This window comes from Trichogramma pretiosum, unplaced genomic scaffold (assembly GCF_000599845.2).
Source record: "Trichogramma pretiosum strain Unisexual culture from Peru unplaced genomic scaffold, Tpre_2.0 scaffold25, whole genome shotgun sequence".
Classification (NCBI taxonomy): domain Eukaryota; kingdom Metazoa; phylum Arthropoda; class Insecta; order Hymenoptera; family Trichogrammatidae; genus Trichogramma; species Trichogramma pretiosum.
The window spans coordinates 226,291-291,600 of NW_019641621.1; the positions used below are offsets into that span (position 1 = coordinate 226,291).

Here is a 65,310-nt window from a genome sequence, read left to right on the forward strand (position 1 = left end):
TCCGAAAAAAAGAGTCATCGAAGTCGCTGTGTATAATATAAACTCGTGTGCGCCTTTCTTTACCGGGCATTCGAGTCTCTCGATCTCCTCTCCGTATAGCCGCGTTGTGACTGCCGTTGTTGGGAGCGCCGAGCCAAGAGCCGAGCATCCCGCATACTATAACGCCGCGAATATACCAGAGAGATACTCTCCTCTCTCTCTCTTTCTTGCGTGATTCGATTCTCTCGTGCAGTCAGCAGCAGCAGCATATAGCAGCGTCGTTCCTCTCTTCTCTTTTATCGCCGGCTATACATACTATACACATTGTACTCTACAGTTTGCAGCAAGCACACGCACAATCTCTGCCGCTATATATACTTTGCTGCGCGACTCTTTTTACCATGCATTAACCTCGCGCGTCGTCGCCGTGCGAGCCGTTTATAAATATTTGATGAACCAAACCGATGCCGTGCGAGGTATAGAGTTCGGGCTTTTTCGCCTCGCGGCACTGCTCGCTGCTGCTGCTGCACGTCAATGCATATCTCTCACTCACTGACTCGTGCACGGTTTTTATGTATATGTAATGAACTTGCGTACAACAGCGTTTCATGGCTTCGTATTATATATACGTACACACATATGAAAGTGCACGCGAAAACGTCATTGAAAAGTTAGTTATGTACCTGCAGCGGCAGCAGCGACCTGACTCACCTTATCTATAAAGCGGCGCAGAGTACGGTCATCGCACAGCTGCCTTTGTATATAACGCGTGTATCGAGAGAGCCTTTGATGTGGATTTGTGTGTGTGCGTGTATCGACGTTGCTTCGCGTCCAAGATATTTGCTGCTGCTGCTAACGCACTCGCATACATACATTTAGCCGCATTTACATCGTCCTTCGATCGGTGTATATCTTTATTTTATTTTTTTTTTTTCAATGAAAAATAACGATAAAAAAATGCGCCTTACTGTTATTGGAAGAGAAGGAATAAGAGAGAGAGAGAGAGAAAAAGAACGACCAGGCAGGAAATGATTTTCCTCGCGCTTGCTCGCTTGCTCGCTTGCGTTCATTGAGTAGATCGTTTTGTGCGCTATTCTTGCCTTGCGTTGTTCTGTTTTTTTTTTTTTTTTTACTGTCATGCATATAGTAAGCTCGAGCGTATAATTTTTCAATTGTAAAACGTGCGCATTACGAATAAACCGTTACGATCGCGCGAGCTGCTTGAAATTTTTTAGATTAACAACAAAAAAAACGGCAAAAACTTTCTCGCCGTTTTAAGGGAACGAAAAATTATCTCCTCTCCGTATTACACGTGTATATTATACATGTGCATGCACACGCATATAGCGTGAATGCATGTGTGTGAGTGTTTGTGCTTATAGCGCCGAGAGGCGAGCGCGCGCGCGCGCAGACATTTGGACTTGAAAAATCGTTGGAGAAGTGAAACAGGTTTCGGATCGTTGAAGGTCGAAGCGTTCGGTTATAACAGTGTCCTCGTTATTTCGAGCGTGTGTGTGTGTGCCGCGTGAACTTATAGTAGTATACGTAGCGTGCGTTTAAATATGTGAGCGCGTGCGCCTCTTTTGGGATAGAGGGAACTGACGTAACTCCGAAGCTAACGCGCACGAATTTGAGGACTCCTCCGGGCGATCTCCTCTCTTGTATAAATAGTATTACGAATCTTTTGCGGAACCTATATTCGGAGCGGGTATCATCATCCCTTTTTTAACGAGCACGAAATTTCACCCAAAAAATAGATCTTTTCTGTTTGTTTGTTTTTTTTTGTTCGATGTAAAATTATTTTCGCTTCTTTTCATTATTATCCTTTCGGTCTTTCCATTCACGCTGATGAGTCAAACGTCACATTGGCGATACAGCACCTTGAAATCCTGTTTCTTTTTCAATCGAACTGCTGCTGCTGCTCATTTCTCGGCGGGCAGCTGCTGTCGTTTCTTAGCTAACACACTTATTCGTACACTGCAGCTGCTGCTCTTGCAAATCTAAGTTCTTTTTTAGTCTTATTCATTCAACGGAGTGAGCTGCAGGTTTAGATCTCTTGTGCAAATGCGCGTGCATTATAATTGATTTTTTTTTCAACCTGCGCTGCACATCCGAGCTGCGGTGCGGCTGCCGCTTTCTCCCCTAATTATAAAAATTAATATTCGCCAATCTTGATATTTCGTTCCCCTTTGTGTATGAATTATTATTTTTTGGAACCTAATGAATAACGTTGTGCTTTATTTTCATTTTTTCCAGACGATAAGAACGACGACGAAGACGACGACGATAATAATCGCGACGAAAAGAGCAGCAATGTTCACTCTACCGTCAAACAAGAGGAGTCCTGGAGTCGATCGGCGAGTCCAGCGCCCAAAAAGAGCAACGAAAATGTCAGCGACACAAAGCCAGCACCGGCGACGAGCTTGTTGTCGGCTCGTCAACCGGTAACGACGAAGGAGCAACGAGTGGAACTGCCCAAACCCATCAGTCCGCCCAGCGAGGTACCGCAGGCCAAGATCCACTCGAGGGTGTCGGTCATCCAGAGGGTCCCGGCGAAGAACGCGAAAAAGGACGACTCGTGCGTGGTGATACCGACGAGTCAGGAGCCCGAGCAGGAGCAGCCCATCAACTACGCCGTGGAGAAGAAGGACAAGAGCAATCACCAGACCGAATCTGAAGACATGGGCGCGCAACGCCGGCGGGCCGTGCGAGGCCACCACAAGGACCACAGCGGCGCCCCGAGCGGCCTCGAGTCCAAGTACGCCTGGACCCAGGCCCAACAGATACCCGGCATCATGTCGGCGGCGAGTGGCCACGGGCGCTCCAGCAACGCCAGCGGCGCCGGCGGCCAGAACGGCGGTTCCGCGGCGGGTGGCGGCTCCGCCGCGGGCGGTGCCCCGGCGGGCGGCAACGGCGGCGGCTTCATCTCGGGCGGCGGCGGAGGCGGACTCGGTGGCCTCGGCGGCACCGGCGGCGGTGGCATGAACCCCGGCGGCAACGGTCAGAGCAATTACGGGCCCAACTCGCCGCCGTCCTCGGCGCTGCCCCCGTTCTACGAGACGCTCAAAGCTCCCAACGGCCTGGGCTACGGCAACGGATTCATGAACAACGGCTACGTGCCCACGCCCATACTGCCGAGCGGCAAAGTCTTTCAGCATCAGTTCAACGTCGAGAACAAGAATTATCAGCTGCTGAACAACGTAGCTCCCCTGAAGGATGACGAGGCGTCCTACCGTGGCAGCATCATTCTCAAGGACGACAGCAACGAGATGGGCTCCTACAAGGTCAACAATCTGCCACTGAAGCAGGAGGAGCTGGACGTCTACAAATTGTCGCCCCATCAGGGCGACGGACTGTTCAATTCCAATCCCATGAGCTACGACGACAACATGATTCTCGAGGGTGGCCAGGAGTTCACCGGAACCTTCGCTCTGAGCGACTCCAACAACATGCTGGATTTCCAGGAACTGCTGCGCCAGAGCGTCGAGGACAATTCGATGCTGGACGAGACGCTGAACACGAGCATCAATGCGAACGTGACTTTGAGAGCCGACGGTACGATTAACACCGGAGATTCCAATGTCGATCAGTTCTTGGAGCATAACGTGCACATGAATGGACAAAATGACAATCGGTATGTGTAGGTTTTCTTTTTACTGTAACACACTGTTTAAATTTATTTTTAACTTATATTTTATTCATTGAATTCTATGTGTTTTCAGATTTTTCAACTCGCCGAGAAATTTCGTTCCCAAATTACAAAACTTCTACATGGAGGAAGAATCCACCTACCAACACTTGACTAAAGAGGTACAACTCAATGGAAATGGCGTACCCATCTCGCACGCCGTGAACATAGCTATTGGAAACAATCAAAATTTGATTTCACCAAATTTATCGCCAAATCATCAACACCTCAATCAAAATTTAGCTCATCTAGAAGTCAACTACGCGAATAATCGTAAGTTACATTTAATCTTTGCCTTCTGAATTAAAAATAAAATATCGATGTTAAAAAAATGGTAATGTAACAAAAATTTTTTCACTAATGAAGTGAAATCTTTTCCAGCAATGGACTTGGAATCAGGCAGCTGTGGAGGAAGTTTACCCAGCCCAAGCAGTTCGGTGGACGTTCCTTCGTCCGTGACCAGCAGCACGTCGCCACCCGCGCCGTTGGAGCTCGCTGTTGAAGTTCCTATTTCGCCGAGCCAGTCGGACTTTGTCGGACCGGATGCCGCGCTCGTCCAAAAAGTTCGTTCAAATTTCGAAGTGGTAAGCGACTCACCTTGATATCGGCAAAAGCATAGTTTTTTACTTTAAACGTTAAATGTCTCGTTATTTGTGCAATGCCAATCAATTTGAGTACTACATTCACGAGAACTAAAATTTAAATTGTCTAGACTATCATAACTAACCATATATTTTTTTCTCATGACATCTTCAGATGGGACTCGTGGATTACGATATAACCAGCGTCGAATACGTTAACGGCGGCCACGGCATCAAGAATCCCCTGGCCAACATCGAATCCCAACGACAAACATCCACCAGTGAAGACCGAGAACGCGAAAGATCGGTACGACAGTCGTCGACAACCAAAGACAGCTCAGAGTCAAAGAACTTTGCGTGCCGCACGTGCAACAAATCGTTCAACCTGCAGCGACTCCTCAACCGCCACATGAAGTGTCACAGCGACGTCAAGCGTTACCTGTGCACGTTCTGCGGCAAGGGCTTCAACGACACCTTCGATCTGAAGAGGCACACGCGCACGCACACCGGCGTCAGGCCCTACAAGTGCAATCTCTGCGAAAAGAGCTTCACTCAGCGATGCTCCCTCGAGTCGCACTGCCTCAAGGTCCACGGCGTCCAGCACAACTACGGCTACAAGGAGAGGCGCACAAAGGTCTATGTGTGCGAAGAATGCGGCCACACCACGCAAGAGCCCGAGGTTCACTATATTCATCTTAAGGAAAAGCACCCGTACAGTCCGGCTCTGCTCAAGTTCTACGACAAACGTCACTTCAAGTTTACGAATGCCAACTTTGCTAACATGCTGTTGCAGGTGCGCACGTAAATCAACAATTAAGCAATAAGTTTTCTTATATTTTATTCATAAGTTTATTATAGAGAAACTTCCGTGTACTCGTTTTGTGTGACTTTAATTTTATATTTCGTTTCTATAACGCTTCTAATCTTCAACCATGCTCATAGTTTTATCAGGATTCAGTGGTACTGTTAGAACCGATCAGAAATTGCACTACCCGCGTTCTTTATAAAATAAGCTATTAAAAATGTTTTCGACTGCATACGTGAGAAAAGTACATTCTTACAAAGATGTTCGTGAACGATTGCGCTATCCGTGATTCAATACAAAAATTACGATTCAGCTGAATAAGAATGAGAATTAAAAAAATTTTTAAATTCTTATAATTTATTTCGTTTTAAATAAATATTTATCTGGTTTGAAGAAAATTTTTGTATTGGACCAAAGTTCACACAATTCATTCGCAAAATGTATTATATTTTATGTTGATCTATTGTTTATTCGTTGTGTATGTTCAGTATTCTTTATCGACATTATTTATGAACGTTTCGATTTTTCATTTCTTTTTGTAGTTGCATGGACGATCAGAAAATCGATCGCAAAGAGAAAACCCCCCTATTAAAAAGATGAGCAAGGTTTAACGCAATGAAAGAAAGACTTTAAGCTTTGGATTTCGATAAATCTAAACTCGTAATTTAAGAAAAAGTGAACGATAAGTAAAAAAATCACAGATAAAGTGAACTAGTTGATGTGTGATACGCAGGGTGGACTGTTGCAGCGCGATGTTGATTCCTGTGTCAAATCAGTCTCGAAGGAAATGCAGCTAAGAGCCCCGACTAATTTGTTGCAAGTTGGAAACTCCAGTAAATCTGAAATGGTTTAAGAAGATGACAACGTTGGAACAAGCACTCGAGGACTACAGTACTTAATAAACAAGCGAGAATTTCATCACCGGAATAGTACCTTTGTACTCGAAGTTTCAGACAATTATCTGTTGCTACAACGTCTCCTGGACTGATTTACTCGGTCGTTCATTATATTTATTTAGTTTAAAAATTAATCTCTCCCTCGACTTGAATTGGACGTCTCAGGATTGTTATGAAGAATCTGCAGTTTTCGCAGTTCATTAGCTATTGGACTTTAGAATCGTTATTTATTCAAATGATGAACGGAGCGTTACGTCCACTTTCGACTCGCAGGGTTAAGTAAAAATATTTTTGATAGTTTTTAAGAGATCTTTCGCGTTTTTTATTTATTTATTTAAATAGGGGTATATTTTATAAGCTCACGCATATACACATACAAACACACAGTGGTTTTCTTGGGTATAACTATTTTTTTCAATGACAAGTATACTTGTTCTTCATTTTCATTTAATTAAATTTTAATTAAAATAAGACTTGCTGATTTACAATTAGACGAAAAAGACTGCTGGGCGTTAGAGATCTCTTAAAGGTACTTAAAAACATGTCGAATTTAAGTTATTTTATATCCGAGAAGAAACATATCATTAGATTTTTTGAAAAGTGGTTACACATGATGTACACTTATTCACAAATGATGTAGGTTTGTTAGTAGACTTGGGCGAGATGAAATAATTATTGCTTCAAAAGTTATATACTAATTTCAACTATACTCTCACCATCACAACTTACATCAGTATTAGAATTTGAAAATATCGATATAATCGAGGGTTTTCGAGAACTCTCACATGACTGACGACTGACTATTTATTATTATAATCTTACAATTTTTTCCCTCGTATTCGTAAATGATAAATTATAAAAGAAATGAGTTTTTCAACCAATTTTTACTTAAACGTTAAAATCAATAGCTTCTCAATATAGTTTGTCAGCGTGATTCGTTGATTATGTATGGTTATAATAGCCTGTGATATAGTCGGGTGGGGAAAAGAAAGAAATATTTATATATATCGTTGCGATTATTTCCACCTTATAAAAATATACATATGCGTGAACCTCATAATCGATCAGTAAATCTAATAGTCTGAATATCCTTTTGATACTAGCATAACGGAAAGGCTACGTCTCATAACTCCGGGGATTCGTGCAATTTTCTCGAAAGTTATAATAATTATGTTAATTTTAAGCTTGTATTGTAAACATTCAGAGTATTACGTTAGAAAAAACTCACTTAATGTTAGAATTAAAGAGAAAAAGATATGTTTCATTAGTAAGTAAGATTATTAACAATAGGGTGCTTTTTAATTATTTAGTTCAAATGAGAGATAAATGTTAAGTTAAAGTATCATTGAAATGCACATCGAACGAAGACATTCCATTGTTAATATAATATTTAAATTGTATATACTAATTTTTAGTTTGAATGTATATGGAAGTTTATTATATTTTGTATTCGTTTCGTTGGATGACATAGATGATTATTCGCCTGAACTTTTTCCTCCAATGAGAATTAACTTAATTCAATTATTCCAATGATCGCTTTTAAGTTACATTTACACGCCTATTTCTTCAATAACATAATAATCGCTCTTTATCACTGTAAATTTCATTGTATTAGCTGGAAAACGATACGATAATGAATGCGCTTTCTGTAAATATTATAAACATTCATTCGTTCGAATGTTGACTTGGTTAAGATTGTGTATACTTTATTCATTCATTACTGCTTCATTCTAATTCTAATTTGGTATGATGACTTATGAAAATTATGTTGAGACATGTACAAAATATATGTGAAGTTGGATTCTCAACGAAAACTTCAGTACTTAATCGATGCCTCAAATCGACTTGCAAGTTGTCATTCATTGTATAATTTGTAGATAAAAATTCGTTCGTTTGTAAAATGACAATCAACGTTGACGTTAACGTTTTCGGTTACTACATCTAAATTATAAAATAAATATAATAAATAAAATTTGTTTGTTATATATAATAACATAAATTAGCTCATGAAGTTAAGAATATTACTCGCATTTTAAATGTTTATGGAATGTTATGGAGGTGTGACGTACGATTAACAATAGGTAATAGATTTAAAATTGTTAAACTTTAAAAAAATACATTGAAAAACCACATCGAAAAAAAATTGAAAAAAAAATTGAAAAAAAAATTGAAAAAAAAATTGAAAAACACATTCAAAAGAAAACATTGAAAATGCTTAAAATATAACTCAAAGTTTTGACTTAATCAAGTCAGTTAAATGATAGATTTTACTATAAAAAGTAAGTTTTTTAAGATTGAATATGTAAATTTTGTGACTAGCATGATTTTTTCCGTTTGGCTGTATAAGAATTTATAAATAATGTTGTGATAAGATTTCGAAAATAAATCTTGCATGAGAATAGAGAATTATTGTATGCGAGTATTATTCTTAAAGTATTTTTATTATTAGTAAAGGAACAACAATAGTCACTTCCTAACTTAATGTTTAATTTAAGTTGAGCGTAAATTGAAAAAAACTGCCCCAGTAGAAAGCTTCTTTTTGGGCCCTATACCTTGATGGAATCAACATTTTCTGCGATGGAAATCACAATTTATTGTAAATGTACTTCAGAAAGTAAAGCATCACGTCCAACAATACATGCTTAACAGCTCAAAGTTGATAAGGTTGAAGCAGCCTTCTTCATTTACTTCTCTAATAAACTAATGTACTAATGTGAATAAACACACATGATACATTTTGTTAACTGTAAAAATGCTCAAATTATTTGATTTGCATTTGATACTTCATCATGTAGAAGTACGAGAATTGCACTGCTAAAAATATATAAAAATTAAAAACTGTAAAGATATTATTTCTTTATTATTTCAATACTCAAATCGAAATCCTCAATCATTCAAAGTATATTTGAGCTTTACTTACATCCAGTATTTTGATGAACCTCTTAACAGCACACTTTGGAAATTCAGGTTTTAAATAATTTTTATGATAATCGTATAATATAATCGTTAGTTATATGATAATGACTATTTTATTCATATCTATACGAATGAAAGATACTATTGACTTTAAAAAAATGTATATTTATATATGATAATATATATTTTAAAATATATATTTTTATATAAATATATAAAACAATATCAGATAATAAATGCTTGAATGTACATGATGATATTTATTTTAGAAGAATAACTTAGTTATGTAAACGAAATTATAAATCATGATCCATTACATGAATATGTTGTTACAAATATAAAAATGTCTATTTTAACTTATGACATTATTATAAAATGACTCGATGAGAGCAAAGTGACATTAATAATAAAGAAATTAGTGCACATATAAAACTAGTTTTATTACTTGAAAATTTTTTCAGTACTTTCGATCATGTTGTTTTGAATTTGGATATTCATAGCCCTTAATTACCTCTTTATCACCATTCGATAATACAATCCTTTTTTATATACCTTTTGCTTTTTGTTACTTTTGAGAACTATTTTTTCGAATATGTAGTTTTTAAGTTACAGCAACATTTACATTTCATTTACATACACTTATATTTACATTTGCATTTTCGTTTTGCATGAAATAAAAATAGTTTGAAAAAATAAAAATTTAATTTTTGTTCGAACTGAAACAAATTTATTTAATTAAAGAAAAGATTTACATTCTTTCTATTGTTCGTATAATAAATTGATAAAGAATCAATAACGACATAAAATTACAACTAAAAGTTGGAAGTATAAAATACATTTCATGAATCGTTGATCTAAAATGCTCGTTAAATTGGAAATTTTTTCTTAAAATATTAACAATGAACTACAAGTAAAAAATATTTAGGAGTCAAATTTTCAGGATAAATTTCAGGGTCAACATATATAGAAATTTATGTTAAGTAATACCGTAACATAGCGATATATTTTTAAAGCATTGATCAAAAATAAATCTCTTTGAACTTACAATTATTCTAAAATATTATCCGGTTTGTACACTATTGAATCAAAATATTGCTAATAATCATTTTGATAAACAAAAATATCCACAAACAGGTAAATCCTCTATTCAACAATTATTTCAACTAGACTGTTACTCCAGGATATGCTTTATCTAGAACAGAATTTAAAGAATGAATAAAATTTTCCTTTTAGTAATAAACGATATAAAAATAAACATCATGACGTCAACTTACTACCAACAACTCTTTCGATAGGCAGAATTCTGGGTTTAACAGGTACAATCGGCGCCTTTTTTCTGGGTCGCGATGACGAATCTTCGTTTAACATTTGAACCTAGATAATGAATGATTTTATTTATAATTGTCACGTATTAACTTGAAATTCAAAAAAAAAAAAAAATTGCATACTTTGTCATCGATGGCATTGAATTGCCACTTCCACATATGATTATAAAGGAATGGTCTGTGATCGAATCTGTTATCATCCGGACTGTAAGTTTCCATATGAACCGACGGAGTCAAAGTTGTCATTTTATGACGATTAATCGCGTAACAGCGATAAAAGTGTTTAACTTTGTCCGCGACCTGCAATAGAAAATTTTTTTTAATACAAGAATAAGAAGATTCGTAAAAATTAAAACAAAAGCGTTTACCTCTTTGGGAGTTATATTATCCCAAGTATTGACGAGATTGCAGAACATCGAAAAGGGTCCCGCCCGATTCTGCTTTCGGAGTCTACCGAAAATGCCCAACTCCACGTACGTCATTCCCATGTCGACTTCGTCCAGTTGCGCCAATTGGCCCTCTTTGAGGGGCTCCAACTCGGCGGTCGGAGGCGCCTCGAGAATCTGATCGATGGCCGGAATATTATATTTTCTCCTGAAACGATCGAGATCAATACGTAAATTCGATTCTCGTCTTCGAGCGAAAAATCCTTTTTTTTTATAATTCTAACCGGAAAAATTTGAGGAACTTCTTCAAATCGGTCTTGGCGATTCCACCGATCGGATTGATGTCGGCACTGCTGCAGTCGTACTTGGTGAAGTAGCCTCTCAGAGCCTCGTCGACGTTGCTGCTACCGAGCACCAGCAGACCGCCCGGCCTGTTTCTCACCCACAGCATCAATTGCGCGAACAAGTAGGCGATCACCATCCGTATTCTGGCCTGCGCAAAGGATCAAAAAAATATTATTCTCAATCGAGTCACGATAGAGAGAATGTGTCCTTAAACAGCGAGTCGTCTCTCGCTCGTACCTGAACGTTCTGCAGGGCTAAATTCTCGCGCGGCGAGCCGCCGTGAGCCTTGAACTTGGGCGTGAGCTTGGACACCTGCTGAAATATGGCCAGTATCGCGCTGACCGCCGCGTCGATGACGATGCTGTGATGATACGAGCCGAGCTGCGCCGCCAACTCGGCCGCGCGAGCTTTGGTCGCCGAGGACGAGTTCTCCGTGGCCATGTAGCAGGTGACGAGGAGCGTGTTGCAGAGCTGCTTCGCGTCCGTGGGCACGTAGTCGGGATCGCCAACGATCTTGCGTATGTCGCCGAGGGCCTTGCCGTCGCCCTGCTTCACGGCCTCGACGATCATGCAGCACATCGAGTAGACGATGCAGGCCGTCGAGGACGAGTCGACGCCGCCGCTGAGCGGCAGGAAGAAGCCACCCTGGCCCGAGCGCCTCAGATAGTCCCAGAGCCAGCAGGCCGGCGCCATCGAGATTTCCTCCTCGGGCGTGTGGCAGGCGATCTTGAATCGATTGTCCTCGTCGACACTGTCGTCGTTGATGAGCCTGTCGGGCACGCCCGAGAATGGATTGTCCGACGACAGCGCGAAGTCCACCCTGACCCGGGGATAGGGATGCGAGCGAGCGGCGAGATGCGAGCGCGACCTGATGCTGTTGCGATAGCTGCGTATGTCCTCGAGATCGACGGTGGCGACGCTGACCTCGACCTCGTTGAGGCTGAACTGACGCGCCTGATTGAGTATCTGGCCGTTGAGGGCGATCATCGAGCCGCCGTTGAAGTAGATGCGGGTGCCGTCGCAGCCCCGCGCGTTGCTGAACATGTAGCAGCCGCCCGACTTGAAGCTCGCCGATTTCACCAGGTCCACGGTGACGTAGGCCTTGCGCAGCTCGAACTGAGAGCCGCTGCCTGTGGAGTTTGGAGATTTCGGTTTAGAGATTGGATATTTTTAAAAAGGGTGGATTAAAAAATTGCTAAAAAGGAGTGCTAGATACGTAGTTTACTAGTAACAATCTAGACTAGCGTTAATGATCTAGACAAAAACTACTAAACCAAGCGTTATAAACTTTCCATTATATCCATGCGATGAACTTTTCTTCCTTTAGATCCATCCCCCTCATCGTGAAGAATAAATAACTTGGCAGTTATAAATCTGTTCGTGTGCATTATCGTCAAGAAATAACTTATTTTGGTTTCGTATATGTTTCTTTAATAATTATTTAATTTCAAAATAAATCACGTTCACGCGCGCGTTGATGCATGCGAGAGATGACTTATTTCCGCGACGATTTCACTCGACGCGATAATTAATTCTCAAATACACAAACACAGAGAGACTACTGCTTCGTACCGTTTGATATGATTTCGACGCCGTCCAGTGCCATCGGTATGTGAGTGCTGGCAGGATTCCACAGCTCTTCGCAGATCTCGAATCCGATGCAGGTGTCGCGGGTGGAGATGACGGCGTCGCCGAACGGCACCGTGCTCTGATTCGTTATCTGGACGATCGAGCGCGGCAGGAAGTAGTCCTCCACCGATCTTTCCTGGGAATTTAATTAACAAACATTCAGAAATCGAACTTAATGATTGGCGCGATGTTTTCGACGTTCGAAATTTTTTTTTTAATCGAGCATTTCGATATATAACCCCCACTTCAAAGCGCTGTATACAGCTCAGTTACCAAGATGGTTTTTGAGGGATAGTTATTGTTGATATCTGCGCGCTTCGTGCGACCTTAATACTCGATTCTTTGGTGTCAAAGTGTTGGTGGTTCGATATCGGTTGGAAGTGAGAACGAGTTAATCAGTCACCGTTGATCAAGTTAATGTTTTATATAATCGCGGTTTTTAATGTGAATTACAAGCAACGAAAAAAATTATACTTAACCTAAATCAAAGTTCCAAAAAAAATCCAAAAAAACTCAAGCAAAAGTAATTGGACAGTTCTGACAGAAAAAAAATAATCTTGGTAACTCAAACATCGACGCGCTCGAAGAGCTACGGTACAAAAAATAGTAAGCAACGACCAATGCCCGATATCCTTACTTTGGTCCAAGGCGAGAACCACCTGGACTCGCGATAATTGTTGTCCTCGGCCATGATCATTTTCGGCCTGATGAGGAGGATGCGTCGATTGAGGAAGGCCACCCGACAATTGTAGGTGACGTTCTTGTGCATGACCGGCATGCCGACGTCTATGAGCACGTCGTCGCACTCGGCCGAGCGCATGAGGCAGGCCAGCACCTCCCAGCAGTGCTGCAGCGTGTCGGCTTCGTAAAAGTGATCTTCGCAGCTGTAGCCGCTATATATATAATAGAGAGAGAAAGTTCGAAATTAGCCAACAGAGATGCGTCTATGAGAGCAGAGCGCGTACCTTATTTCAAGTTCAGGGCCGCTGCGAAACGTCGCGCCGGCCTCTTTGGCGATCTGTATGCTCTGCAGTATGCGCCTGTAGTTGCCCTCGAAGTCCATCGCCCATTGATTGAGCGTGCACACGGCTACGGTCACCAGGCGGCCCATTTTATGCTGCTCTTCTTCCTCGTCTGTCATCGTTGCGTTGCGTTGTATCGGTTGTTACAAATCGATGACGATCGGAAACGAGAACAGAGAGAGAGAGAAAACGAAAATTATTATAATTGTTCTCCCAGGACTCGACGAGCGTCGAGAGCAGTGTAGTCGCGTCGTTTTGTGTAATGCACGCGAAGGAACAGCGAATGTTTTATCGATATCGCGCGAGATTCTGCGCACGCGAGTTCGCTCAACTTGCAAGTTTCTCTCTGTGTACTGGTAAATATCACGCGTGTGCTGCGCGCGCGAGAGAGAGTTTTGGAATTCATATAACGATATAATTACTCGACTGTAACACGTTCGATCGATCGCGCGAAACACTCGCAAACGCGTAATAAGGATTATGTATATATGCGATGATAATTACGAGGAAGTACGTAATAGGTAATGAGCCCGTGTTTCGGAAGTAAAGGTGCACCTTGGAGGTTTTTCTGAACGAGGGAGAACTACGTCATACAGCGAGAGAAAATTTCGTATATATACCTACTCTCGAGGCGTCGGCGTCGCGGCGAGGGAAAGAGTTTTGGGATATATGTTGTAAAGAGAAAATTGAGGATAGTAAGTCGCGCGCGAGTTCGAAAATAGCGTTGCCGAGACCGTGCGAGTTGACTATAAATATGTAAAAGACGCGAAAGTATAAAACACAGAGAGAAAGAGAAAGAGAGGAAAAACAAGAGTAAGCGCGAAAATTTTCGCGCGCGTTCAAGAAATTTCGATAATACATTTTCTCAATTTTTTTTTTATCATCAAGGTTTCGAAGAGTAGTCACACTCGGCGTCGTCGCATTGATGCACGAGTATATATAAGCTAGAATACGGTCTCGAGCGTGGCGCACGTGCGGCGAGAAACGATCCGTGTATATATCGCCTCTAATTACCTCGATAGCGAAACGCGGGTTTATTTCTGTACTCACGCACGTAGTATACGGATCGTTATTTTTACGCGGGTCAAGCTGTACACACACAAAACCGATATATAGACTCGCGCTATCGATAGATTTATCGATATATTTATACGCGTCGAGCGCAGAGAGCCTATATTATTATCAATGTTGTGTGTGGGTACGCGATTCGATGAATCAATGCGAGGTATATATACCGGTCACGTGGACTGGAAGAAGAAACGCAGCTGCACAATAGAGACGATTGTTTTCTTTGTGCGCTCGTGCACACAAGCGCGCGTGTGTGTATGCAAAAATTGGCCATTAAGAAATTCGAGTCTCTCTCGATCGGTTTCCGACAAGCTGCAAATAGCTGTCGTCGTCGTCGAGATGATATCGCTATGTGTCTATTAACGCTCTACGTCCGTGCATAAACTTGAAACGGTCGATTCGTTCGGGACGCCGACGACGAGCTTTTTGCTCCGCTTTCTGGTCGCAAGCTCGCAAGCTCGCGCGGGAAACGCAGCAGCTGTGCGTTTCGTATCGTTTCGTTCACGCGCGCGCGAGAATGTCGAAAGCACGACGACGAGCAGCTGCAAGTTGCATGTGTGCGCAAATCATCGTCAAAAATAAAACGTCAACGGAGCAGCAGCTCGTGCGCGCACATTCGAAACACGACGGTACGTACGAGTTTGCGATACTTCATCTATCACTTCGTTTTCTCGTATCAGTAGTGACTACTGGGAATAAGAAGCAGAGAGAGAGAGAGAAAAAAAAAAGATATTCGATACGTTTTTCTGCAGACACTAATCGCGTTGGCCGCGGGCCAAGAGCAAACTCGGGCGCGCGCGGGCATATCTGCTGCCACCAACGCGCACAGAGCAGAGAGAGGCCCGCAAGCTCGATCGCCGCCGCGATGTATATCATCGCGTTGCAATTTAGAGGGCGATCACACGCGACTTTTGCGCGAACGACGGGGGGGTAGGAGTGGAGATAGATAGTCAGTCGGTGTGCCCGAAGAGTCTCTCGACTCTCTTATACGTATCTCTATATATACGATGCGGCGGCGGCGGCGGCGGTGGCAGTGGCTGCTTGTGTGTACACCTGCACACAAGAGAGAGAGAGAGAGAGTACACAGTATGTGCGAAAGCTCGTCGATATACGGCCGCCGTTGCCGCCGCTGCTGCGCTTCTCTCTCTCGCTGCTCGTGGCTCGTGTGGAGCAGCGGCAGCAGCAAAACTCCGCGCGTTAGTGTAGTACAAGCTCGCTCGCTCGTCGTCAAGGAGAGAGAGAGGCTCTATAGAGGCTCTTTTCTGGCTTGGGTCGTGTGTGTGCGTGCGTGTGTGTGCAGTGCCGCCTTCCGCGATCGACACACTGTGCGCTCTGTGTGCTCTGCAGCCGATCCCACACACAGACACACACAGACACAACCGTAGTACATAATAGTTATCAGTTTCGAACAGTAGCAGTTCTTTCTTTTTCTTTCTCTTACTTTCTTTCTTTCTTTTTTTTTCGTTCAACTTCGATCAGATCGTCATTACCGATAGGTATATAAAATTGAAAAGTTTTGGTGCATAGCAGGCTAGCTCTCTGCGGCAGTGGCAGCGGCGGCGAGGTCGTCGTTCGCTCGCAACTACTACTACTACTACTACTACCACCAGCTACTACTACATTTTTTCCGAGACTGCAGCAGATTTTCGCATTAGGTATATACCACGAGAGAGCCACTCGACACGATTTTTTACATTATTATTCGGTCGCGAGAGACGTCGAGACTCGCGACCGACCAACTGAAAATTCGTGTATACTTTTGCCAACCTTTGCCACGGTTTACATACGAGAGAGAGAGAGAAGAAAATTAGTGCGCGGGAAAGTAGCGCAGTGATGGTGCAATTTTTCGCGCTTTCATCGTGAATCACTCGTCGGAGGCTCGTAAATCATTTCTTTGCGCGAGCGGTGTTTTTTTTTTGTGTACGCTACGAGCCTCGAATCGATTAAAATGTTTATTTATATTTTTTTTTCTTCTATTCGCGATAAAAAAATCTAAAATTAAGCGATCGTAAAGCTGAATTTGTTTTTCTCGTGTGCAGATATCGCGATGGTTTCATTGTGCGAGTATGATCTTCGCGTCGAGCAGCTATCATCATCATTATCATTGGTGCATCAGTGAATGACGACGAGCGGCCGATAGAAAAAAAACCATGAGGAAAGAGGATGCCACAAACGAGCTTGAATCCACAGTCCGGGGTGTTCGGCGGTCAGAGAATCAACAACAACAACAACAGTCACAGCGACAACAACACAGGCAGCGGCAGCAGCTGCGACTCGAACGATCTCAGCAGCAGTCCGCAAGATCGGGAGGAAAATGGAATCGTCGTCGACGTCAAACAACGTCGAGAAGAGCAGCAGCAGCAGCAGAGTGAAAGACCTGCAAGCTGCATTATTTCCGGTACAGCCGATTCCTGGTAAACTAAGTTTTTTTTTTTTTTTTAATACTATCCACTGCAGAGTGAAGAGTGATGCACAGTGATGACATGCACGTCGTGTCGTACGCGCACGTTCACCTCGCACACGACTGCTTTATTATTATGATCGTGAGTGTGTAAGCTTGCAGCGCATTTTTGTCCGAAGTCAAAAATTTCGAGCCATTGTGTCGAGCGCGAAAAAGCCGCTAAAAATAATAAATACGCGCGCGCGACATTATAAAGCTCGTGTTAAAAATCTATATTTGAAACGCTTTGATGCACGCGTGTGTGTGTGTGTTCGAGGAGGCGAGAAGAGAAGAGCAGCGGCACATCGCAAAAACCCGAGATTTTCATTTCCGCGAGTGAATTAATTATTTCGTCGATTGCGCACAAAGATTTATTTGATATAAAATTTGGAATTCTCAGAAGATAGAGCGAGAGAAGACGAAGAAGAAGTCAGTAGTAGTGGCCACCGAGAGCGTCTTTTTGGCAAAATACACATTTTGGCGAGCGAGATTATAACCTTGATGCAAAATCTTTCTCACACATCTCGATATTTACGCGTACACGCGCGCTCGAGTGCTTTGTATAACTGCTTTTATATTATCGTTGTTATTATTATTATTTGTCATTATTTATTACTATCGCTCTATCGAATTAAATTAACCGCTGCTGCGAACACGAGAGACGAAAATAATGTATACATATTTTCGCGCGCAGGAAACAATCTGGTGAACCAGCAATGCCTGCCGACCAAGTTCACCGGTGGGGCTTTCGATCATCATCAGCATCGCAAGGATCTGGACTCGGTGCTGTCGCTCACCGGCGGCTTTCACAGCAGGTCGTTTCGCGAGCACAGAGACCACCTGCACGTACAGCACCACCACCAACAGCTGCAGTCGCTGCTGCAAGCTGACCCCTACAACAACTTGTTGGTCAACGGCTTGGACGCGCTGAGGCAGGAGGCGCGATGGCCAATAGAATGTCAAGTACGTGTGAGAATTTGGCAATGCCGCGCATTACGTTTGCGAATAGTGACCTTTTTCATAAATTCGGGTAATTTATTATTTTCGCTCTCTCGCACAGGTGCTTCCCGATCGAGTGCGCCACATAGATTACAGCCCCGCGGAGCCGGAGCCCTTCAACGTGCCCACCGGCAGGGAGCCCAGACCCAAGCCCGTGGGCGAGGACATGGGCACCGTCATCTTCCGCTACTGTCCAGCCACCTCGACGAATTACGTAAATATGAATATATTATTTTTTTTTAGAGCACATTTTCGAAGAAATAATAATTATATGTATAAAGCGCGGAGACGATTAGGCGCGCAGCGCGAGCGCGAAAAAAATAAATCGCCCGCCTGAAAAATGCGGCTGGATGAAAATAATTCCCAAGCCCCACGGAGAATCCGCGAGATGTAAGATTTAAAAATACACTCGCGCTGTTTCAGTGATGAAATCACTGTAGGTGCAGTAAAAAAAAAAACAGAGGAAAAAATAGATGAATTAGCACACGGGGAATTTGTTTATTATTTTTAGTAATTCAAACTATCTCTAAACTAAATTTTTAATGCAGTTCAGCAGATCGTGCATCGGCGGCAGTGCGGCACTGGAACGAACCGTGGCCGATCCGTCGTCCACCACGACGACGACCAACGTCAACAATCAGACGGCCACCGACGAGACGATATTATCGCCGCCGCCGCAGCCGCAGCAGTCCAACGACCTGTGCTTCGAGTCGAGATTCGAGTCGGGCAATCTGGGCAAAGTCATCAAGATCACCGACACGTACTACCAGCTGCATCTGCGCAAGGACCTCTACACGCAGCGACACATGCAGTGGTACTACTTCCGGATAACGAACACGAGGAGCGGCGTCTTGTACAGGTATACGGATGACAAAAAATTATCATCGAATATCATTCAAACGATCCATTAACTTTCGATCTTTTTAGATTGTCGATCGTGAATCTCTGCAAGGAGGACAGCCTGTACAACGAGGGCCTGCGCCCGCTCTGCTACTCCGTCAAGTCGGCCAAGCTCAACTCGGTGGGCTGGCGTCGCTGCGGCGAGAACATCTGCTACTACAAGAACGACGGCTGCTGCGGCACGGACTCGGGCGAGCAGCAGGACCAGAAGGAGCGCCACACGCTCACCTTCAACATACGCTTCGAGCACGACCAGGACACGGTCTACATCGCCCACTCCTACCCCTACACCTACTCGGATCTGCAGGACTATTTGGCGGGGATCGCCGGCGATCCCCTCAAGACTCGCTTCACCAAGCTGCGCCTGCTGTGTCGCACCCTCGCGGGCAACGGCGTCTACTACCTGACCATCACGGCGCCGCCGGTCAACGACAACGGCAACTGCGAGGCCGGCAGCGGCACCACCGCGTTCAGACGCAAGAAGGGCATCGTGATCACGGCCAGGGTGCACCCCGGCGAGACGCCCTCGAGCTGGATCATGAAGGGCATCTGCGACTTTCTCACGGGCGAGTCGAATCAGGCGCGCGAGCTCAGGGAGCGCTTCATCTTCAAGCTCGTGCCGATGCTGAATCCGGACGGCGTGATAGTGGGCAACAATCGCTGCTCGCTGTCGGGCAAGGATCTCAATCGGCAGTATCGCACTGTGCTGAGGGAGAGCTACCCGTCGGTCTGGCACACCAAGCTGATGATCAGGAGGCTGATGGAGGACTGCGGCATCGCCATGTACTGCGATCTGCACGCGCACTCGCGCAAGCACAACGTCTTCATCTACGGCTGCGAGAGCAAGAGGCCGGGCTGCGGTCCGCGCGAGGGTCGACTGGCCGAGCAGGTCTTCCCGCTGATGCTGCACAAGAACGCCGCGGACAAGTTCAGCTTCGAGAACTGCAAGTTTCACATCGAGAAGGGCAAGGAGGGCACGGGTAGGGTCGTGGTCTGGCTCATGGGCATACAGAACAGCTACACGATGGAGGCGTCGCTGGGCGGCTCGGTGCTGGGCTCGCGCACGGGCACCCACTTCAGCTGCCAGGACTACGAGCAAATCGGCAAGGCCTTCTGCGAGACTCTGCTGGACTTCTCGGACTCGGATCCGCTCAAGGAGCGACTGAGGAGCAAGATCATCGCGAGGCTGATCAAGGAGGGCTCGAGCGCCGACGAGCCGACCAACATCGAGCTGACGGATTACTCCAGCGACGAGGGCGACACCTCGGACAGCTCGTCCGAGGAGGACAGGTACACCGCGAGCGAGATGCTGAGGCGCAGGCTGAACTCGTGCGAGGAGTATCTGGCGGCGCCGCCCCCGTCGCCGCTGCTGCTCAAACCAGCTACGGCCGAGTCCTACGGCAGCAACAAGAAGCAGTCCAAGTCGAAGAACAAACTGCCCAAGATCGTGCTGATGCGCAGAAAGGCGATGAGAAGTAGAAAGACGCTGGATCTGCCGACCACCGATCCGGGCAGCGACCTGTACGAGCTGTCCGATTCCGCGGACGAGACGACGACGAGGCTCAAGGTCAAGAGCTCCGACGAGGAGGAGAGACTGATCGAGCTGATCGAGAAGGAGAATCGGCGCAGAAAGCAGGCGGAGGAGCTCGAGCTGCCGCAGATACCCAGGCCTCGTAGCGTCTCCCTCGGCGAGGACATCATTGGCGCGGATTTGGACAAGAAGACCAGAAGATTGAGGCACAGACGCATTCCTATGTGAGTATCATTTGATTAAGTAATTAATTAATCGAGTGACGCGCGTGAAACAAGCTCTCTTTCATGCGAAATTCGTCGATCTCATCTACGTGCGTGATCTTGGCAGGCCGCTGAGGAATCTGTCTCCCACTACCCAAGATAATGGTCAAGCGATGAAGGTCAAGCTGATGCCGCTGAGGCAGAACTATTGGACCGGTGTGACTAATTGCGACTGGGAGAACGAGGAAAATCTCAATTATCTACAAAGAAACGACTGTCCACTGAGCTGGGGTGTTTCCAAGATGGCTTTCGAGTATCAATCCGATAGCGAAGCTCTGTTACTGTATGCCATTTATTATTTTTGTTATTAAAATCTAGTAATTATGGTGCAAACTTGACAGGACATTTATGTTGTGTTTGCAGGTCGTGTTCAAGAAAGTTGGAGGAGCTGAGCTACATGCAGAGTGATTATAAAAAGACCAAAAAGAAAACTCGTAGAAAACCATCCAAGATAATAGATGCTTCGACTGTGATCAATCCTTTGGATGAAAAGAACCAATCGAATAACAAGAAGAAAAAGCCCAAAGTGAAAAAACCAAAAAATGTCAAGTCTGGAGTGGAATCCTTGGACAATGACATTGTGCTGGTAACCAATGAGTTGGACACGTTGAAGTTATTTGGAACAGCAAAATTACCAAAAGTTAATTCTAAACAAAAGTCAGAGTCCAAAAAAAAATTGAACAAGAACATAACGGCTACAATTGCCACTTCCAAGCTGCTATCCAATAAAGTTTCAAAAGATTCTATAGGCGACAGTTCAACTTCAGATAACATAATGGTTGCTCTGAAACAAAAGAGCAATGGAACTCAGAAGAAGAGCAACAACACTACAGGAAAGAAGCGAGCTCAAAGTGCAGTTGTATTTAAAAAAGAAGCAAAGTAATCTTTAAAAAAAAAAAGTAATTGTAACCAAGTGACTGCCCATTTATATACGTATAACTGCACTGCCAGTTGTTGTATTCTGTGTATCGCGTATAAGCTTTGTATGCTGCGCTACACACAACGTAATATATGAACATTTTTTCATATGTAATAACAACTAAGCTTGTTTTGTTATTTGACTAATGATCATTTTACATTATATACTTATAGGATTTAGATATACCAAATCATTGGAGCCAAGTGTTTGTGAGAGATCATAAATACTAGCTTTTATCTCAGTTGAAATGTTGTACACAGCGTGTGACACAAGCGTACAGTGTCATGCAAGAAAAGATTTTAATTGAAAAAAAAAAAAAAAACTGTTTTTTATTCTGTACAAACACAGAGAAAGAAAGGGAGAGTAAGATAACGTTTAAAAGAGTTGAATGTTGACGTCGTTGATTTTTTAATAAAAAAAAAAAGTAAAAAAATGTTATTATCGTTTTTTCTGCAATTCGACTGCAGAAGAGAGTCTCTGTTACATTACGCTGTTTTCACACACACAGTCTCTTGTATGGTGAAATTTAATAAAAAACTGAAAAGAAAGGTTATGATTGTACCGGTTTTGTTTTGACTTTATTCGAATTGCCCTGCACTGCACACTGCACATACACACACAAGCACACCCACTGCACCGCAGCTGTACTGCTGCTACTACTACTACTGTCGTCGTCGACGAAGAAAAATAAAAAGCAAAACACAAGAGGTACCGAGTATAATATAATGAGCCGCAGCAGCTGTGCAAATCTTCTCTCGCCTGAAATGGGAGTACTTGACACTTTGCGTAATCACACTGTACTACTTTACTCTACTACGGAATTTATTACCGAATCACTCACGGAGGCGAAACTTGTGAATGAAATCTGCGCTACCGGTACCGCGGCAGCGAACATCGACTACGTTTATTGAGATAGCACCTGCATTGATATACATGTATACACAACGAGGTGGTGCTGCTCCGATTCGCCGCTAGCCCACCAGATGTCGCGCCACTGCAGTCGTCGGCACCGATTATCGTTTAATTGCATAGCAAACAATTAAATTAATTTATTTCCTGAACGTAACATTTATGTTTGCTTTTTACATTTTTTATTAATTATTGATTTATTAATGTTCATTTATAGCGAGCCTGACAAGTTAACAATAAAAGCGTCACATTGCTAAAACACAATCACCTCTCATTCGGTAAGTCTGATTCCGAGCGATCGTTCGAAACACCATCGGGTTTAAAGGCCTGATTATTATTTCGTCGGAAGTCATTCACTTCGGTCGAATAAAGAGTTTGTTTCAAGAGTTTATTTAATTCTCCGCTTTTTGCCATTAAGATCGAAACGAGATCGAAATCGTACACGACTCGACGAATGAATTTGCAATTATTAGTAACGATCGATTCTTTTGTTAAATCGATGACAAAAATAATGCCATTTCTTTTCAACGAAAGCATCGTTACGAGTCTACAAGCCAACATTATTTCCGTCAATTTAATCAATCAAATTTCATTATTCAAAGAGAGTATAAATATTTCGTTAAAAATAATGCGATTTGTCGAGTTTAGGTAAAGCACGCGCGAAATCGATTGTTAATGCGCTATTGGTGAAATTTACATCGGTGAATATTAAGAAAAAAGTATGAACATTTTTTACCTGACTCTAAATCCTCTTTGTCCTTAACAATAGATATCAAAGAGAAATCTGCAGAACCTGCTGATACATCCACATTCACTGTAAAATCATTTTAAATTTTTAAAAATGGTATAAGATAAACGTTTAGACATATCCAATGAAAAATAATTGTGTTATATGAATGAGATAATTTTTTGCTAACATAAATACACTGTGCTGCTGCACAGAGTATAACTACTGATGCATTGTGTTGGAAACAGCAGTCACGTTGATCTTACAGTCCATCAAGTTGAACAGACAACTGTTCAAAAAACTTCACAATAATTTGTTGCCTTACCTGTACTAGGAGAGAGAAAATCGTATTGCCCAATTAAACGATAATAATCAATATAATCACTCAATTCTTCTACCCTATTCCTGAAAATTCTCAATTTTTCATCTCCAACATTTTTTAGGGCTGCCTGCAGTGACTGTGGTATTGGCACATTTTGCCTGAAAAATAAATTTAAATTAATTCAAAGTAATTGCGAAGTTACTTGTGTCACTGATTCATACTTACTTTCTCAATAAGCTAACTTTGAATACCGTATACGTTGTTTCTGTGGCCCAAATTTTAGATACGTAGGGTGGCTGTGTGGGCGAGTCACAAGCACACAAAATAAGTTCTCGCACCCACCATTCCTTCACCCACTGCACGTATTTACAAACATATCTTTTGGTTGCCTGAGTTTTCGCTTTTTCCGAAAAAAATTTACGCCAGCTTTCGTTCACGATATTTCCAGTTTCTATCTCTTGTCTTCTGGAGCGACACAATTCAAGAAACGATTGGAAGTGTTCTTCCAGGATTTTATTTGGAGCACCCCATTCTCTCCCCATGGTGATTCGATGGTGTTTTGAAGTGTACGAGACTCCTGAATGAACTAAGCTGATTATTTACTAGTTGCACTTGGAATGAAAATCTGAAGTTGAAAGTATTTAAATTTACACTTGTAAGTAACTGAATCTAGTCATACAATGAGCAGAGGATAGTATCGCTGGCTGAAAGCATGCCAGTGCCTAGCTTCGCTATTCGTCAACATAAAATGTCAACACAGCTTCACGAGAGACGCTTGTTTGTATAACATACGCGTCAATAATAACAATAGAATACGGTAGACCGGACCGCGTTTACATCGATGTTTAAATATCCTTTCGGTAACGGCAGATTCTGAAAATATATGTCTTTACATGAAAAAAGCCCTACCTACGATGTCCGAAAAGTAACGGGAACAGGTCCTCGTTTGAGGTTTAAAAACGTGGTTCTAAAATTTAGCAAAATCGCTCTCGAAACTTTGCTCTTAGGGTAAAATCTATGTTAACAAGACGTTTTCTTACGTAATTTTGTGTGAAATCGAATTCCGTAGTCAGTTTTGACTCAGGAATACGATTTCATTTAAAAAAATGCACTTTTTCGACTTCGTCAGTTTTTATAAAAAATCGCATTAAAATATTGCATTAAAATTGCATTAAAATATCTGAATTGCTATTATTACACCACTGATTGATATCTTTGCGTTATAAAAGCACAAGACTTCCGTAGCGACAAATTTCTCAAATATCTTTTGAAAATGCAGCACCGCTACCTATTTTGTCTTATATTAACACCTACATTTTTGAGTCACGTGTTGCAGATGAGGAAAAAACAAAAGATCATCTCGCGCAGTTTGCATCGCATTATATATGAGTAAAATCACGTACAAGTACTGGCTGGTATACGGCTCGTTGTACGAACGGTGCGTTGAAATGTCGCAAGCATTTTCTCAAGGGGTCGACAATCGGCGACCTCGCGCATCCGGTCATTGTGCTCGAGCAACATCAGCGGCAGATATCGCGTTGTCTTCGTTGTGTCGCGTTCTTTCAAGTTCACGTTAAAAAAAAAAAAAAAGAAATGATCGCAAAAATTTCGATTCAACTTGTGTCGTAGTTCTAAGCAGCTGCCGCCGGGGTTCGGACTTTACCGACGATCAAAATTGATTTTCGAGAAAGCTGAAATGTATATAACGATTCGAATCTGCGGCTCAAAAATCTTAGCTTTTTTTCATAACGTAAAGAGTCGAGGTACATTGAATCTTGGAGCCACGATTTTTATTAAATACTCATTGACAAAAAAAATGTATATGAGTATTATATACCCAAGTTTCAACGGAATGCTTTTTAAAAAGGCGTTTTGATATTTCATTTTTTTTTTTTTTAGTCAAGTTCATTACTACCTAAAAAGTAATATTGTACTTGCAATTCAAAGCCTCGCGATCGCCCTACATCCAGCGCAAAATATGACATTTTCCATATAGAATAAGCAATTATAGATAGTAGATAGCAGCACGAGGTAATCGATTCGTTCGATAAAGAGGCATCGAATAATTTTGCAAAATTTTGGGAAAATGTTTCGACTCTGTGAAATTCCATCTATTCTCCGTAGGCGGCTTCTGTGGCGCGGACTAGCGAGCAGTACAGCAGCGCACAGTATACAACAGGTATATAATCACGAGGCGGTGGCGGCGGCGGCGGCGCGTGCGTGTCGCGCTGCTGCAGTCACCAGCACAGCCGAGGGAGCCGTACCTATACATATATACAACGGAGTCGAGCTCGAGCACGAGAGAGCCGAGCGAAAGGGAGAGTGGGAAATTATTGAAAACGTTGCTGGAAGCTCTGCTCGCCTGGTATCCGCAGAAGCTAGTGTGCAGAGGGAGCCGTGTCGACGAGAGATTAGGATTAGATGTCGCTCGGTCGAGAGAGAGAGAGAGAGAGAGAGAGACCCTCTCACTGCGCAGTCTGCCTGTATATGCAACAACTATATAGTTATAGATACTGTGTACATACGTGCAAGGCTTTCACTTGTTGTACTAGCTCCCGCGCGATGTATATATGTACTACACGCGCTTTCGCTTTTCCGTCGACGTCGCGTCGCGATAAATTCTGTTACAGTACGATGATGCAGTTCGCACCTTTCGTTCGGACACTTTTTTAAGATACGATATCTCCGAAATTATATCTAATAAAAAAAAGAGGACACATTTCCCACGTACTTGATCATTTTTGCATGCATTCGAGGAAAAATTTTAGAAATGGAAGCTAGCTTGTATCAACTCTGGCATTCTTATGAATCCATTTTTTCTCACGTCAATTATAAAAAAAAATTGATACAAGACAACGGACTGGATCAAGCGTTAAACGAAGCATATAGATAGAGTCAGCGTTTAATCAACTATAATCGACTGCGAGGGTAGTTTATACAGCAGCGATTTCGCCGAAGGGCTGAAAGGCTGGGCTCGGCTGCCATCGGTGGGTGGGTGGTTGGCTGGTGTTTGAGGGTGGCAATCCACCTTCCAGCACACACACACACACATAGTTGGGCTGGTCTATCGAGCCTCGCAGCTCGCATACTGCCCTAATAGACTAAGTTGCCCAAACGACGAGCTTCGTGTATAATGCGGCAGTCAGGCGCGCTTCAATATAGAGCTTGCGACCAGCTGTATACCACCTTGTATACGTATTACATCCATCGACTGCGAGCTTTTTTCACCTCTCTATATACTTATATCTTTTTTCTCGTTCGATTTTTTTTTTCTCTGTTAAATTTATCAAACTGAGCTTTGGAGCAGTCGAGCTTGCGGACGACTGCGCTTTTCTCATATGGAAATCGTAAAATACACCAACGTCAACGAATAATTGACATTTTTCTTTTGCGTTCATCGATACATTGGAAACTCGCGAGAGAATTATTGATCGATAGCAGTGACGCAGACCCAGACTGACGTGTCGACGAAATAATATTCACCACGGCGCGCGTAAATATTAAAATGCAAAATAGAGCAAACGCTTTGAATTACATACGATGAAATCATTGCCCAGTAAAAAAAAATGATGAATCGGTCTCGAAAATTTTCATCGGAAAATTTCTGCTATACAGTCCCCTATAATATTAAGCGCGCGGGGTATACGTGCGCGCACGAGCTTTTTCGTCGATCGCGGAAGCCGGAAAATGACGGGCCGATATAATGACAAGCTTGAATATTTTACATAGCTGCCGCTGAGCCGCTGGCCGCGTCACGCGTCTATACGCGACAGGTAGTAGTACACGAGTTTGAGAGGTCACTTTTTTCGAGATGTAGATGCTTTCGCGTATGTTGGCGAGCTGCATGCCGATGAACGCGCGGCCAAGTGAATTGTGTGATAATGAGCTTGGGATTCTCTTTCTTTGACACGATGGGTATTATATATGACTTACGCACACGAATAGGCTCGAGCCAAATGTTGAGAATGTAAATCTAGCGTACTCGGGGCTTATCTCGCTGTGTTCGATCGATCGGCAATAACAATGGCGTAAGTGCGAAGAAGACCCTACTTCGATGGACTTGTACATTTTTCGGCGATGCAATTAAATTAAGCGAGACTATACGTGGGCCGACCGTACGAAAAACACGTGTCAATGACTCGAGTACTCCCAAGAGCAATACGATTCATGGAGCTTCTTTACCATAATTGCTCAAAGTTTAATAGGATAATATCCTGATTGAAATTGTTGAGTTCAATTTTTCCAATGCAATGAATAATCTTAATAAGCTGTTGCTACCCGATAGTCAACGAGTGACTGTCTCCACTCAATACTCTTTAACCGGTAGAAAAAACCGTCTTAAAACCATTCTATACTAGTGACTATATAAAATCAAAATTAAATTAAAAACAATACTGGATTTTATTTAAGGAACATTTTACATGAAATCTCCCTTCAACATTAGTTTATAATAAATAATATATGAAAATGCAGTAATTAAGTTCAGCCTCATCCGCTAGATGGCGAATACCTTTACTGGTACATCTGCAAGTGGCAAAGTAAAATTAACTGTATAAGTATTCCAATTTTTGTCGGTAATTTTAGCATTTTTTTTTCCGAACGATCGACGATAACCGATTCGAGCACGTGAAAAAATGCTGGAAAAGAAAAAATATCCGGCGAAATCGAGCACGATAGCCAACGCTGGGCTAGGCCTCTTTGACTTACACTCGTTCTTTCTATTTTATGTAAAAATTTTTTTCACGAACGAGTCAAAGTTCGCCCAAAGTTCGCTCGCGGTCCCGTCCGCTATTATCCGCGATTATTGTTGCGCGGCGTCGAGGGGGAAAAAAATCGTAGTCAAGTTTTCGCGGGTGGAGGGGGGGGAGACCCGCATCAGGACATATAAAACGATCGCGCGGTCGCGGCGGCCTCAAGTAGTTCGGTGGTGGTTCATCGGTGCTGACGATTGAAAAAAAAAAAAAAAAGAAAATACCAAAAAAAGTTCAGTTCGATTTTTCCGTTTTTTTTTTCGTGCAATAGAGTAAGTGCGAGAGTAAGTGCGTTTCTGTGTGCTGCTCTCTCGACGTCCAAGTGGATAGGAATTTTAAAGTTCGATGCCGAGTGCGCTCGTTTTTTGATTTTGTGTGTGCTACTGCTGCAGTTGCTGCGAAGCTATCTCGACATAATTTTAATTCTAATCGATAAAGGATACCGAAAACCTCAGTGAAACATTAAATCTGAAAACGCGTAGTTGATAAAAATTTTGCAACATTTTTTAATAGTTTTTAATTGCAATAAATTATTAATTAGTACAAAGAATTTTTAATTGAAAATTAATTCGAGTAGTTTTGTTGCAATAATAGTCTAATGAAACTGAACAATTGACTTTTTTTCCTGTTTCACACTTGCGCGCGTACACGAGCATACAGACGCGCTCACTTTTTTTCAATACCTCGGGTCAATAATCCAAAAAAAAAAAAAATTACTTGGATTCGATCCGCACCGCGACAAAACACGAAATTAACCTCGGATTCGACGTTGTTTTTTTTTGCAGTAATAATCGGTGAGCAAGGATGTCGGCAGCCGGACCGGAAATGGTGACTGGCACCCTGGCCACGGCCTCGGCCACTGGCGCCTTCTCGGCGACCAGCGTCTTCTTCACGCTCCTCGTGCCAGCCCTGGTACTCTACTACATCTACTTCAGGGTGACCAGACGCCACATGATCGAGCTCGCGGACAAGATCCCCGGACCCACTGGATTCCCCCTGATCGGCAACGCCCTGGAACTTCTCGGCAGCTCCGACAGTGAGTAGAAAAAAAATTATATAATTGTATTTTTTTTCACGCCTTTTCGTTGCTTAACTTGACTTTACTTTTTCAACAGCCATCTTCAAGAACGTCTACAAGAGATCGTTCGAGTTCGACCAAGTCATCAAGCTGTGGATCGGACCGAAACTCGTCGTCTTCCTGATCGACCCGCGCGACGTCGAGGTCATCCTCTCCAGTCACGTGTACATCGACAAATCGCCCGAGTACAGATTCTTCCAGCCGTGGCTCGGAAACGGTCTTCTCATCTCGACCGGTACGTATTTTATTTTAATTTGATATAACAAATTTACTCGATCGCGTGATCGCGTAGCCGCTTAATCGTTCGCAATCGAGCGAACGGATTTTTCTAGAATTATTTTTAAATCGCTCGATGGAATTAATAAAAGATCGACCGCGATGAATAATTAATTTTTTTTTTTTTGTTAGACTTTTTTCCGTCTATCGGAAATGTGAAAAAGAATTCACACGAATTAAGAAATCGCGACGACGCGCAAATCGTAGCATGAATAAAACTCATTGTCTTTTTTTTTCTTCGTCTTCATGCATAATTAATGGACGATCGGTGTATTGTTTTCGGGATCGTGACACTTCCACTTTTTACATCGAGCATCGATAAGACGGTTGCGAATGTACTCCACTAAAAAAAAACAATCGATCAACAGGCCAGAAATGGCGCGCCCATCGCAAACTGATCGCCCCGACCTTCCACTTGAACGTGCTGAAGAGCTTCATCGACCTGTTCAACGCCAACTCGAACGCCGTCGTCGAGAAGCTGAGGAAGGAGGGCAATCGCGAGTTCGACATCCACGACTACATGTCCGAGACCACCGTGGAGATCCTCCTTGAGACCGCCATGGGCGTGTCCAAGACCACCCAGGACAAGAGCGGCTTCGAGTACGCCATGGCCGTCATGAAGTGAGTGATCGATACGCATCGATTAAACGAAAAGAAAAAAAGAAATGGATCATGAAAATTTTCATTTTTCCTTCCGCTCAGGATGTGCGACATCCTCCACTTGCGTCACACTCGCGTCTGGCTGAGACCCGACTGGCTGTTCAACCTGACCAAGCACGGCAAGGAGCAGGTGAAACTGCTCGACATCATTCACGGCCTCACCAAGAAGGTCGTCGCCCGCAAGAAGGAGGACTACAAGAGCGGCAAGCGCAACTTCGTCGAGGTCTCGAAGGAGCAGGCCAAATCCACCACGGTGGTCGAGGGCCTGAGCTTCGGCCAGTCGTCCGGCCTCAAGGACGATCTCGACGTCGACGACAACGACGTCGGCGAGAAGAAGAGGCAGGCGTTCCTGGACCTGCTGGTCGAGGCCAGCCAGAACGGCGTGGTGCTGACCGACGAGGAGATGAAGGAGCAGGTGGACACCATCATGTTCGAGGGCCACGACACCACGGCCGCCGGCTCGAGCTTCTTCCTGTCGATGATGGGCTGCCACCCCGACATCCAGGAGAAGGTCATCCAGGAGATCGACGAGATCTTCGGCGACAGCGACAGACCGGCCACGTTCCAGGACACCCTGGAGATGAAGTACCTCGAGCGTTGCCTCATGGAGACGCTGCGCATGTACCCACCGGTACCGATCATCGCTCGCGAGGTCAAGACCGACCTCAAACTCGGTTAGTATCGATCGATTCCTTTATTTTTTCTACCATTATTCAGTATGGCTCATCGTAATTCCGTTTTGCGCAGCGTCGGGAGACTACACGATCCCCGCGGGCTGCACCGTGGTCGTCGCCACCTTCAAGCTGCATCGCCAGCCACACATCTACCCCAACCCGGACGTCTTCAATCCGGACAACTTCCTGCCCGAGAAGACGGCGAATCGCCACTACTACGCCTTCGTGCCGTTCTCCGCGGGTCCGCGCTCCTGCGTCGGCCGGAAGTACGCCATGCTCAAGCTCAAGATCCTCCTGTCCACCATACTGAGGAACTACCGCGTCAAGTCCACCGTCAAGGAGGAGGACTTTAGGCTCCAGGCCGACATCATCCTCAAGCGCGCCGAGGGCTTCAAGGTCAAGCTCGAGCCGAGGAAGCGCGCCGGCGGCGTCAAGGCTTAAATTAAATTTCTAATTGTTAATAATAATAAAAAAAAAATTACTGTTACTTTTATCAATTTACTTTTTTTTTTTGCAACCTAGAAGATTAATCGATTGATTGTTTTTCGAATGTACTTGTATTTTTTTTGTTCGTTGTCCCGAATTCGATGAAAAGACAGAGAGAAAGAAGATTTGTAACGACGTGCCTTTGAAAAATCATTGTACACGCTCAATATACGCAACGACAGTTACCCATTGCTCGGGAGTCGCAGGCGCAATCGACATCGCGCTTGTTAATTAACTTTAACATCGTGTGGTTGTATAGAAAAAAATCCTCTTATTATGTTTTCGTCGTTATGAAGGGGTGTTGTTAGATAAATTTGATCGATGAAATAAAAAAAAAAACTTTATACGGCCGAATACGATGTGCAAGCATGTTGTCTTTTTTCTTTTGATTCCATACTTTCTTTTCCACGAAACATTTGAGTAACTTTAGGTCTCGTCCCTCTTTATCCCTCTCCTTTGATTAAGCCCGAATAAATAGCAAAAATGCGATTTGTAGCTATTTTTGTTTTTGTATATTCTCTTCGAGCTATTAGAAAAAAACTTGCCGAATGGAATGCAGATTTTTATGTAAAATCAGATATAAAAATTAGAGTCACTGGTTTTATTTACATAAACTTACAAAAAATGTATGAAAATGCAATCATTTACATTAATTTTAAAAGAAAAATGAACGAAAAAAAACCGAAATTATACATTCAAATTCAAACGCCTTTTAATCGATCATTTAAAGCAGCCTCCGCCGCTAGATGGCGAGTATCTTTACCTGTAAATCTGCAAGTGGCAGAGTACAAATAATTATTTAAGTAGCAGTTAATAAAAATTTTAAATCCATCTACCTAATTTACATCATGAGGTTATAAGAAATAACGACAAATATAACAATGATTTTTCGAACGTTGTAAAAATTCGTTTTACTATCCATTTTGAGGGTAATTTTTACAGAAAGTATGTACAATAGCGACGAGCCAACTCTCGAGCAAAATTTTACACAGAAAACGCCGAGAGAACGAAGAAAACATTCAAGTCTTGACGAACATGGCCTCGATCTCTTTGAGCGACTTGTTCCTCGTGTCGGGCAGCACGAAGCAGAGCAGCGCGAAACCCGCCAGCGTGGCGCAGCCGTACAGCAGAAACGTGCCCCAGGGCAGTATGGCGCCGAACAGATAGGGATTCACCTTGATCACCGCGAAGAACAGGAAGAAGTTGTAGGTCGAGGCCAATCCCACGCCCACCTCCTTGTGGGCCGAGGAGAAGAGCTCGCCGCAGTAGGTCCAGGGCAGTGGCCCCAGACCGGCTATGCAGGCCACCTCGTAGCACAGGAGCAGCGCGAGGGGCGTCCAGGTGGGTATCCAGCGGGACTGCTTCAGTACGATCGAGGCCGAGAGCAGACAGAGAAAGACGGAGCAGGCCAGGGCCGAGGCCAGATAGAGGCGTCGAGTGCTGTAGCGCCTGGTGAGGGCCGTCAACGAGAGCGAGGCCACGAGGCGCGAGGCGTCCAGGCCCAGTGTGCCCAGGTAGGCGTTCTCGGGCCCCGCGAGCTCGGAGATCATCTGGACGCAGTAGTAGGCGATGGCGCCCATGCCGCTGAACTGCGCGCAGCCGAACATGGCCAGGACGATGCCGAGCGGTTTCCAGAACGCCGCCGTGTCGTACTCGACCTCGCTTCTTTCAACGCCACTTTTATCGTGAGCGAGCAGGAGCGACTCGAGCTCGGCGATGTCCCACCCGTTGCCGCGCTGGGCCTGCCAGGCCAGCACAGCCTCGGCCGGCCTGCCCCTCCTCGACAGCCAGATCGGGCTCTCCGTGAGCAGTCCGGCCGCGAGGCCGAGGCTCGCCAAACTCAGCAGGCCACCCACGCCCGCGGTGCTGCGCCACGAAAACCAAGTGCCCAGTGCGTGACAGAGCAGCAGTCCTAAGCTGAACGAGACGGCGCAGGCCGCGTTGAGGGTCGGCCTGAGCCAGGCCACGCTGCACTCGGCCTGATAGACCGGGACAAGAGCCCCTAGGAGACCGAGGCCGAGGCCGCTGAGACTGCGCGCGATGAGCACGCAAGCGACATTGGGCGCCCAGGCGAGTAGCAGCCAGCCGGCAGAGAGCAGAGCCACGGCGGAGCAGAGGAGAGGTTTGCGACCGAGGCGACGCGAGCTCGCCGCCAGGAGCCAACTGCCCGGACACATGAACAGGGCCATGCTCGAGGCGACCCACGATTGAAGCTCCACCGAATCGAGGTGGATGAGGGGTTGGCCGAACAGCTCGCCCTGCTCCAAGAGGAGACTGTAACGATCGTCGTCGGTGGAATTGGTCGTCGTCGTCGTCGTCATCTGCTGGAGCAGTATGGCGCTGTGGCCGTTGGCCATGCCGCACAGCATGATCGTCAGCAGGAAGTTGGCGTTGAGGCTCCACTGGCGCCGGAGCAGCGCCGATCGGCTGTCCCGTTGCTGCTCGTGATCGGCATGAACTTTGGCCGTGGCGAGCAGCTTCTGCACAACATCCAGCTCCTCTTCATCACTCCGGCTCTTTTCATCTGCACCGACGAGTCAATGAATTTTTTTTTAATCTATTTTTTTGACATTTCACGTACCTGTCATTGGGCACACCTGCCTGGAGCCCTGCTGCCTACGACTACCGACCAGCAACTAATTTGTGGGTAGAGGAACTTTGAACGCGGAAGCGACGCGGAAAAACTTATCATCGCGTCGTCGTATTGCGTCGTGCGTACCGCGCGAGATCAAAGCAATAAATCATAGGCAGCTTGATTGAAATTTATTGCCTATTACCGAATAAGTTGCCTCTCTATTTGTGTAATAATAACGTTTGAATAAAATATTTCCTCGTAATTGTCTATCACAAAGTTTTAATTACAATACATTGACTAAAAAAATAATTAAGATTAAAGCTATAAACTAAAAATTAAGAATTAAGACAATTTAAAAATCACGTCCGTTTGGTAAACATCGTCTCGATCTCTATCAGCGATTTGTTACTCGTGTTGGGTAAAATGCAGTAGAGACTGCAGGCTCCGACGAGGGTCGTCAGGCCGTAGAACAAAAATGTGCCGGCGGGCCCGAGCCAGGCGAAGAAGTACGGCGAGGTCTTGACGACGATCGACAGCACGAGATAATTGTAGCTGGTCACAATGCCGATGCCCAGCTCCTTCGTCGCGGGTGAAAACAGCTCGCTGCAGTAGGTCCAGGCCAGGGGCAGCAGGCCGATACTGATGGCCACCTCGTAGCAGAACAGCAGCACCAGAGGCAGCCACGGGCCCGAGAGTCCGCTCAGGATCGCCCCGGCGAGCAGACAGAGAAAAGTCGCGGAGGCGAAGGACGAGGCCAGCGTGAGTCGACGGGTGCTGTGACGACCGCTCAGGTAGGTGAGCGCCAGCGAGGAGAAGAGCCGCAAAGCGTCGAGGGCCAGGGTGCCCACGTAGGCCTTGTCCTCGCCCGCGATCTCGCTCACCATCTGCATGCAGTAGAACGTGACGGAGCCCACGCCGCTGGTCTGCGCCACGGTGAACAGCAGCAGGATTATGCTGAGCGGCTTCCAGAAGTTGCGCGACGCCACGAGCTCGCGATATCTTCGGCACTTGGACTCCGCGGCGCTTCCGGATCTGGAGCTGGACTTGGCGAGTCGTCGGGCGTCGAGCATCGACTGGAACTCGGCGAAGCGCAGCTCGCCCCGCAGAAACATCCAGGACTGCTCGGCGTCCAGCGGGCGATCGCGCTGCACCAGCCAGACCGGACTCTCGGGCAGATAGCAGTTGGCCGCCAGCGAGAACAGGGCGAAGAATGTGGCGAGGGCCGAATTGGTGCGCCAGTGTATCCAGAGATCGAGCGTGTGACAGATGGCCATGCCGATGCTGAAGAAGACCGACTGTACGACGTTGTGCATGGCGCGCAGCTCGGGCGCGCTGATCTCGCCCTGATAGACGGTGCAGAGCCCGAGGAGGACGCCCATGCAGAGGCCGAGGGCGCAGCGACCGACGAGCAGCTGGTAGGGCGTCTCGGCGAAGGTGACGCAGAGCCAGGCCGCGACGAAGACGCAGTCGCTGATTAAAAGCAGAGGGCGACGACCGAGGCAGCGCGTGCACGCGACCATGATCCAGCCGCCCGGACACATGAAGAACACGAGGGATGAGATGATCCAGGAGCGCAGCTCGAGCGACTCGACGACGATCTCCGGCTGGTCGAACAGCTCGCCACGATCGATCTTCCAGCTGTTCGTGAGATTCGAGCTTTTGGTGAGGGATAGAGGCGTCATCTGCTTGTCCATGATGGTGCTGAGGCCGAAGCAGAGGGCGCAGGCCAGGATGTTGGAGCAGAGCGACAGGCAGGTGAGGCTCTGGCGCAGGAAGACCTTTTTGCCGTCCTTGATGGCGGTGGCATTCTCGTCGATGTCGTCCGTGGCGTTCTCGAGACAGGCTACCGACACCTCTCGATTCGATTTGGCTGCAATTTCGTTGGGACGTGATTATTATTGTTATTTTTTTGTTGACATAATTTGAGGCGCGCACGTGCGTTGTGTGTGTGAGATATCGAGGCGCCACAGAACCGGATTCAACAATCTTAACTTCTGTATTAAACTAGTAAATTATGAGATTTATAGATAAAAATTACGAAGTGCAAAAATAGTTATTACGTCGAATCGCTGATTAAATTTCATCGTATCGCGAATGATAAAAACGGAAATTCGATGCTTTTGAGCCCGTAAACTTTTACCTTTATTAATTAACCATGGATCTTTCGCTGCACTTACCTGCGGTCGTCGACATGCTCGTCTCGATCAGATTTTCGTCGGTTTTCCGCGTCATCCGTCGTATGCGTTAACAATCGATGTAAGACGCGGCTGGGTGTAGCCGGATGTTCGATAGAACGACACACGCGCGGCTAGACTGCAAAAGGAAATCAACACATACTGAAATTATTATCTGGTGGCGGCGGCGGCGGCTCGTGTCTCCGCGAACGCCTATATAGCTCGAGCGAGCGTCTCGATAAAAGATTACCTTGCGCGGGCAGAGATAGAGATTAATATCGCTCTCGGGGATCGATTGACAATGAAATTGGAGCGCGCGAAAGGCGATCGGTGTAACTACCGACGATTGATTTTCACATTTTTTCACGCATTTCGTCCAACTCCGTAATAATGCGCAACGGGTTTTAAGTACATTAGACGAATTGGTGCACGATGCGCGCGTTCGACGAATCGATCGCCGATACAAGCATTTGTATCATTGCGAAATGTCAACAGATCGTGGAAAAAAAGTGCAGAGAGTGACGCGCTCAATCCCGACGATACGCATTGTCGAACTTATTTTATACCTGTATCATTGTATAAACAAAACCGCGAGTGATAATGCAAATAAAGACACTGGAAGATAACGAATTATCGCGTCTAACGAAAGTGCATAATATAATAAGTGTACTGTTTGTCCCGAGTCCAAGGTTTTCTCTCGAATATCGGTATGTGTGCCTATATATCAATGGTCATGGAATGTTTATCATTGCAATGAAACGAAATGTGAAAAACAGTCGACTGTTGCAAGTGCGCACGTGGTATTTTCGTGTACCGTAATAAGGAAGAAAAATTCGTGGATCGAGCGGAGGATCGAGAGAAGATGAGAGGAGACAAGGAGGCCCCGACCTTGACCACATGCACCGGTCGCCAGCTGCCGCGCGTCAAGAGGGAGCTGCTCGACTCGCTTCCGGTCCTCGATGCCGTTCAAGTTAGAAGGTTATAACGATAACAACAACAACGATGCCGAACGTTTTCCCATCTTACGAATGTGTAAAAACTTTGCGATATAATTATAGGCAGCAGATGCCCTACGGCCAGGCGATCGTGCTCGAGCTGCTGGAGCAGAGGGCCTACGACGTCGCCGAGTTCCTGACGCTGATGCTGAATCACGACATCGAGCTGCGCAACGCCGAGCCGCAGCTGCGCGAATGGACCGAGCCCTGCCTGATCGTCAACAAGGAGCTGATCGATCGGCTGCGTCAGGCCGTGCTCGCCTTCTTTTCCGACTTTGGTTGGTTGGTTGCTTTGTCTCTGTAAATTTGATGTAATGTCTCAAGAAAAAAATAATAAATATAATAATGCAGATTCGGTGAAGACGACGACGACGCCGCTCATCTCACTGGCCCGCGCGATCGAGGAGGACATGAGCGACCAGTACTGGTGGATCGCCGACGTGCTCTATCAGTGCGCCCTGTCGGCGGCCCTGGGCCAGCACGACCTCGAGCCCGACGACGAGTTCGTCGCGCGGCTGCGCTACACCTACGCCCGATTTCTCCACTACAAGCGTGAGTCAACAAAAAAAGAAAAACTATCGCATTATAATTTTTCTGCTTATTGACGCATCGATATACACACAGTGAAGAATCCACGAGCCGCCCTGGAGCACGCGAGGATCGCCAAGATGGACTCGTGCAACAAGTCCTGGACCCTCTACGGGGCGGATTCGGGCTACGAGCGCGACTGCCTGTTCAAGGAGTCGGTGCTGCTGCTGCACCACGTGCTGCTCGAGGTCGCCGATCGGGAGTGCGACCAGGCCTACGCCGTGAAATCCTGCGAGGCCGCCATCAAGAACGCTCACGATGGTGCGTTGTCCTTACACATTAAAGCAAGCAACGATTTGTTATACTATCGAGTATACGCACGCAGTGTGCAACGAGTTTCTCGAGTCCGAAGCGCACTATCATCTGGCGAGGAAGCAGCTGGCAGCGGGTCGCCTCGACGACGCCGTCAAAAACTTCAACGTCACCCTCGACATACTCGGCCAGGCCAAGAGCTCCCTGAACATCTGCAAGTTCCTCTGCAACGTGCACGAGAATCTCGCGCACATCTACAAGGTTCGCTTCCGTCTCGCTATGATAACAATGATATTTAAAAAAAGAAAGTGACCGACGATTTGGACAGATGAAAAAGGATACGAAGAGCTTCTGGAGGCACTTGCAAGAGCTGAAGAATTACGCCACCGTGTTTCAACTGCAACACCATCTCGCGCGAGCTCATCTGCTGGCCGGCGAGTACTACTTGACACAGGTGACGCGCGAGCGCGACGAGTAATTTTTTTTTTTTTTTTTTTATTACAAACATTTGATAAGGAATGAAGTGCTACGTTGCGCAGGATAACGCCAAGGAGGCGATCGTTTATTTGGAGTACGCCGTTGGCCTGTTCAAACGATTGAACGACAAGAGCGAGACGAGCCGAGCCGAATACTTCGTGAGCATCGCAAAAAGTACTCGAGTATATCGTTATATTTTGAAGATTCGGTTAAAATATGACATTTCACTCACACTCGTTGTTTGTTTTTTAATGTAGAAAATACTCTTTTTATTTTCGACTGTTTCTTTTTTTTTTTTTGTTCATCAATTACATTTCCTTCAAACCGCAACTTAAATTAAAGCTTGTCTTTGTAATGATTTATTACACAATTTTTCAAAATGAAGTTTTTTTCGCAAAACACGCTTGGACGCGAGCTCAACCCTGCGGCTTTTTGCGCGTAACTAAAGTAATTGAGAGAGACTACACTAATTTTCTGATAAACGTAGACTGTGTGACTTAATTCGAACTAAGTTTAAGCGTCGTGCTCATTTAAATTGCGGAAACAAATTGTTCGAATCATTAATAATTATATAATTCATCATACTTTGTACGAAATTGACTGTAAAATTTAGGACTTGATGTAATTGATTTTTATGTTCCGACTTATTAATGTAGATCTTTAAACGATAAAATTATAAAGTACTAAAAAATATTAACACTGGTCAAAATTTTACTATTAATTCGTACTCCGCTTACACTCTCACAAAAATTCACATCCTTTTTGTTCATTTTATTCTTTTTGTTCTATCATACTTGCAACTGTACTCAATCTTCATATTTACATTTATTGGCATAAAGTTAGATTCAAAGTCTCTAATGAATATATAGGTCGTATGATGCTTCAAGCTTATTTGGCTCTAATAGCAAGTAGTGGTGAAGGTAACAGTGATGCAATGTTGAAACTAAGTCACTGGAGAGATCGCGGCGAGCCATTCGACAGTGACATAACAAGTAAATAGATTTTTAATAATTTATATTTTTTTCAAATATATTTATATACACATTCACCGGACACACACACACACTGACTTATAATCTAAAAATCTACCAGTGAGTTGCGTTCGTTACATATTTTCATTAAATCCTAATGATTTACTTAGCTTAATATACAATTGAATCGATGATGTGATGTTAATTTATTTATTCATATCTTATTTAAAAAAACTATTTAACGTTAACTTAACGTAAGTATATAGAACTAATAATATAAGACCAGTTAAGAATTTCAATCCTCCAAACGAAAATGGAAAATACTTTAACCAAACAATATTTGACAAAGGCGCGTAGACTTATACTCGCATTCGATTAAAACATCAAATATTTTATCATTATTTTGGTCCATGTAATATCAATACTTTCGTAACCAGTTCGGTTCGGTATTTTATAAACACAAGTATTACAATAAATAAAAATACATCCTTTTTTATTCAGTCGATCAAGAATTTGACCACTTGCAAACTGGTGAAGAAGAGACATGGGAGGATGAAAGGGTAGCGTCAACGCCGTCAGGATTGGATAAAGCTGATTTGGGTGCCAACTGATACTAACAAAAAAGTTTGCTCTCTGCTTACTGATCTGCACTCCTTTTATCTCTATGCTCTATTACAGCGTTGGAATATCGCAATTTTGAACTGCAAAATAAAGTGTAGTCGTTATGAGTATACATTTTGATTACAAATTAACTTCTTTCAAAAAGCACAAAGACAATGAATAAAGTAAGCTTCACGTATATTTTTCAATCGTCAACTGAAATTTCTATTGATGAATGAATAGTATGAAAGAAATAGTGAATAGAACGAGACGTATTAGTTTTTACCAAACGATTTATTTCATTAGAAAAATATTAAATGACCAAGATTGAGATTCTACATCATGATCATACAGTTTGACACATACTATCACTGTGCACTCTAAATTAAACATATTTGATGAATATGATATTTACGAAGTATACATCAAGTTTTTTTTACCATTGAATAAAAATGTTGGTATGTGTAGCTTTTCTCGTGATTTTCATAGAATTGAATGAATGATTTATCATTACGTCAGAAGTCAAGAATAAAAAATGAAGTTGAAAATTGCATCTCTAATATTATATAAAAATTACTTTTGTTCATTTTCAGGAAATTAAATTCATTACGATGATCATTGAAAATGATTAATATTTTAATTTGTAACTTATTAAAATAGTGCTAAATTTATTCATGATTTCATAAAATGGACATAACTGCAACTTGTCACATAATTGTTAAGTAAAATAAAGAAATAAATAAAATAAAGATTTAAATCTGATATAGATTGATACCAGTACTTCTTACTATGCAAATTATTTGATAAGGTATGTATAGTAGCTAAGTGTATGTACAATTTACTAAAATACAATGAAAGTTCATTTCATAGAATTTACATAACAAAATGTTAACATTTTTTCCATTTTAAAACATTTGTGTGACATTGTCAATCATATTAATTCAGCCATTGTCACCATTGAATAATAACCACAGGATTGTTCATAAACATTAATATTAGAATAACTACATGAGTAGAGTATGTATATGAAAGTTTTTAAAGCATACCAAAACCAATAAAGTGGAATGTGAATAAGAAGAGTTAGATGTGATTATATGTGCATAGGAAAAATGTTTTGTTAAAAAATGAAATAAAGACGTTGGATTTACAAAATAATTAAAAAGAAATAAACAATTGATCAAAAAAAACAAAAATCAAAAAATAAAAAATTTTTGACTAGCTTTAAATTATAGATAATTCAATCAAAAGATATCTTCATCATCACTAATTGGATCTAAAGAAGGCATGTCTTTACTCATACAATTATTTTGAAAATTAACTATTACAGGTTTACCGGACTCAAGGATTGTTTTATCAACAGTTATGGCAGGAATTGATTTAGTTTGTAAATCCAAAAACCTTTGTGTTTCAATATTAATATTTGGCCTCAAATGTGACACATCAATAATGCAGTTACCGTTATTTTCAAGTTCTTGAACTTCGTCTTTCTTCAAACCATCATGGACTGACTCCTCTTCCATAACATCAACATTTTGTTGAATAACTTTTGTGTCAACTTCAATGTCTATCTGTTTTTTGGGTGATTGACTATCTTCTTCAACTTCATCTACTACCTGAAGTCCTTTGCGTCTCATTAATTCCTCTAAACTTTCTTGATTTAAAGCCTCATCTTCTGTATTATTATCATTATTTTCGTCACCTTGACGTGATTCATTTCCATTTTCGTGGACTTCTTTACAACTTCTATCGTTTTTTGTAACGCTTGATTCTACCAAAGTGTTTGAGGTATTTTCCACTTCATTTTCATTACTGGTCATTTCAATGTCTGTATTATTTGAACTTCTCACTACTAATTCGTCACTTTCTGTAAGAGCTTGTTGAACTTCGTCATGAGCTGTAGTGTCTGTAACATGAGATTCATCTTTTTCTACTACAGTAGCGTTTTCATTTTCTGTGGGCTGAGGTGAATCATCAAAGTTAACGATTACTCTTCCTCCTGAATCCTCATCATTATCCACTACTGGAGAAACTGAATTAACTTCACACAGAGGGCTACCTTCATCATCACCTGAATCGCTACCATGAGTTTCTGCTACAGACTTATTTTTAGATAATTCAACAACTTCCTTAGCTTCATTTAAATTACTGTTGTCCTTTTTGTCTTCAGCTACATCATTTTCTTTGCTTAATGCATTTGAATCAGTAACTTTAGGATCAACAGAATTAGACTCATCTTCAGATTCAACTTTTTCCTTTTTTTCAGATTCATCTTTTGATTTTGAATCATCAATATTTTCTATTTCAACTGTTGATTTTTTGTCTATATTGTTCGCATTATTAAATTTACTTTTGTCTTGTTCTTTCTCCTCTGTTCTGTCATTTGATTCATTGGTCATATTTACATCTTGTACACATTCATCATTTTCATTTTCAGAATTGATGTTATTCTCTTCTTGTTCACTCTGTTCAAGATTTTTAGTCTGCACATTTTCAATGATTTCAGTAGTTTCCTTTTTTGATTTATTTTTATTATGATGTTCATCTGCATCAGAATCACTCCTTAGTTTAATTTCGGAAATTTTAACTTGTCGCAATTTAATTTCCATATGGGTAAGTTCATGTTGAAGTCCAAATATTTTATTTTCATAGACTTTATCACAAATTTTACAAGTGTAGCTCTGTTCAGTTTCTTCTTTAACTGAATTTGCCTCATCTGTGTCTGAAATTTCAATACTTTCTACAACTTTGATTGATGCAGATTTCAATTTCCTACTTGATCTTCTTGAAGATTGTGTCGAAGATGCAATTGAAGATTGTCTGCTACTGCGTCTGGAAGTTTTTCCTCGTTTCGAATTTTCTTTATCTTTTACATTAGAATTTTCAAAGACATCACTTTCATCATTTGTATTTGTAACATTATTATCATCATCATCATCATCTGTTTTGGTGGTATCCATTTCTATAGTAGTATCAAATTTATTTGTTTCATTTACAACATCTCTTGTTTCATCATCAGTAGCCTTTAAAATATCTATTTCTTCAGATTCTGATGTTACCATTTTTTTACGTTTAGAAACTTTTGCAGATGATTTACAAGAAGTTTTACCTGAATCAGAAACTTTACTACTATCACTATCACTCGATGCAATTCTATTATACCTTGGTCTTTTAAAATTTTCTTTATCTTGATTAGGTGAGTCATTGCTGTTCAAATCCTCTTGTTTTTCATCATTAGAATCATCTTCAATGTCTATAACCTCTTCTATTTCTCGATAATTTTGTTTCCTTTGAGTACGTGAAGATTTTCTTGAACTGGAAGATGAATCTAATGAGTCATTATGTTCTCTTTTTCTTACAGACCTTCGAGATGAACGTGGTGAAGTTGTAGAAGATTTTTGAGTCTGAAGTAGCGATAAATTTGTAGATTTTCTAAGTCTTTTTGATGGTAAAACATCACTATGTACGTCACTATCGACTTCAATACTACCATAATTTCTTTTATTTTGTGACTTTTTATTTTCAGCAGGTGAATCTGGTTTTTTTTGTTTAGCTGTTTCAGTTTTTCCTTTTCTCTGTGAGCTTGATTCAATTTCTTTTAGTTCTAAGCTATGAGGACGTCTTTTCGCCCTGGTACTTCTTAATGGCGTATCTAACTCATCACTTAATTCTGGAGTCCTAGATTTATTTCTGCTTGATTTTGACAAGCGCTTATAACCACTGGTTTCACTTTCAGGGCTCTGAGCTTTCATATTATTTGAATTCATAACCTTATAACAAACTGCACCCTTTTTATTTATAACTTTATTGTATCCTTTTTCTTCAAGTCTCTTTAAAACATCATCAACCAAAATAGAACACCATTTAGTTAGTGGGTATTCAATCATCTTTCGTTTTGATTTGGATTTCATGTTGGTTTTGATTGGACTATATTTATGCCAACATTGCTTGCAAACTCTAACACCAGTTTTGTGAATTTTATAAGTATCATCACTGGTAATTGCAGTTTTGCATTGTTCACATTTTATGTTTGAATCTACTGCAACAGTTTTACGCAATTTTTTCGGTCTCTTAGAGCTACCCATGCTGCTGAATGAGTCACTATCACTTGAAGATGGTGTAGTTAAATGTAATACAGCTGATTTTATAGAAGTGGTCTTGCGATTGATAATTAACGTTTTAGTCTGAAAAATAAATTAATAAAAATGTGAATGATCCCAACAAATCAATTCAGATACAATCAAAACATCAGAGATTTGGTATAATACCTTGGGGACATTGGAAACATCTATGCCATTTTTAATATTAGCAAATTTACTATCAGCTTCGTTAGCTAAATTTTTCAAATCATACAGTAAATCTACAGAGTATCGGCAATTCAGGCAAACACATGGACTTTTTGAGTGCGTATTAGCATACTGTAAATAAAACAAGAAACAGTTAAATAAATTAAAATAATTAAAATTATAACAAATTTCTTACAATCATAAATACTTACAACATTTTTGTTAAATAGATTATGAGCTCTATCTAAGAAAGCTCTGTCCTTGGTATTGAGTCTGGATAATTTAAACAAAGTTTGGTTGTTCTTTGTGCATGGCTCAAAGCACAAATTGCAAGTGTTTGCAGCAAACTTTTTGTTGTGTAATTTACTGATTTTGTCAATAAAGACACTACATTGTTTAATTTCGAAGGCACATTTGTGACAAATTTTATTTGACAAGCTATTATCATGAATCTGAAAAAGATTGATTAAATTAATACCTCATAGGATCAACATAAAAATTAATGATCTATCAATCAGTAAAGTTAGTTTTCATAAATAAACGCCAGAAAAAGTTAATCACGAATCACGAAAGAACGAAGTAAAGTCACCGTTCGCGACACAATAGAGAGCATTACCCAGAGGCTGTTGGACGATATACCTCGAGTCACAACAAAGCTTCGCAATCACCGCCGACACGCACAAGCATTCCCCAATTATCCCGTTACATCAACTACAGTTTTTTTTTTTTATAAATCCTCGCTGAAACGCATCCGATGCACAGACGAGTTTGTCGGCGCGTACAGGCGTCAGATTCGCGAATAATATGCTTCACTGTCGACGATAATAATGTGCATATAATGTGTAGCAGCAGCAGCAGCAGCCTCACATAAACGTAACCGGGCACTGTGCAGGGGGTAAGTGTAGTCGTGCAAAATGCAATACGATGCTGCTAATGCAGTTGGTGTTTGGCGCGTGCGCGGCTGCTGCTCCGTGTTTTAATATTTGTTGTGCCTTTCGGAAGACTCGATCATTGGCGTAACGAAATTTGCAGCAAAATAACGCGATTTACGAGGCCAGCGATGCTGAATGATGTATAATTTACCGATGCTGATACAGCGAAAAGATGCACTAATTTATGTAAAGCGGAGCTGAGAATTGGCGAGGATGGCTGACCCCGCGCACTACATACATAATAATAATAATCGTCGATCGTCGAATTACCGGGTGGTCTCACATCACACACACACACACACAGCTCGATAAGCGAGAGCTACTACTACCTCGCGTTATTCAGAAAACGAAAACTATGCAGTTGCACAGGAATGTTTCGTGCGAGTGAATATTTAGATTAATTGCAGGCTGCGTACGTACATAACGAGCTCTTGGATTTGACACAATCACAATTCGACGGTATAGAAGTGCCAATCGATGTCGAGTACAATGCACTAGTTACGCGACTGACTTTAATTATAATTCCGTACAGCCAGCAACTTTGCTGCTGCTCCAAGCTGCCCAAGAACGAGAGAGATAGATGCACTCCGGCTGCAACGAGCTACGTGCTGCACTTTCTCGCGAGTAAAAAAAACGCAGCGAATGCAGGCAAAAAAAACCCTTCTATACAGAGGCTCTCTGTTTTATTGGAGACGCAGACGCTCTGCGCGTAAGACTCCGCGCCGCGCCGCATGCATGCCGCCAGCAGCAGCAAGCAGCAGAGAGCAAAATCGAGCGCGTATCGATGACAGTCAACCGCGGTGATGCCGGTCAATAACAACCAAGAGAATTACGAGAAGCGTAGTAGTACTATAATAATGGCGCACCTGACTGCAGAAAATACACACACTCGCACACACGCACAAACAGCGGAGCGCGCGCGAGACTCCGAAAAATAAATGAAGAACAATCGAGCCCGAATTGCGAGCTATAACGTAACGCCCGGCTTGATAGTTGAAAATGAAAAGAGAAACGAGTGATAGACAATTAACGTCCTATCTGAGATAAGGAACCGTGGGAAATTTTTTACTTTCTCCTATTGATTCGTTATCACCGACTGTAGACTACGCCGAACGCACGCACGCACACAGACTCGCGATAACGCGCATGCCCTCGTCCTAACCTCAAATAATTTCAAAACCTGTTACGCTGGAAGCGGTTTGCCCGCCGCCGCCTCTGCCGCGCCGGAGATATAGCCCTTCGGAGTCTTCTTCGCCCACGATTCAAAATTGCGCGATTTCGTTCGTGCGTACGCGAAACGTCGCGTCCGAAGTACGACGATAACGGAGAGAGAGAGTATCGTAGTAAACTCACCTCGCTCAGAGCCTCGTTCTTGAACATTGGCAAGAAGCCACCCTCGTCGCTGACGCAAATGCGACACAGGTCCTGCTGCTGCTCCGACATTGTGTTGGTACGTAGGCGAGTTCAACGAGAACAACGAGAGAAAATGCCCCACGAAAACGATAACGAAAAAAAAAAAAAATAATAATAATAAATGAGAGAGAAAAGAAAAACTACGGAGAGAGCCGATTACGCGATTGTTATTCGCGACGAAGACACACGTGCATCGGTAGGCCCCGTGCAAGAAATACTGAGAAAAACGATGCGTCGTCGCGAACCCCCTGAAGGTCAGAGACACGGAGAGAGAGAAAGAATACACACAAACACACGTTCGCGGCACACCGAGAACGCATAAACAACGTAAATTCACATGTAACACACAGATACTATACACACAGATACTACGCACGGACGATCCGCTGTGAGCGCGAGACCGAGAGCGACTGAACTATCTAGGTGTGTGTTCGCTCCGCGATGTCTTATAAGATTTCGCACACACGCAAAAACACAACGCGCGCTTCGGAGCAACAGAGCGGTATACGATACACGCATACACACACACACGGGGGGGCACACGAGGAAGGGAGCAGTGAACCGATGGCGGGAAATCTCTCGATACCGTTCCGTTCGTTTATAAGCTGCGGGTTGGTAAAGGTATTTTGTAGTTTGTACATCGGAGTCGGGATGCGGCGCTGATGCAGCAGTACCAGACACTACTGCTCGTATCTAATTCGAAAAATTTGCTTACTTTTATCGTTCCTTATGTATCTTTTCTTTATTTCTTTATGAAGTTTATAAACGTATAATGTGTCTCGCAAGGAAGCAGGATTAGCTTTCGTCGATGACGCAATCGCTAAAATTAAACAGCGACGACTCGCGTTGAAATGGTAATAACGATCGAGTTTATTATTGACATTTTTTGTGCTCGATTTTTTTGAATCTGTCTTGTTCGATCCTGTCGGAAGAAGTTCGATGTATAACGGATGACTCTGCCCAATCGACGAAAAATTCATAAGTGTCGTTTGACAGTATATGCGTGTTGGGCGACTCGAGAGAATAATTCTTTTTACGGCGAGAAGTGGATGATCGCAAATTGTACAAGACAAAACAAGGTATTTATGTTTAGTTTTGTACGTTACGAGATATCCAACTCTCTCTTACTTATGCATATACGATAATACATAGAATACGTATGCGCTGTATATGCCTATACATTGCGAGACTCTACGCACTATCATGCATGTTTTAAAATCTGATATTTTTACATTTTTAACTAATTCTCTCAGAACCTTCATTTCGAATTTATTTTCGCATAAAAGTCTAAAAAGTTCTGATTATTTGCATAAATATTAACACGATTTCTAGACTTTACGAGCATCTAGATAATGTAGGGAGACCTATTTTCTTTTTAGTAATTAAGAGCATTACATTCCATCTCGTTTGTAGTGGTACTGGGGTAAATATTCGTTGATAAAAATCACAGGTCTAGTAGATATTTCATTGATTTCTTTTTAATTTACTTGTAGATGATAATTTTATTGGACTCAGATTTTTCAGGGGCAGCAAAAATGTATATCTTTTATTCGACTTCAATCATATCATTTATGTTAATCTGTATTCCTAGTCAATTGTTGAGCAATGCGCTAGTTATGAATTTCATACAGAAAGGTAAAATTAGCCAAAACATCTTTGAGCAAAGATAAGGTGTTAAAAGTACAAAATAATTTTTTAATGTTATCCCAGTAGCTGCATCGATTTACACAAGTACCCACCAAAAACCCGGGTTATCTTAATGATGATGAGGATGAAAACAACGAGTACCTAAGTACTACGAGCTGGACCAATATATGAATTAAATTTTAAAACGTTCAGTGTAGTAACTATATCGTTTCAATTATAACTAGAAAGTCAAAATTAATGGTAACAATCGTATTTAATTTTATAGGTGTTGAAAAGTTCATTTTCATTTGTCGCAACTTTTCGATCATTGTATGACTGACTTTAAGAGCTTTGAATAATAAGTAAATAAATATTTAGCTACTTTATCCAACTTGAAAAAAAATTGAATAATACAAACAATGTACGTCGTGAAACTGTAGTCATGCGCTGTTGTTTATAAACAATGAAAGAAGCGACTATACATTCAAATTAAATATATATCAAATGTGAAATTTTTGCAGCATATACACCTGCCTAGTTAGATACGCGGACCTCGAAAATTTGCGATCGATTAGTCGCTTCTTTCACTACCATACCAAAATATTAACATACCAAAAGCGCGTCAAGATCGAAGACATACGTGCGGACGAAAATTTAAAAAAGTATTATTTTGACCCACATTTATTTTGTATAAATTCATTTGTATGACTATATACTTTTCGTTTTTTATCATCGCATTTCAATTATTGACTTTGAAGCCGAATAATAAAACGGTCCTATAATATCTCAAGATTAACAGAAGAAAAATTTATTGTCAAGGAAGTCGCACGGGCACTAAGGGTAAAATATTTACTAAGGATATATGTCAGGCATATCTTCGTTTAATTTTTCATAAAACTATCGACCAACTGTTTTATTTGTTTAATTGATACTGTGCCATTTTTATAGGCGTTAACATGTCTGATCAAATTGTCATGGATGAACATCAACTGACAACACGAATGTTAAATTTAATGCAAATGTCTCGACTCTCTTTAACCACAAAGACACTGCAGATTTTTTTCCTTTTACCGTATCAAAATAAATTTATTCATTATATTGGAAGATTATTAATTGTTCTTTTTCTATTAGTCTCTTTTGCTTTCACGGTAAGTACTTTTCATAAAGTATAACAATTATTTCAATTTCAGGTAACGTATTTATAGGGCGTAAAGGTACTTGAAGCTTTTAAAGAGACCAACACCAGCTTAAACACTTTAGCCGAATGCATAATTCAATTGTCGCTTAATTTAAATTACATAGTTGTTTACGTGATTATAAGTTTTAAAATCAAAAGGGTATAATCATATGAGTCTTATTATCATTATTTTATAAAATAGCTACCTAACTGATTTTCTAATAATGATGCACGTTTTAGGTAGCCACAGTAATGAAAATAATATTAGATTTATACGAGAGCTACGATGAAGTAGGCAAAGATATAATAAGAAACGTTCTTAAAGTAGCTATAAAACTCATTCGTTATGGCGCTGGTATTTATTTCATTTCCCCAAAGACAAGTTTTTAAATTTATTTTGATATATTTTTACAGTGTCATTGTTCATGTTATGCACTAATTACGCTGTAACTCCAGTAATTGTTCCTATTTTTTTATCATGGATATTGCCCGAAAATCAAACCATTGGCAAAGCTCTACCGCTCAAAATGGAATGTTTCGTTGATGAAACCAAATATTTTTATTACATTTTCGCATATCATTTTTTAGTTATAATGGTCTTTTGTTGGTTTGCCATATCATTCAATAATCTTCAATGCATCACGATAGGATTCATCATTGCACACATTCATTGTTTACGGTATGTCAATCCGTTAAGTATCCTTTATAATTAACTCTATCTGCTGCTCTGGAAAATAATTTAACGAATTAAGCCAATATTAACTTCAGATACTACTTGAATGAAATAGATATTGAGTTTGAACAGAACGAAAAACGAAGAAACATTTCAGAACAGAAAGAAGTGGACAGAAAACTTATACAACTGATTCACCAACATCAAAGCTGCATCAAGTGAGTTATTTTTTATTGATTGATAGAGTAAGTTAAAATTACTTATCAACGTTCTGAATGCCAAATGAATTTCTAGACTTTATGAGAATTTGGATATTATGGGAAAACCTTTGTTTTTTTGTTCAATTACAACCATCACATTCAATCTCGTGTGTTGTGGCACTGCGGTAAATATTCCGCGATAAAAGTCACGGGTCCAAAAAATTATATAATTTTTTTTAATTTACTTGCAGATGGTAATTTTATTAGATTCAGATTTTTCAGGAGCAGCAAAAATGTTTATCATTTATTCGTGTTCAATCATATCATTTATGTTACTCTGTGTTCCTAGTCAATTGTTGAGCAATGCTAGTTATGAATTTTATAAAGAAAGGTAAAATTAGCCAAAACATCTTTGGAACAAAGATAATGTGTTAAAAGTACAAAATAATGTCTGAATATTATTCCAGTAATTGCATCAATTTTCACAAATACCCACCGAAAACCCGGGTTATCTTATTGATAATGATGATGAAAATATCGGATACATTTGTACTCCGAGCAGGACCAATATATGAATTGAGCTTTGAAACTTTCAGCGTAGTAATTTCATCGTTTCAATTACAACTAAAGAGTCAAAATTAATTTTAATAATCGTATTTAATTTTATAGGTGTTGAAAAGTTGTTTTTCATTTGTCACAACTTTTCGATCATTATATGCCTCGCTATAAGAGTAAATTCACAGCTAAGATACTCGATATCTTTACCAAAACATGTATAAGCTATAAGTAATAATTAAATAAATATTTAGCTACTTTATGAAACTTGAAAAAACAATTAATTAATCTTAATGATTGTGAATTTTTACGAGTTTTTTCTAATAAGTTTGATTGTTTTTTAGATACTGCATGGATTAATTTTGAGTATTTACGTTCGACTGCCTCAAAAAATGATAATTTCTTATTTTTTAAATCTTTTAAGCAAATTAAATAGTTTAATCATGTTAAAATTAAATCGTGACAATTTTACAATGTTAAAATGGTCACTATTTCCCTTATATGTGCAATGTTGAATTTTTCAAATACATGTTTTATTACGCATTCTTTTTCTTTAAAAATAACTTTAGGTGTAAAGACAAAGCAGCGACATATTAGTAATAATTTAAGAAGTCTTAGAAGTTTACGTCAAAAAAGTTTACTCGGTATGTTCTTCATGAATTCTTCATGAATTTTTACACAAAAACTATATAGACTCAAACTGAAACTTTTTGAACGAATCCCAAAAAATTCATTGAAAAACAAATAACTTATTAATTTGTTGACAATCTCAAAACGATGCCGGAAATACAATCCACTTCTACAAACAGTGAGACCCAACAGGATCAAACTCACTTTCAAGCCTACATCACACGTCGAGCTTCCTACGCGCCAGTGAAGCTTTTTGCGATACTTAAAATAGAAAAATTGAAGATTTTAAGTCGCACGTAATGATTCGGCTTCCGTCAATGGAAAATGAATTTAGTTCTTTGATTTATGCCTCCCATAGCTATATTCATACTTCCTATTAAATAATCGTTTATAAAGTGTGATATAAACGATTGAAATATTATAGAATTATCGATATAAGTAATAAGTATGTTTCAAGTCCAAAAATAATTATTTTGACTTTGTAGATGTTATTACTTCAATTCTCGTTTTTAAATGTCAAGAAATGTTGTTCGCCCAGATGAAATACCCGCCAAATTATTTTGTTATATTTCTTCATAACAAATCTTCACAACAATATTTGTTTACAGTAAGATAATCATTCATATAAATAAACTCGATTCTAGAAATTTGAACTTTTTCCAACAATATTATAATTACGCTTACTCTTGTACAGATGAATTTAATTTATTTAATACAATCTTATGGGCTAGTCCTCGTCAAAACGGTACTGCACGTTCGCGTGTCATTGCGCGAGGTTTATCAAAAATTCAGTAGCCAACTAAACTGTCGCTCCGTTTAAAAAAACTCTCGATTGATCGTTGCACGAAGAGTTGCAGTAATGAAGTAGCCGCAAAATTCACGGACATAAGTGATTAGTAGCATGAGGTTCAGGTAAGACTAGAGCAAATTGACACAAATTTTATTGAAATTTTAGGAAAACATCTCAATACATAATTACAATTGTCACGAATAGAATCAGTGGTATTCATTAATTTCACTGATAAAATGTACGCTGTTCTTAAGGCACTATTTAAAGCATATAACTGCAATGAGTTTGAAACATTTGTATAGACATCATAATTCATTATAACAATTTCATGGATTGCTCTCTAATGTTTAAACAAATTGATTCGATCCCTAAATTTCTTCTCGCAATTTTCGCAGGCCAAATTTTAATTATCTTTGTGGATTGTCAATTGGTGTTTGAACAAACTTGATTTTCGCCCAAATTTTTTCTCGCAATTGTCGCATGCGAAATCGTTGCGACCTTCGTGTACAATTCTTTGGTGTAAGAGCAAATAGGATTTTTGTCCAAATTTCTTCTCGCATTTTTCGCATGCAAAATCTTTCCGACCTTCGTGCACTGTCCTTTGGTGCAAGAACAAATTGGATTTTTGTCCAAATTTCTTCTCGCATTCTTCGCATGCAAAATCTTTCCGACCTTCGTGGACTAATTTTTGATGCCTGGTCAATATCGATTTTTCTCCAAATTTTTTATCGCAATGGTCACATGCGTAATCTCTGCGACCTTCATGTATTGTCCTTTGATGGGAAAGCAAATTCGATTTGTGTCCAAATTTTTGTTCGCACTTGTCGCATGCATAATCTCTCCGACCTTCATGAACTGTTTTTTGGTGTCTATTAAGCTGTCCTTTTTCTCCAAATTTCTGATCGCACCTGTCACAAGCAAAATCTTTCTGACTTTTGTGTACTATTTTTTGATGTAAGAGCAAATGGGATCTTTGTCCAAATTTTTTCTCGCAGTTATCGCATTTGTAATCTTTGCGACCTTCGTGTACTATTTTTTGATGTTTTATCAAATTGCTTTGAGCTCCAAATGTCTTTTCACATTTGTCACATGCGTAAGCTTTGTGACTTTCGTGCACGATTCTTTGGTGCAAGAACAAATCGTATTTCTGTCTAAATTTCTTCTCGCAATTGTCGCATGCGAAATCTTTGCGACCCTCGTGTATCGTCCTTTGATGCCTCAATAATTCTGTGTTTCTTCCAAATTTCTTCTCACAATTATTACATGAGTAATTTTTTGAGGCTTTGGAGGCTAAATCTTTTCGGCCGTCGTGTACTATCTGAATGTGCATGTGCAAAATATGTTTATTTCCGAATCTTTTCGCGCACCTTTCACATAAGTAATTTTTCAAAACTTCGTGAAATATTTTGTTGTGCTTGAGTAAAGTTGCTTTGTTTTCAAATTTCCTCTTGCACTTGTTGCATGTGAAATTTTTGCGACTTTTGTGTACTAATTTTTGGTGTATAAACAAACTCGATTTTTTCTCAAATTTCTTCTCGCAGCTGTCGCATGAAAAATCATTGCAACCTTTGTGTGCCGATATTTGGTGTCTGCTCAAATGACTTCGGAACTCGAATTTTTCTTTGCACTTATCGCATTCGTAATCTTTTCGTTCATTGTGAAATGTGTCTCTGTGTGTTATCATGCTTGATTCCAGCGTAAATGTCTTCTGATAGATATCACAAACGTATTTTTTTGATGTTTGAAATGTCGTTAACAATGTTTTGTTTACTTAAATTATTTGCTGTGACAACTTCCTCGCTTATATCCAGTTCAGTGCTTAGATTAAATGATGAATGAGTATTCAGTGCCACAAAAATTGAGTTAATGAAATTAATATTCAAACTAATTTGTTTTTACTATAAACATGATCAGTGTGCCGATTATGATCATTATATTATTTACAATTAAGGTACCAGTTTCATTGTTTATACATTGCTCTTACAACACTTAAAACAATTGACAATTTTAATTTGGGGACGATTCCTTGGAGGAGTTTTCTGTCCTTCTAAAACTAAATACTTCCAAACAAAATCAGATATTTATTATTAGATATTTATTATTAGAACAAAATTAGATATTTATTCAAAAATTCTCTATTCCCACGATGTGGGATGATTCAGTGGCATAAAAATCACGTTTTACGCAAAAAATGTTGAAAAATATAGTATGCACTTGATGCTATTACTAAAAAAAAACTTTGAATTTTCAAAGTAATTCAAAGAGAGTTATCTGAATAAGATCAATGCTTTCTCATTTCTTTATACAGAAGATTATTGTAAAGAAAATAGCATACATTTAGAAGTAATCCGAAGAAGCAATTATAATCTAAGCTGATTAATGAATTCAATTTTTTTCAAATGATTGAATAGTATGGCAAATATTTGAATAGTATGGCAAATCTATACAACATTTTAATAACACTAAACATAAAAATAACAGTATACGTCTTGGTGTCATCTTAAACGTAGCTGACCCTAATGTTACACGGACGGAGCTGACTTCCGGCGCTGACATTGATTTTAACATGTGCTCTCATGGAAATTAACTAACAGAACACTACACTGAAAACCCAAAAATATAAAAGTTTCTGTGGAATAGTGATACTTGCACAGTTAACACTATTCATACGTGTTACGAGCACAGATTACACTTTTTGTAAAATTGCCGCAGCTGAAAAAGTGTAAGAAGCACAATTTATCTTTTTTTTGGTTATCATAGATATTCGCTGAAAAAGTGAAGCTTTTGCATCTTATAATTTTTTTTTTTATAACGATTTTCCAAAAAGTGTTATCTGCGCTCGAAACACTTTTGAATAGTGTACAGTACACAAGTATCATTTGTGACGTTCAGTAATGCCTGCTCAATTTTTATTTACATCAAAGAAAATAATATCAAAATTGATCATAATCATAATCGATCGATATTATCCCAGTTACCCACATCAAATTCATATCGATCCTAGATCATAGACTTTCTAAGTTACCGACCCAATTAAAATAATCTCACATTAATGAATAATAAATTAATTTGCCTTATTCATAACGATTCTAAAGTTGTACTGTGCTTTCCATTACTTTTTATTGTATTTTACAACTAAATAATGTAAATTAAAAACAAAAGAGCACAGGAAATAACTACACTTAGCGACTCAAAATGACAACAAAAACAATATTATGTAAACATCGAAGCAAAATGCAAGAAAATTAAGCAATAATAATTACCACTGTAAAGTATATATAGCATAATGAACACTGTAACAATTTCAAGTCTGATCGAATCTAATCGTGGAGCATACGTAAGCATAGGAGATTCATACGTCACGACAGTTTTCAAGACACGTACACTAAAGATTTCAAATACACACCACACACACACACACACACACACTCACTCACTCACGGTCACGCTACATGTGCGGCCCCGCCTTCGAGCAAAAACAAAAAGGACTCCTAAACTATTTGGGATAACATCCATGGTCTAAACATTAATTTTATAACAATAATCCATTGAAACACACTATTCCAAAAAAACTTTTACACTCTTGACTATAGTGACGGTTTATGAACTATATTGTTATGATTGGAAGTTGGAGGCGCCACGGGTTACGCGCATAGTCAATGGATCATAGACGAGTACACATGCATATGGTCAGTACACATTGCGACGCCGCAGCGTGAACAGTTCTGAAAGATCGTGCGTCAACCGAAGTAAGTGCTTTTCGTGAATTAGTGCGACAAACGATGAACGTGTACAAAAACGAATTTGTGGGTTGTCATCTCCACCAACAAAAGTTTGACAGTTTGAGGAGTATACGTGAAAAGGTTAATTGGGACGTTGAAGAGGAACGACAGGATTTTCTCTGTCAACTTAACCTCTTATTCAGCGATTGGAAGTGCCAATATCAGTCCGAAGAAATCGACTGGCTTCTCACGGAATCTATCACTTTTCGTGACGAAGAGGATTACAATCGTTCAGGAGAACTAATCATTAAATTCGTGGCTAAAAGCGGCTACAAATATCAGCCTAAAATTGAGCAAGACGGTAAGCCACGTGTGCGTCGAACTACAGCACTGCATCATGTGGCTAGGAGCGGATTTCTTAATAAGGACATCATGGTCCGTGAGCTTTTTAAAATTTACAATAATTTCGACGTTAATTACACCGACTCGTCTGGCCTGACTCATTTCCATGTGGCCTGCGCTATCGGCTGCGATGATGTCGTCGAGAAATTTCTCGAGCTCGGCCAGGATCCCAATCTGCTTGTGCATGAGACAGGCTATTCTGCGCTACACTTCGCTTTGGCCTATGACAGAAGTGAAGTGGCACGATTGCTGCTCAATAGTGGCGCCGACCCGAACTTGGCCAATCCAGAGGGATCGACTGCTTTGCACCTCATATGCAAGATGAATAGTCCTAATAACTTAATGAGGCTGCTGTTCGAGATCAGCGATAAAAAAAGTCAACCGTTGTCGCTCGACGCTCGGGACAAGGAGGGTAAAACAGCTCTGCACTTGGCTTTGGAGAACGGACACAGGGAAGTGGCACGATTGCTGCTTGAAAGAGGCGCCGCCCCCAACTTGGCCAATCCAGAGGGATCGACTGCTTTGCACCTCATATGCAAGATGGATCGCCCTAAGGCCTTAATGAAATTGCTGTTCCAGATCAGCGATGCAAAAAGTCAACCGTTGCCGCTTGACGCCCAAGACATGGAGGGTGAAACTGCGCTACACTTAGCTCTTGAGAACGGACTTAAGGATGTCGCCGAATGGTTGCTGAGAAAAGGCGCCGATTCGAACTTGGCCGACAAAGAGGGATCGACAGCTCTGCATATCATTTGTCAGAATTTCGAATACCAATACTTGGCGGAGATGATATTCGATATCAGCGACGAAAATCATCGACATGTGCGAATCGATGCACAGGACAAAAACCATTTGTGCACACCATTGCACTGGGCTCTGTACCTCTGGGATGAACCAGCTGCACGATTGCTGCTGAGAAGAGGTGCCAATCCAAATTTGGCCGACAACAAGGGATCGACAGCTCTGCATATCATTTGCAAGATAAGATTTAATGACTTGGCGAATCTGCTATTCCAGGTCAGCGACGAAAAACGTCGACGTGTGCTAGTCGATGCACAGGACAATGAGGGTAACACACCATTGCACTTGGCTCTGGAGCAAATGGACACAGAAATGGTAGGATTGCTGCTGAGAAGAGGGGCCAATCCAACATTAGCCAATAAGGATGGACAGATACCCCTGCACATCGCTTGCGAGGTATTCAACGACGATGAATCGCTCAGGATGTTATTCGAGCTTAGCAACGACAAATACCATTCGGTACAGTTAAACGCCAAGGGCAAATGGGGTAAGACACCGCTGCATTTGGTTCTGTATAACAAAAACAAGGAAGCGGCTGAATTCCTGCTGAGACGAGGTGGGGATCCAGATTTGACTGACAATTTCGGAAAGACGGCTTTGCACGTTATGTCCCACAGTTTCCACAACGAAGATCTGGTGGAGATATTCTTCAAGGTAAGCGACGAGCTAAATCAGCAGTTGCAGATCGATGCCCGAAATTCTAACGGCAAGACACCGTTGTACTTGGCTCTTAAGCGGGGCAACAAGAAGATGATCGAGCAGCTTATGAGACGCGGCGCCGACCCGAATCTGGCCAAGAAGCATGATAACTCGACTCCACTGCACTTCATCTGCTCGATGGCCTCCGGCAACGACGTGGCGGGGGTATTCTTAAAGATAATGAACGAAGATAGACGTGAAACGGTGCTGATCGATGCGAGGGACGGGAAAGGTCGGACCCCACTGCAATATGCCGTAGCGAGATTATTGCCGAATACCGTCGATGTTCTACTGGATCACGGCGCCGATTTGTCTAACTTCGTTTTCCCAAACGAGACTATCTTCCACTTCGGCGTTGAATTTACAGTTGACACAAACATAAGAATTACGTCTGGCATATTGGCCGTCGTCGAGCGCCTCGAGACCAGAGGATACGAGCTGAACCAATCGGATGCCCTGACGATCATGAAACTGTTTGCCAAGCACAAATTGTTCGTCAAGCCGGCAGATCTCGAAAAGCCCAATTGGCACGACAACGTGAGGCTCGTCAGAACAGCCAAAGAGACGATGATAATTCCGAGTCTGTCGCTCTACGAATTGCTCCAGTTGCAACCTAAGGAGCTGGCGAAACGAATCACCTTCGAGGAATACTTCGAGTTCGCCCGCCGCTGGAAAAAATTGATGACGCTCCGCAAAGAAGGGTTTGAGGCGTGTGTCGTCGCGCATCTGTGCGAGAAATTATCCAGAAGATTTTTCCAGAGCTATGCGTTGTACCCCTTTTGGGATCTGATACATAAGCGGCTGCCGCTTGAGTGTTGTGACATGATCCTCAACAATCTAATGAACAAAGACTTGTATCACATTTTCGTGACTGCTGGCGAGTGAAGCTCGTGATGGGTAGAAGCATAATTTGTGTATATTTTCATGTTCGTTGTTAAATATTGCACTTTTATTATAAAATTCAAATAAAGAAACTAAAAAAAAACGTTTTGAATTTATTAATTTCACAAAACTCGGCCTATAAAGGAAACTTTTCTAAAGATTTTAATTCCGTTTAGGGATCCTCACATAACTAACTCTGATCTGAACACGTGCCCGGAGGCTTTCTTTTTCCACAGCATAGGCCTGTATATTATTTTTCATACCCCGTAGCCCGAAAATAGCTTTTCCCGTTTCGCGAGCGGTCGGAAAATAGTCACTTTCGGGCTTCTATAGTATGAAAAAATAAGTAATATTTTTTTGTTATAACTCCGCTATCGGCGTATGTTACACCATTACATAATTGTTTATGAACTGGGATATAAATAAGTGGGAATATTACAGGCCGTGTAACGTCCAGAAGGGACTTAGTGTTGCAAACCGAAGGTTCGCGTGGCCTCGGATAACGATTTTAGCCTTTTCTCGTGCCACGTCCACGAGGAGACGAGACACAAGAGGTCGGCTGAGGACCGGCGACTTGCGAGCGACGTGTATTTGTATGGAGGAGGAACACGTTCGACCCGGCGAAACGATTACTCGTTCATCGCCAGGTCGGCAGTGAATGTATTAGGTTTATTATTACTTATTTAGCGTAGCATGTTTGTAGGTGGATAGCAAGAATTGAGAGAGAGTAGTTTTATATAAAGAAAATAGAGAGTTTATTTAAGACATTATACGTAGACTTACATTTTCGTTGATTAGTTGTACAAGCGAACTGGATGGCGGNTTTCGTCTTCTCGTATTTTTATGCATTTAATGTTCATTTTAACCGGAGTGTAATTAAAGTTCTAAAATTTTATTATTCATGCTGTTAATCATAAACGCGTTTAAACATTTATCTACTTTATGATTGCCTTTGTGACAATAAGCGCACTTGCTTCTGATAATGAGATTTCATTGCAACAAGTTGAATGTATTGAATTATGCATAATTATACAGTTCAAATTTATATATTAAATTAATCATGGTTATGATAAGCTAGTTTTGAATTCAGTTTTTTTTCACATGGTATTCATTAATCTTTGATATATAACCAAAAAAGTCGTGATTATTATTTGTCCTTCTTTCAATTATCTCTTGTACGTTTTTGCGATTGATTCCGAAACTCGGTTCTCTGATTCAAAGAGTTAGAGATGAAAATTTGCAATAACATTTTATTAAATATTTTGGTACTTGATTTTCCAATAATAATTTGAACTCTCAATTTCTCTAGAGCATAATACCTTTTCAGTAGGATATTTTTGATTGATTCTACACTCTCCAAGTGACAGCGATTTTTATTTATTTTTATTATTTATTTTGAATTCTTAGTTAGGTGAAAGATTTTTCTTGGATGACAATAGCTTAACTTGAGAAATTCTTTTATCGTTGAGACGAATATCGTGCAAAAAAAAAATTATTTAAAATTCAATTAGGTAACCGTGATAGAAAAAAGGTGAATAGGAATTGTGATTTATCCGGAATAGTTTTCAATTATTTTTTTCATTTTTATTGGTATTTGAAAGCGAAGTTATTCGGTTCATTAGCGCGAGAAAGTATCTAATTATTCATCATGTATCATATTGGTTATAACAGTTTCCGATTTTTATTTGGTTTGAACTGAAAAGTGTTTTGTTAACTTAATTATTGACTGGTTTACTGTTGACGTTTTTTATAGTACAATTGTCTCACAAGGGACAAATATCTTTGTGATCACGTTCATTATTTAAGTAATTTTATTCCTTTGAAAATTTGCCAATTCTATAACATAAATAATATATTAATATTCATTTATAATTAAAATTCAAAACGCAAATTAGGATGTAAATTTCAAAGTTTAGAGTCGTTTGCGAATGTGTTTATTTTAATGTTTAAGTTTAGTGTTCAAGAAATGAAATTCTATGGTTCTTTACGTATTACTCTTTCGATAGTTTGGCGTCGAGGAAAATTCATTAAGTGCTTGTGTTCAGTTTATTTTTGATTTTTACTTCGAAAATTTATTTTCTTTAGAACTGGGTTTAGCTCGTTTTATCCGAAAGTGTTCGAGACTTTTATCTAGTTGTGTGACACTTAAAGGTTAATACACTCTTTCGATCTTTAAATCGTGTCATAATGTACTGAAATTATTAATATACGAAATACCAATAATAGATTGTTTATTTCATCTCAAGCAACTTCGGTTTTATTGAATATTTTATTTTGTTCATCTTTTATGGGTGTCAGTTCTTAATCAAGTTTTAGTAAATTTATTAACTTTTCATTTTCTTTTTATATAGATTCACGTACTATGTAATTGATGATACCGTTGTTATTAGCTGTAATGATTGTTAAACATTTGTGTAATATTTTCGTTTTTCCTCTTAATCGAACTTTGAAATTTCATCATTATTGCATAGGTTTTGTGAGTATTAATGAGTCATGTATAATTGAAGTCATAATTGCATAATTATCTTGTTAGTCAAACAGAGGGTGGCTGATAGAAGACAGGCGAAGAAAAATAAAGAGAGCGTGTACTTAGGTGTATTTGAATGTGGTGTAATCTATTTAGAGGTACGATACCGATTCGTTCAAGAGGTGGTCCTAGTTGCCATTGTACTTTAAACGCGATTTATGTTGGTCTGCTCCCTTGAACGAGTGTGATTTTACGTTTTTTGTTTTGTCTTTTGTCTTATTTTACAATTCCGAAGCACGTGACCGTGATTTTTACAATAATTGCAGATAACATGATCAAGACATCGGTCCGTTGTGTGATTAGACTTGCCGCATTTGGTGCACACCGATTGAATATGATTAAAGCGGCCTACAGACGGTTTAGTCTGTTCTCGTAGCTGGTTAAATGCGTGATTATAACACCTATCTATCACAAATCCGGGATTTTTACAATAATCACACATGATGTGCGTTGTTTGGTTGTTACCATTAGTGGCCTGAAAGGCTGGGTTCGTTGGCAATAATGCGTGAACTCTTTTTACGCGACAATCTTCAGTGGAGTGGCCTATACCGTCGCATTTATCGCACTGTTTCTCTAGCTTACGCCTTATCTGTTTTTTCACTTCAAGTTCTTTTTCGATTCTAATTGCATCTCTCACTAAGGCGTCAATATCAGTACTATTGATTAATCTCACAGAAATGGTATCAAGCAACCCTTTTTTCAAAGACTCTACTTGGGTCGCTCTAACGTCTTCCTCAAAATCTTTACTCGCAGGTGTCGAGCTTCCTTTTACTTGCAATATTTGGGCGCCAAGAGCGCGGATCTTATTTGAAAAAGTGAGTACACTCTCGCCTTCCTTTTGAAATTGATGAGCTAGTACACCTTGAAGCGAACCAACAGATAAGCCAGTAGGGTATAAGTATCTAAGTTGTCTTTTAAGTTCCTCCACCGTAACAATTACTTTATTTTTTAAAGCCTTTCTAGCTTCGGGGCCTATTTTTGTTTGGGCTATTTTTGCAAAGGACTTTTGCTCTTTAGGGTCTATAAGGCTATACGCGAAGTCAATCGACTCAAGGAATTCTTCTAACCCGGTTGTATTTCCATCGAAGACGGATACAGTAGCGAGAGCATCTTTCAATTTTACGTAATTATCCGTCATTGTTGCTCGGTTCTTAGCGATAGGAGTGGTGGGAAACGTTTGAACAACAGGAACAGTTGGGGTGTTGGGACGTGTAGGAATAACGGGGCTCTTCTCCGTAACGGAAGAGACTAGGTTTTGTTGATGAATGCGTATTGACTTTTTGTGTTGTGGAAATTAATGAATTAGTTTCAGAGGCTAATACTCGAGATTCCTTTGTCTTTTTCCTCGTCAGATGACTTTGATTTTACTGTATCTTCTAATTCGGTAAGGTTAATCTACTACTTTACCATGACACAAGTACACAAAGAGATTTCAAGGTGTGTATCCTGAAAAACAGTTTACTTGTAAAAATCATAATTATTTGTATTTAATGTTTATCTCTTCGTCTAATAAGGTTAATGAATTCTAGTTTCCAGAGTATCGTTATTGTAAAACCAGATTTTGAAAGTACGTAATGTTTATTCGTTATAAATAGATAATAATTAATTCATCGCTTGCTAGTGTGTAATTGAAACATAAATAAAGATTAACTGGCTCTTTTCGGCCTGGAGTGACTTTGACTCCGAAAATAAAGATTAACTGGCTCTTTTCGGCCTGGAGTGACGTTGACTCCGAAAATAAAGATTAACTGGCTCTTTTCGGCCTGGAGTGACGTTGACTCCGAAAATAAACATATCGATCTGTATTCTTTAGAAACGTTTTTTTTTTTATGATTGTACTCGAGTTTTTCTGATAATCATTCCAACTCGGATAGGCAATTTTGTTCGCTTGGTGATCAGTCAAGTCGTTCAAAACGGAAAATATCACTTTTCGTTTATCCAAAAATTGGTGTCGACCCCAATTATAGTAGAAATGATTAACAATTGATGCTACAAAGTATGAGAATACTTTGGTTCGCCTCGTCAGGGATATATGGCCTCAGGCCGTCAGTGAAAAATTATATGTGGTCTCAGACCGTCAGTGAAAAATTATATGTGGTCTCAGACCGTCAGTGAAAAATTATATGTGGCTCCGTGTGGCCCAATAGTATGGCTCTGTGGCCCAGTAGATATGTGGCTATTTCCGCCCGAAAGTATGTTACTTTCGATTAAATAATATGGCTCTTTGGTCCAAAGTGTGTATTCTGCGTTATGGTTCACGCGCGCGTGTCCAGAGATCGACCATTTCCTGAGATAGGCATTTCGTCCGCACGCGCTTCCTTCCTGAGAAAGTCACGGCAGTCAAAAGGAAAGATTCCTCTTTCGGTTATCTCCAATATCAGGGCCCTGAATATTAAAAATGGCCAATGTCCGGGTTCAAAGCATGAGTGTAGCTTTGAACGTATTTTGTAGAGAGTGTAAGTAAAGTTATACATTTAATTACCAGCAAGACGAAGTTAAAATTTATTTATAGTTTTTATTTAATTTAACATTTTCATATGTTAATTGTTACAATTTTTTTTTTTTGATTTTCAATTTTTTCTGAATTGAGAGTTTAAATCTTTTTGGTTACGCGGCCGCGTCTTTAAATTGTTGACAAATGATTTTATTCTTTTCGTGTGGCTGTAGGAGCCGAAGTCCACAAGCTTTATCAGATTCAATTGCTTTAAGTTTCTTTTTGATTTGATCGATTCGCGATAGTTGATTTTTCTTTTGTAATGGGATTCGTTAGTCCTGGACAATGATAAAATTATTAAAAGAGTCACACCGAGGTGTATATAGTAGTATGTGTTCATATTTTTATTTCTGTCGTGTCTCTTTTTACCGACGCTTCTATTAGTACCGAGTCTGGTCGGTATGAAAGTTATGTGCGTAGATGTGTCGTTAGGTGAAAACCAAGCGCACGGGCGCGGTCGGTAGAGTTTGCTACGCCCACTGGTGTAGCAGCGGGCACAGTCGGTAAAATTGGCCACGCCTGCAAGTGAGGTCGTGTGCGTGTCGCCACTAACAAGCGAAGAGAAAGTCATTACGCGTATGTGTGTTGAATCCGTAAAAAAAAAGGTTGTTTTAAAATTGCGTGCGGGAACGGCACTCGTTTGATTTGTAACAAAGAAATTTCGACTACTTGTAATCTTTTCGTAAGAGAAAATAGTACTTTTGAGACCCGTTCTCGCGGACATGAGTTTAAAAAGTATATGTGTTGTACTTCTCTGATTTTATTAATTTTTGACTCTAATGCTGCGACTACTTTACTCTTGAAACTTTAGCAGGGCCACGACGTGAGCTGTTGCAGCTCGTATCTACTCTTTGTGTGTAGCTATAGTGTTTGGAAAGAAGTATTGAGGAAGAGAAAAGAGTTGAAATTTTAGCGTTAGTTTTTAAGCTCTTATACGACACGTCGACTCTCAAGTGGCCGTTGCGATTCAGCTTTAGGCTATCGAAAATCATCCTGGCAAGGTCGCCATTTTTGTAACGTCCAGAAGGGACTTAGTGTTGCAAACCGAAGGTTCGCGTGGCCTCGGATAACGATTTTAGCCTTTTCTCGTGCCACGTCCACGAGGAGACGAGACACAAGAGGTCGGCTGAGGACCGGCGACTTGCGAGCGACGTGTATTTGTATGGAGGAGGAACACGTTCGACCCGGCGAAACGATTACTCGTTCATCGCCAGGTCGGCAGTGAATGTATTAGGTTTATTATTACTTATTTAGCGTAGCATGTTTGTAGGTGGATAGCAAGAATTGAGAGAGAGTA

The 65,310-nt window shown here is 41.2% G+C and overlaps 9 protein-coding genes and 1 pseudogene across 19 annotated transcripts in view; 6 read left to right on the forward strand and 4 right to left on the reverse strand.

Moving 5' to 3' along the window:
- The window catches only part of LOC106654036 (transcriptional regulator ovo-like), a 13,489-nt gene extending 7,191 nt beyond the window's left edge, over nt 1–6,298 (forward strand). Inside the window, exons 2-6 of one of the 5 annotated variants that reach the window (XM_023458861.1) lie at nt 2,236–3,613; nt 3,702–3,940; nt 4,034–4,251; nt 4,424–5,041; nt 5,787–6,298. In XM_023458861.1, coding sequence (XP_023314629.1) covers nt 2,236–3,613; nt 3,702–3,940; nt 4,034–4,251; nt 4,424–5,041; nt 5,787–5,906 — 2,573 coding nt within the window. In that variant the 3' untranslated portion in view covers nt 5,907–6,298. Of the gene's footprint in view, nt 1–2,235; nt 3,614–3,701; nt 3,941–4,033; nt 4,252–4,423; nt 5,042–5,595 lie in introns of all 5 variants that reach the window. The other 4 variants (XM_023458863.1, XM_014373725.2, XM_023458862.1 and 1 more) reach the window with 4 other exon arrangements.
- A 3,271-nt stretch (nt 6,299–9,569) lies between these two features.
- On the reverse strand, nt 9,570–24,352 carry LOC106654168 (probable glutamine-dependent NAD(+) synthetase). Of its 5 annotated transcripts, none has more exons than XM_014373898.2 (12): nt 23,876–24,352; nt 23,654–23,808; nt 23,338–23,394; nt 13,516–13,684; nt 13,188–13,443; nt 12,494–12,686; nt 11,159–12,051; nt 10,861–11,069; nt 10,559–10,784; nt 10,314–10,490; nt 10,140–10,239; nt 9,570–10,057 (listed from the first exon to the last, which is right to left on the reverse strand). In XM_014373898.2, the coding sequence occupies exons 1-12, from the start codon at nt 24,190–24,192 to the stop codon at nt 10,029–10,031; spliced, it is 2,781 nt and encodes a 926-aa protein (XP_014229384.1). In that variant the 5' UTR covers nt 24,193–24,352; the 3' UTR covers nt 9,570–10,028. The 5 variants fall into 5 exon arrangements, with proteins under 5 accessions (XP_014229384.1, XP_023314568.1, XP_023314567.1 ...); XM_023458800.1 differs by having other exon boundaries at nt 23,338–23,397; XM_023458799.1 differs by having other exon boundaries at nt 10,143–10,239; nt 23,338–23,415.
- LOC106654167 (cytosolic carboxypeptidase 2) lies at nt 15,829–22,253 on the forward strand. Of its 3 annotated transcripts, XM_014373894.1 has the most exons (9): nt 15,829–16,021; nt 16,120–16,295; nt 16,680–17,038; nt 17,775–18,043; nt 18,141–18,293; nt 18,628–18,938; nt 19,007–20,734; nt 20,841–21,056; nt 21,137–22,253. In XM_014373894.1, the coding sequence occupies exons 3-9, from the start codon at nt 16,804–16,806 to the stop codon at nt 21,654–21,656; spliced, it is 3,432 nt and encodes a 1,143-aa protein (XP_014229380.1). In that variant the 5' UTR covers nt 15,829–16,021; nt 16,120–16,295; nt 16,680–16,803; the 3' UTR covers nt 21,657–22,253. The 3 variants fall into 3 exon arrangements, with proteins under 3 accessions (XP_014229380.1, XP_014229379.1, XP_014229382.1); XM_014373893.1 differs by having other exon boundaries at nt 15,829–16,295; XM_014373896.2 differs by lacking the exons at nt 15,829–16,021; nt 16,120–16,295 and having other exon boundaries at nt 16,866–17,054.
- A 4,261-nt stretch (nt 24,353–28,613) lies between the features above and the next one.
- Nucleotides 28,614–31,929, forward strand: LOC106654169 (cytochrome P450 4g15). The gene is made up of 6 exons (XM_014373900.2): nt 28,614–28,673; nt 29,187–29,437; nt 29,517–29,714; nt 30,124–30,376; nt 30,458–31,089; nt 31,163–31,929. The coding sequence occupies exons 2-6, from the start codon at nt 29,206–29,208 to the stop codon at nt 31,528–31,530; spliced, it is 1,683 nt and encodes a 560-aa protein (XP_014229386.1). The 5' UTR covers nt 28,614–28,673; nt 29,187–29,205; the 3' UTR covers nt 31,531–31,929.
- A 272-nt stretch (nt 31,930–32,201) lies between these two features.
- LOC106654120 (facilitated trehalose transporter Tret1-like) lies at nt 32,202–34,223 on the reverse strand. The gene is made up of 2 exons (XM_014373835.2): nt 34,157–34,223; nt 32,202–34,099 (listed from the first exon to the last, which is right to left on the reverse strand). Exons 1-2 carry the CDS (start codon nt 34,161–34,163, stop codon nt 32,595–32,597), a joined length of 1,512 nt encoding a protein of 503 aa, XP_014229321.1. The 5' UTR covers nt 34,164–34,223; the 3' UTR covers nt 32,202–32,594.
- Nucleotides 34,224–34,463: 240 nt separating this feature from the next.
- On the reverse strand, nt 34,464–36,607 carry LOC106654037 (facilitated trehalose transporter Tret1-like). Its single transcript, XM_014373726.2, has 2 exons — nt 36,328–36,607; nt 34,464–36,020 (listed from the first exon to the last, which is right to left on the reverse strand). The coding sequence occupies exons 1-2, from the start codon at nt 36,380–36,382 to the stop codon at nt 34,510–34,512; spliced, it is 1,566 nt and encodes a 521-aa protein (XP_014229212.1). The 5' UTR covers nt 36,383–36,607; the 3' UTR covers nt 34,464–34,509.
- A 7-nt stretch (nt 36,608–36,614) lies between these two features.
- On the forward strand, nt 36,615–38,677 carry LOC106654038 (annotated as a pseudogene).
- A 245-nt stretch (nt 38,678–38,922) lies between these two features.
- On the reverse strand, nt 38,923–47,263 carry LOC106654250 (protein PFC0760c-like). Its single transcript, XM_014374033.2, has 5 exons — nt 46,776–47,263; nt 44,703–44,942; nt 44,473–44,622; nt 41,664–44,388; nt 38,923–40,308 (listed from the first exon to the last, which is right to left on the reverse strand). Exons 1-5 carry the CDS (start codon nt 46,863–46,865, stop codon nt 40,280–40,282), a joined length of 3,234 nt encoding a protein of 1,077 aa, XP_014229519.1. The 5' UTR covers nt 46,866–47,263; the 3' UTR covers nt 38,923–40,279.
- Nucleotides 47,264–50,231: 2,968 nt separating this feature from the next.
- Nucleotides 50,232–51,153, forward strand: LOC111693639. The gene is made up of 5 exons (XM_023458873.1): nt 50,232–50,317; nt 50,407–50,529; nt 50,606–50,696; nt 50,763–50,902; nt 50,979–51,153. Exons 1-5 carry the CDS (start codon nt 50,232–50,234, stop codon nt 51,151–51,153), a joined length of 615 nt encoding a protein of 204 aa, XP_023314641.1.
- A 5,003-nt stretch (nt 51,154–56,156) lies between these two features.
- Nucleotides 56,157–58,995, forward strand: LOC106654039 (ankyrin-1-like). The gene has a single exon (XM_014373728.2). The coding sequence runs from the start codon at nt 56,269–56,271 to the stop codon at nt 58,993–58,995; it is 2,727 nt and encodes a 908-aa protein (XP_014229214.2). The 5' UTR covers nt 56,157–56,268.
- The last annotated feature ends 6,315 nt before the right edge of the window (nt 58,996–65,310 follow it).

Excerpts from the sequence above, each read along its gene's own strand:
- LOC106654250 (XM_014374033.2), bottom strand. The coding sequence starts at position 46,865 with ATGTCGGAGCAGCAGCAGGACCTGTGTCGCATTTGCGTCAGCGACGAG. Across the intron at positions 44,389-44,472 it reads ATGTTTCCAATGTCCCCAAG|ACTAAAACGTTAATTATCAA; the intron begins GTATTATACCAA and ends TTTATTTTTCAG. Across the intron at positions 40,309-41,663 it reads TCAAGAACTTGAAAATAACG|TTCAAAATTGCGATATTCCA; the intron begins GTAACTGCATTA and ends TTTATTTTGCAG.
- LOC106654039 (XM_014373728.2), top strand. The coding sequence starts at position 56,269 with ATGAACGTGTACAAAAACGAATTTGTGGGTTGTCATCTCCACCAACAA.
- LOC106654037 (XM_014373726.2), bottom strand. The coding sequence starts at position 36,382 with ATGACGCGGAAAACCGACGAAAATCTGATCGAGACGAGCATGTCGACG. Across the intron at positions 36,021-36,327 it reads GAGCATGTCGACGACCGCAG|CCAAATCGAATCGAGAGGTG; the intron begins GTAAGTGCAGCG and ends ACGAAATTGCAG.
- LOC106654167 (XM_014373893.1), top strand. The coding sequence starts at position 16,804 with ATGCCACAAACGAGCTTGAATCCACAGTCCGGGGTGTTCGGCGGTCAG. Across the intron at positions 18,044-18,140 it reads GATGGCCAATAGAATGTCAA|GTGCTTCCCGATCGAGTGCG; the intron begins GTACGTGTGAGA and ends TCTCTCGCACAG. Across the intron at positions 18,939-19,006 it reads AGGAGCGGCGTCTTGTACAG|ATTGTCGATCGTGAATCTCT; the intron begins GTATACGGATGA and ends CGATCTTTTTAG.
- LOC106654169 (XM_014373900.2), top strand. The coding sequence starts at position 29,206 with ATGTCGGCAGCCGGACCGGAAATGGTGACTGGCACCCTGGCCACGGCC. Across the intron at positions 29,715-30,123 it reads CGGTCTTCTCATCTCGACCG|GCCAGAAATGGCGCGCCCAT; the intron begins GTACGTATTTTA and ends ATCGATCAACAG. Across the intron at positions 31,090-31,162 it reads CAAGACCGACCTCAAACTCG|CGTCGGGAGACTACACGATC; the intron begins GTTAGTATCGAT and ends CGTTTTGCGCAG.
- LOC111693639 (XM_023458873.1), top strand. The coding sequence starts at position 50,232 with ATGGTCTTTTGTTGGTTTGCCATATCATTCAATAATCTTCAATGCATC. Across the intron at positions 50,530-50,605 it reads CAACATCAAAGCTGCATCAA|ACTTTATGAGAATTTGGATA; the intron begins GTGAGTTATTTT and ends ATGAATTTCTAG. Across the intron at positions 50,903-50,978 it reads TATGAATTTTATAAAGAAAG|TAATTGCATCAATTTTCACA; the intron begins GTAAAATTAGCC and ends ATATTATTCCAG.
- LOC106654168 (XM_014373897.2), bottom strand. The coding sequence starts at position 24,192 with ATGGGGAGAGAATGGGGTGCTCCAAATAAAATCCTGGAAGAACACTTC. Across the intron at positions 12,687-13,187 it reads GGTTCTCGCCTTGGACCAAA|GAAAGATCGGTGGAGGACTA; the intron begins GTAAGGATATCG and ends TTAAATTCCCAG. Across the intron at positions 10,240-10,313 it reads TCAATGCCATCGATGACAAA|GTTCAAATGTTAAACGAAGA; the intron begins GTATGCAATTTT and ends TTCATTATCTAG.